General features: G+C 43.9%; 2 protein-coding genes and 1 pseudogene across 2 annotated transcripts; all 3 read right to left on the bottom strand.

The window, feature by feature from the left end:
* Positions 1 to 23,608: 23,608 nt before the first annotated feature.
* On the bottom strand, positions 23,609 to 33,144 carry LOC133916263 (acetate--CoA ligase CCL3-like). Its single transcript, XM_062359870.1, has 3 exons — positions 32,707 to 33,144; positions 29,751 to 30,341; positions 23,609 to 24,691 (listed from the first exon to the last, which is right to left on the bottom strand). Exons 1-3 carry the CDS (start codon positions 32,920 to 32,922, stop codon positions 23,795 to 23,797), a joined length of 1,704 nt encoding a protein of 567 aa, XP_062215854.1. The 5' UTR covers positions 32,923 to 33,144; the 3' UTR covers positions 23,609 to 23,794.
* Positions 33,145 to 35,112: 1,968 nt separating this feature from the next.
* Positions 35,113 to 44,444, bottom strand: LOC133914755 (acetate--CoA ligase CCL3-like; annotated as a pseudogene).
* A 9,622-nt stretch (positions 44,445 to 54,066) lies between these two features.
* LOC133916261 (uncharacterized) lies at positions 54,067 to 55,211 on the bottom strand. Its single transcript, XM_062359869.1, has 2 exons — positions 54,232 to 55,211; positions 54,067 to 54,126 (listed from the first exon to the last, which is right to left on the bottom strand). Exon 1 carries the CDS (start codon positions 54,830 to 54,832, stop codon positions 54,254 to 54,256), a length of 579 nt encoding a protein of 192 aa, XP_062215853.1. The 5' UTR covers positions 54,833 to 55,211; the 3' UTR covers positions 54,067 to 54,126; positions 54,232 to 54,253.
* Between the last annotated feature and the right edge of the window lie 16,878 nt (positions 55,212 to 72,089).

Here is a 72,089-nt window from a genome sequence, read left to right as displayed (position 1 = left end):
ATTATGAAAAATTAACAGTTCGATTTCCATATAGTTTAGGAAGCAAAATATCTAAATAAAGAGTCCAAATAAAATATAATCAATACTGTTATATTATTATTTGAGTATTAAAAAAAAGTCACCATATTCGCTCTCAAGGTCACAAAATTACCACGTTAATCTAGGAAAAGAAAATGATCTAAACCACTCATTATTATAAACATCTAGCGGTCTAGTTTAAATTAAAGAGTCGATATCAAATACGATTAATAAATAGCTAAAATCAAAATTAAAAATTATGAAAAATTAGCATTTTGATTTCCATATGGTTTGGAAAGCAAAATATCTAAATAAAGAGTCCAAATAAAATAAATTAAATAATAATTGAAATTGGGTTTAGAATAGAAATAAGAAATATCCATATCAAATATAGTCTTAGAAAAAAATTAAATTATTATAAAAATCAAATACCTAAATAAAGAGTCAATGTAAAATACAATTAATCAATAGCTAAAATTCATAATAAAAAATAAAAAAATTCAAAATTCTTACTAAGTTAATCGATTAAGAAGTATCGTGTAACTCAAGGTCATCGCATCGAGCAGATAATAGGTAAGGGACAACACGCAAGTAAGGCAAATCTATTCTGATTTTCATTAGACTGCCTACACTTGACACACACTTTTGGCAGTTGATTGAAACATATACGAAGTGAACCAATACATGTATACAATTCGAGTATAGGTTTGAAGCATAAATAATTTACTTTTTCACTAATATGATTTTTATCTTTTCTTTTAATTTTATGTATCCTGGAACTAAATGACACTAACCTCGTAAAAAACTAAACAAATTAATTTTTAATCAAAGATTATCATAATAAAATATTACAGCAAAACTAACCACGATAACGTGAGTTATCTTGCTAGTTCTATTAATCAGAGAAGTTTCAACTAGTATGCTTTTAACACAAACATTGAAAACTGAATGAATACTCCAGTCGGACATCACTGTCAGTGTAGTATCAACCCCGGAGACCGCTGAAAGCCCGGCCGATTGCTTGTCGGCACAGCATCCATGCCAATGATCAAACTGCGTTGCAATGCAACGGCAGATCCAAAGCTTCGAATCTCTCTCGTGCGATGCGTGGCGCCATGTGATTTGGGTGGACAAATCACATGATTAGAGTATGACCGGTACCCATGTGGCAATCTCCTTTATAGCCGGGGACCCTGTGAATTACTCGTATGGACTGCATGCAGATTTTGTTGCCGGGGTCAATCTAGGATCGATCGATGATAACAATGATTTGATACATTGATTATCTGCTACAGGCGTGACACGACTGTGAACAGACAATGCTACAAGTATTTTTTGTGTCCCTATTCCTTTGTTTCGGGACTGCATTTCTCTCTCTTTTCTGTGTTTTTTCATTTCTGTGTTTAATTTCTATTCCTCCAATCCAAGCTTTTTGCAAAATTTCAGCAATGTTTGCTGCCCACCAATTTACATCGTTCGATAAAAAAATCATTTTTATTGATATGTCTCTAAAGCATCACTTTAATCACCAACTTATGCTATGAAATATTTGTAAAACCCTATAAATCGTAATATTGTTGAACTGTTTCTGAGACAATTTTTTTAAACTAGAGTAAGATATTGTCTGTCAAGATAAATAGAAAAAAAATACACACATAGCAAAGCGATACTAATTTTTTATTGGAGGGAGAATAGTTGGCCTTGGCCGTCATACATACAGTGATACAACACACCGAATTATTGGGTTGTCTACTCAGACGTATGAGTAAAAATATGCGCTCATGTAAGCTTTTGAAAACAAAAACATGCGCTCATGTAGTCAGGGTATCCTTTTCCAGGCTTTTCACTTGACTGCAGGCTGTCACATACTAGTATGACTGCTGCACGTTCTAGCCGCTGCGCTGTCGGGCAGCCGAGCAGTCCACGAGGGCACCAACCAGTGGTGACAAATTTGCAGCTTGTACCTCAGAGAATCTTGCATGCATGCGGATGCACGAGGCGCTGCAAAAGAAAGCTCGCTTTTGATCTTTTCCTAGGATTGCAGATAGGCCCGATGGATTCTGTTCTTGCCTTTCTGCCAAAAATCTGCACACCTCGCTGGTGGTGACCCAACTGGCTGTTCATTTCAGGCTAGCTACTGCAGCTTTGTATCGTAGGCCGGAAAGCAAGTGAAAAGGGAAAGATACTGCTGTTCAATCAGACTTTGGACTTTGAAAAAATTATTTCTTTTGCAGATTTTTAGATAAATGATTTCTACTTTTAGCAAAATAATAAAATTATCTCAGTCTCTATATCCGCTGATGTACGTAGAGATACTTATTATAAGGGTTAAATCAAGTATGCTACCATAAAAAATCTAATAATTCATCAAAAAGTGCTAGAATATGAATGCAAAATAATATTAGAAACGTATCTTATTGTTAAACTTCTATCCATTTTTTTTTTGCGAAGATCTCCATTGTTATAATCTCCATCTAGCGACATATAGCTTTCACAATATCCCTTGTCTCCATCTTTTGAAACATTACTCATAGGCGACACCAATATGTTACGTAACATATCGACTTTTAGCATTTAGATTATAGTAAAGTTCACTTTTTTTTAAAAAAAATCTAATTATTTAAAATAATATAAAATAAAGGAAATATATATAATATATTATTTTGGCTAAGTATTCCAAAGAGCATCAAATTAATTTCTAAATTAATACAGGCAATAAATTGAATCATATGCATTTTGGTTTATTTATTTTAATAGTTCTTTGAGTGGAGATTTAAATTTGAATGTCTCTCAAGTTCAAATCTATTTCTTAGATTCAATTCAGCTTAAATCCAAACTTAATTTAAATCTTTTGAGTTCAAATCCTCTCCTAAATATCCAAGCTTCAAATCTAAACCCTAATTCAAATATTCTTATTTGAATTAATGTCATACCCAAATTAAAATCCAAACCCTAATTCCAATAATGTTATTTGAATTAATGCCAAACCCAAATCCAAATCCAAGCCCAAAATTCAAATAAATCCATTTTAATTTAACCCAATCAATTCCAAACTCTTTTCTCTTCTCAAGTCGCCCCTCTCTCTTTTTCCTTCTACTTAGCTCAAACACCAATCAGTTTGGCCCAGTACTGTTGCTAGTCATCGTCACGGGCGATGCATTGAATGCGCCAGCGACTTCTTCGCCCGCGCTCGCTCTCTCTGCTCTCTCCCTCTCTCTCACCCTCTCTGTTGTCGACGTGCGTGACCCAAGGCGAAGGATGGCTGCCCATGACTTTGGTGACCGCATGCATGGATGGCCAGCGCAGAGCTGTTGCTGCAGCGAAAAATCCGATAGGCACCGCCACCGAGACACGCATCGTGCCACCTCACCATTGCCACCTCCTACTTCCCCTCTCTCTATTAAGCAAGGAACATGGCCCTCATTTTCCCCCTTCTCCCGATCGCAGTCCGCTGCCATCGTTCATTTCATCGCCGTCATTGTAGCTCCGTCACAACCTCTTCCTAGCGAGTAGCCAAGGAGCAAGAGGAGCCCGCTGTCTTCCCCATGCCACTGGAAGCTTCTCACCGCCAGTCGCCATCCCTTCCCTCGCTGTCTCTAAGCTTGGTGAGATTCCCCATCCCCTCTTGCTCCCTTCTAGCTAGCACATCGAGGCCCGTTTGCTCCACCTTCTTGTGGCGACATTCGACCACAAGTTTCTTCCCCGCCGCCGTGTTGAGCTCGCCGCCAACACTCTCCTTGCCCCTAGTTGAGCTGGCCTTCGTGCCATGGTGCTGCTCAAGATGACGTAGCCGTAGGACTACAGGTGCCTGAAGCATGTTGTAGCGAGGAGGTGCTGCCTGTTTCTGCCCCGCTGCCTTGACCAGCTTCGGGCATCGTCTGACATCGCTCCGGCCACTGCCTGCCATCGATAAGCCCTAAAACGGATTTCCCATAGCAAGTAGATGCCCACCACCCATTCATCGTCGCGAAACCTTGGCAAAAGTGATATTTCGGCAAGCCTTCGGTGTCGCGCCACCACGATTCCTCTTCTGTTCCCCTCCACCGCTGCACTGCTCCGCCAGCACGTGTGCGCGTGTCGCTAGACCCTTGGCCTGCTAGCACGGCCCAGCCGCGGCTCAGCCGCTAGTGGGTCGGCCTGCTGGTGCAACCCAGCAAGATGAGTTTGTGCCCCCATGGGTTGGCCTAGCTGCCAAAAGCCCGCGAAGCCGAGCGGCCCAACCCTTTTGGGCCATCACTGCGCAACCTGGTCCAGGCCTAAGCCCATATCTAGGCCCAATTCTAGCCCAACCCAAATACTATACAGTGAGTCCCACATGTGAACTGTACAGTGGGCCCAATACTGTTCAGTGGGTCCCACCTATGGGCCTCCACCCATAAATAGTGCCTTTTAGTATTTTCTCATTTTAATAGTGCCCATAAGATAGCTTCTTCATTCTGACTTTGATTCCATGATTTTTTCGCTGAAATTCATCTAAATTGGAGATATATCTTTCTATCTTAGTGTGATATCCTTTATGACTCATTTGGTTTTCTATTTGGTGTTATTTGATTCTTCTGTAGCATAGGGCATCATTAATCGTAATCGCATTTGCAGAACCAGAGGAATTCACTGAGGAACTGGATAGTCTCAACTTCGACCAAGGTTTACAAGAAGACTTCGAAGAAGGCAATCTTATCTCCTTGATCATTTTGAGCCCATGTTATCAATAATCTAATTGATCAACTTAAAACTTGACATATCATCGCATGTGCTATGTATTGTGCTATTTCAATTGCTCTCAATAGTTAAATCCTATCAAACAATTGCTATGCCTAAAATGTCATTATCCAAAATACATATCACTCTCGGATTTACATGTCATTATCTATATTAATGTAGGATGTCACCTTGATATCTAGCATGCTTAGGATGAAATACATCTTTTCGAAGATGTCGTTATGGAATACATCTCTTCGGAGATGTCGCTCCACTGATTAATTAATTCAACTCATATGCTATGAATCTTTGGTAATTGTGGAATCTTTGATGTAGTGTGGGATATGGTGGGTGATATGTAAAATAAGTGAAAACTTAAAAAACAAAACTCAACTAGGGGAGAGACGTCCACCCTAGCATTATCTTAAGAGTCGGGACCCACCGAACCAGGCCAAACGGGAACCTCTAACAGCACTACTTCGTGGCAGCGTGAGACCTTCCGGCACCATTGCACAGGAGGTGGGCAAAGTGGCTTGCGGCGCCAGGGTTCGAGCCTGGGCGGGCACTATCTCGACGGATGGTCGTGCCATTGCGCTATAAGCGCATCCGCGGGTGAAAACCTTTTGGTGGGGGAAAGTAGAGTAGTCCTCCGGTGAGGATGCTCTTGGAGGCTTAAGTTACCTATATAATATTCATTGCCAGTTGAAGATACATGCCCTGGCCATATAAGTACTGAATCATTGCGCTGTCATTCTAAGTTACCCCAGTGCAACCATGTGTCTTTTTATGAATAGAACTCGACCCTTCTGTCTCTCGATCAAACTGGACATTTTACTAGGAGGGCAGGGGAGCAATGAGCACCCAAGCATCTGTCAGGTGTTTCACGGATGTTTATGGAACCAGACTCTTTTCGAATGTCCCGGTGGTATCATGTCATCCCTTGCGTATACTTGAAGCACTTGGGATGTCTTGTAGTATAGTCCAGCAATGGAAGGTGATCGAAGCATCTTGGTATGATTCGCTCCTCCGCTTGAAACGGCTGGAGGCTGAGTATATCACATGGGTACAGTTTACAACCTCTGTAGAGTGTAAATCTATTCGAATATCCGTGTCCAGGGTCGTCGACATGCAAAGCAATGACTCACTTGGTTAGACTCGGGGTGTGTGTATCTTTGATGAGTGTGTGTGCACTAGATGTCTGTATGATAAGGTTGCTGGCTCGATCTACTAAAATTTGTGTTGTACTAGAGGTGCATCAGAGACAATGATAGGGATTGTGGAGTGATGTGTAGCCCGTTCCAGGACCGAAAACTCTCCAAATATACATGTTACCTTGTTACACTATTTTAAAGTTAACAGTAGAGAATATAATCGGATACCTACATTAACTGTTTTACGCTTAAAACTAAACTGTAAAGTCTTATCCTTGAGTCATCCTTTATACATCTATCAAACTCTTGCAATAGTATAGGATTTATTGAGTACCTTCCATACTCATTCTTGCTATCATTCAGATGAGGAAGCAGATGTTAACTTCGCTGGGGATGAAGGCACGAATGAGGAGTAGATTAATAGTTATGTTCGCACCCTAGCTGCATGTGGCCTTGGATTGTTGTCCACTTGTAATATACTCTATGGTTTAAGACCTTTTATATTATTGTAACATAATACTTATATACGATGTATGACTGTGATGCCATAATTGTTATAATATGTATATCAACTTTTTGATCTAGGAACTAATACAAAAGGCATAGGAGATAGAAAAAAATAGATCTTACATGTTCTTTGAAGATCACTGCATATAGGGGCAGGGACAAGGGGTGGGGGCCAGGCCCTATGCATCATGTAAGCATGGATTGCCCCCTGCACCATGCATGTACTAGCTGCCTCGTATGCATGTACTCCCCTGCATCATGCTTGCATGTACTTGGGTACAGATGACTATGGGGTAACTAGAGTCCGCCCAAGCATACTTATATTGAAGCAACGTTCAGGGGTCTCCATCACTTGCATAATCAAGAATTATGGTGTTGTTTAATTCTTAAAAAATCCTCTAATTAATTAAGGATCGAGATATCCTTAGAAATTTATACTAAAAGATAATTATATTTTGCATCAACCGGCGAAAACAAAGGAAAAGGAGCTCATTGACATACAAACTCATTTTTATCGTATTTCAAGTATTAGATGTTGTCAAGTATAAATAATTTACTACGCATAGTAACTGTGAATGCATATAATGAAGCATTTTTCTTGCAAAGTTTACCAAGTTTAACGCGCTGTCCTTAGTGATCATGATTCATGTTACATTACTCTATACTTTTATTGATAAGCGCTTTAGTTATTTCCAGTTATAGAGATTTTTAGCAATTTCCATGATAGGCCCATATCAAACTAGCAAAGGCAATACCAGCTTCACCAAATTTCCTAATATAGAATGGTGACTATCACACCCTGATTTTTAGATTTCTCAAATTTAAAATTTTTCAAGATTAGATTATAGATTAAACAATTAGAATAGGAGAAAGGCATAATTTCTAAATTCAAATTAAATTTTTTGAATTAGGTTATAAATGTTTGTATGCATTCATGCTAGAAATAGGTATTTAGGTTTTATCTTGAGTTGTTGAGTTTCTTTGGTTTTAATTGGATTTTATTTGAGCCCATTTGGAGTTTATTTGATTTTAATTGTGCTAAATTTAATTTCTAAAAGAATCAAAATGTTTTCTTAAGCTCAAAATATTTTTATTTGGATTATAAGAAAGCTTGTTGGGATTTTTCTAGAATTTTTAGGCTTCGTTTGGTATTTTATTTTGGTTTTATTTGCTTTCCTTCTTTTCTGAAAATTCCCAAAACAAAGCTATAAACCTAATCCTATCTAAATCCAGCCCAGTCCATCTTTTTCCTCTCTCTCCTTAGCCCAGTCCAGCCTGGCCTACCTTAGGCCCAGCTTTCTTTCACACCCGAGCCCAACACCAGCTGACCTGCTCCTTCTCGGCCTGCTCCTCTCCCTCTCCTCCCCTCCCTCACCTGGGCCTAGCCATCCTGGCCTGTTTCACCCCCTCGCCCTCTCCATCCTGTGCTTGGGCTGTACCAGCCGAAGCCAGCCCACCAGCCGAGCTATCCGCCTCTCTCTTCCAGGCCGCACACGCGAGCATGTTGGCCCGACGCCGCATCAGCCGCAGCCGAACGCGCCCCGCGCCAAGCTGCCTTCGCCGTTGTCTCCCTCACGGACTCTGACTCGGGGTCGAGTCTCACTGCTGTGTCCGAGTTGGTCTCACGCCGACGATGAGAGTCCCAAGCCTCCCCGAGACCCCTTCGCCCGCCTATATAAGTCTCTGCCGACCCTAAGTTTTCCATCAAGCTAACTCGCTAAGTCCTCAGCCAAATTGTCGAAACCCCAGCACCACCATCACCATAGCCATCGCCCTGGTCGATCTCGCCGCCAAGCCGCCAAAGCGTCGTTTTACCCCCAACCTAGTCGCCCAATTGATTCGTCGACGCTCGCTGATCGCTCAAGAGTCCTCGCCTTCATTCCTCGACCACCGGAGTTTCCCCGCTGTCAAGATCCTGAGTGCCCCGCCGCCCTCGTCATCACCGAGACCCTTCCCGAGTCTCTTCACCCGAGGTAAGCCATCAATCGAGTTCCTCGTGCCCTCCCGTAGCTATTCTGTCGCTCGTCGATGAGAACCGAAGCCAGCGACGAGTTTTTAGCTTCTCTCCAGCGAGTTCGCCGTCGTTTTGAGCTCCCTCCGCCGTCCAGATTTCCACCGCCGACCAAAACCCATTGGGAGCAAACCTAATCGTCCGATCCAAAAGCCACGGTCACGATTAGATCACAACATACCTCTTCGCCAACCAATCCAAAGCCGCCACCTGTCCATCTTTATTCCAGTCACCCAGCCTCGCCACCTCACTCTGCCACATCATCGCCACGTCAGCGTATTTGCTAACGTGTTAGCCACGTGTGCGCCGCGCAAGCCAACCGAGCCCAGTCAACCATAGATTTACAAGTAGGTCCCTAGTTAGCTTAAATAATTAGATCTAGGTCCTATCTTTTTACAGAAAACTCCCTAGACTTTAATAAATTAGATTTTAGCTTTGACCTTTTGTAGAAAAATCCCTGGAACTTCAAAACCTCATATCCTTTTTATTTTAGCTCCAATTTGAGTGATTCTTGCACTCAAATTTTTCGAAACTCATGGTCTATCCAACCATGCCAGTTTTAGGTATCAATTCTCACATCAATATAGTAGTAATTCCTTATTAACATCTAGATCCCTACAACATGAAGATATTATTTTAATTAGTAAATTTATGGATGTCACATTGACATATAGGTCATGAACTACATGTCATTGTATCACAAATACCGATTTATGATATTAAAATAATGTATTAATTTGTAGGTCACACATGTTAATGCTTTAGCCAATCCTTTTTATCATTTCATGTGAAACCTTAGCCCTAGTTCTTGTCTCTTTATTTTCTTCGAAAGAAGTCCAATCAATTCTGTTATCCTTGTTCAGCCCAATCAAGATTCTAGTGTATCGATCCTTCGAACCATCTGGTGCAAGAGGGGGCTTCTGGGTTGGAAGGGGATTTCGTAAACCTTAGCGGGCATATACATACTGGAAGAAACTTTGTAACAGTCTTGCAGTGATCTTCTAGCCGCACACCTTAGGTAGTGTGATATGTGCCTGATCAGTACTAGCAGAATGGAGACTTTAGCACCTGCTTGCGGGTGATGAAATCACGTCTCGTGAAGAAAGCTGGACAATCTCTGCAGAGTGTTAAAACTGTTATAACAGTCATGCCCGTGGTTATGAGAGACTTGGATCCTCACATGTTTAGTTGGTTGTAGGTATGGAATGGTTATGGTTATGGTATGGTAGTACTGGTGATACGAGATGGTTATTGTTTGCAAGGTGGGTACAATTGAGTGATAGTTATTGAGTCATTTGGGTTATATTTACTTAACAACTACTTAATGCTTTTTAATTATATTAATATTTTCTTTAATTACATTTATGCAAATATATCATGTGTCAGCTTGTCCTTGATATAAGCATGCATATCATTATTCTCCTGTACACTTGTTGAGCGCGTCATGTGCTCACACTTACTATTTTCCCTATGTTATACGATATGTGTGGTGTTACTCAGTAAGTGAAGATGTTGAAGACTATCAAGATGAGATTATGATGTTCTAGGCACGTGTCTCCGGCCGGTTGCCTGCGTGTGTCTCCTGGCCTGTTACGCTACGTATACCTACATAAAAGATAATATATATATATATATATATATATATATATATCAATTGTTGTAAGATTTAAACGTTTATTTATTTAAAGTATTGTTTTTTTTACTTCACCTGTGACGGCCTTATGTGTGTTGAACATCATGGGTAAGCCGCATCTGGTTTTCTCTGTTAAAACTAGGTGTGACAGTGACTCCCACCATAATTTATTTTTTCAAGTCTGCATCAATCCCATTTAGCCATGATCCAAATAGTTTGTGACACTAGTTGGGGGCCTTAAGCCAAAAGTCTCACCAAATGAACTTAGCCATAGGACAATCAAAGAAAAGGTATTGAATTATTTCTTTATGGTCACAGAAACAACACTTTTCACAACCTTTTCCAATTCTTTTTGAGTAAGTTATCCTTGGTGAGAATGACACCTCTTTTCAACTACCATAAAAAATTGATCTTGAGAGAAACTTTAAGCTTCTGAAGAGAACGATTGTCATTAGAGAAGTCACAGTTATTCATGGTTTTGACGATGACCAATGGGTAACTACCATACTGGGACACCTTAGGGTTTTTTGCTATTCTCGGAGCATATTCTAGCATCTAGGTCTCTAGGTAAGTGGTAAGTGTTTCAGTGATTAATGACAACTATATCATTGTGACTAACAATTTTATTTTAAAAGGTATTAAAAATTTTAGTTCGCAATGATGATTGGATATTCTTGGTCCCTAACTTGATTATATGGACGATCAAAGAACATGTACTAGAAGATTAAGATCTTCTAGTTCTAAATGTCACAAAGGAGATGATGGACACTTAGAGTAGTATAGGTCTTCTTTTTTAGTCTTTTTGACTATACTATAAAGAGGAGCTAAGAGTAGTAGCTTGACCTAGTTGAGTCTAGACATGGTTTGGTACACACTTGTGAATCTCTAGCGCTAGGTAACTTATAGAAGCCCATGGTTGAATATACAAACTATACAAGTTCTTATTGGTGTGGTTGTACAACAATTTGGAAAAGGGATGTAACACAGCTTGGTAAGATGTCATGAAGTTAGAGCTCAAGAAAACATTTAATTGGATGAGCTTAGTGAATTTAGCTTCACAGGATGGTCTGGTCTTGTAAAGTTTGTTCTCATCGAAACATGCTTTGTTTGTCAAGAAAGAAAGGTGTTGAGTTCGCCGAATGTTCTGATGATTAAGGTGATGTTATCACCGGATGCTTTTCTTGGTGACACGTGTCTAGAAATATTAGAAGTGTTTCACCGGATGGTCCTGTGTTAGTTTGGTAAGTGCACATGACTAATTTCAGCAGAAGTGGAATTGTTCAGGAAAAATGAAGTTCAACTCACTGGATTATCTGGTGATGCAATGATGAAAGCACTGGACTATTTATTCCAGAGGCGATTCCAAGTGATGAAGTATAAATCTTAGTTCACGGATGGTCCGGTGATCATGGTGTATACACCGCACTCTTACACCAGAGCAATTCTGGCAAAGAAGATTTGTTGGTTCCAGAAGAAGCTATACTCACCGAATGGTCCAGCGAAGGCAAGAGGAATCACCAGACTAATTTTTGCAGAGAAGGTTGCAGCTATTTGAAAAATAAAGGTTAACTGATAGGATGGTTCAGTGCTAAAGGTATGCTCACCAGATGAATACACCATACTATCGTCAACAGTAACAGTTAATAACAGCTGGCATATTGGGGCTCTGAAGTTTGTACTGACCGGATTATTTGGTGATTGTGAGGAGATATTCACCGGATCATTTGGTGTTAACAGAAAAAGTGGGTTATTAGACAACAGCTAAATTTGGATCTCTAGCCTATAAATACCCCCTCACTTGGGTTCAGTTAGCTCTCTTGTGACCCCAGAAGAGGTCATACATTGTGTGTGTCATCAAGAAGCAAGAGAGTGCACTTCAGTGAATTCCAAAGTTCTTAATTGAAGGTTAAGGACATCTTTAGTGCTGGGAGAGTGGCAAGTGTGTATCTAGCTATAGTCTAGGCTTGATCTTGGTCAAGTGAAGCTATTGACTTGTTACTGTTGGTAGTTGGCAGCACCTAGCTTGGTTTGATGTCCGTCAATCCGGAAATAGAGAAGTGGCAATCATAAGTGAGCACTTAAGACTTCAAGACTCAAGGGGGAGCAATATCTTTTGTGGATGCTCCAACAAGGACTACAGGGAGTGCCAACTCCTCGGAAAAAAAAAATCAGTGTTCTCTTGTTGTCACACCCTGATTTTCAGATTTCTTAAATTTCTATTTTTTTTCCAAGATTAGCATTAGGTTAAGTGATTTAGAATAGTAAAAATCCTATTTTATAAATCCTAATTCAAATTTGAATTAGGATTATTTGAATGCATTCATGCTGATTAACATCCCTTGGAACTTACATGGTTTACGGTTAGGTGTCTTTTATGGGTAGAAGTGCTTAGCCATGCTTTTGGGATACTGAGAAGTGTCATAAACCTGACTTATGAATATATGCAATGATGATGATTGTTAATGGTTTAGCAACATAGAACCTTAAGCCTTGAGCAAAGTGGTTATGGTGGTTATTATTGTTATGTTGTTGGTTTAGTTTTGCTCAAGTAACCTAAGTAAGGACTGGTTCGTGGAGCGACAACCCAAAAAGTAACGTACCAACCACGAGGCTGATATGGGTAAAGTGTGATATACTAGTTAGAGTTTTATCCAGTGTGTGTCAGGTCAGCACAAAAAGGGGCTTCTAGGTTTGAAGGTTCTTCTATAATTCCTGGCGGTGAAACCTAGTAGGCAGGTGCATACTGGATTAGGCTCTGGTTAGTGGTATATGTCATACAGTGATTTTTTGGTGACACACCACTGGCATGTGTTAATCGTATTGCAAACACAGCAACATGGAATTCACTGACTCGTGGAAAAATTTAGACAGCCTCTGCAGAGTGTAAAATCTGATATATTAGCCATGCTCACTGTCATGAGAGACTTGGATCCTCACATGATTAGTTGCTTTGGGTTTTGGGTATGGATATGGTTATGGATACGGTCTGGTGATATGAGATGGTTATGGTTGGCAAGGTGGGTAACCTTGAGTGATAGTTCTTGGGTCATTTGGGTTACACTCACTTAACAACTGCTTAATGCTTTTCAATTACATTACTTTTTACTTTACTCGCATTTACGCAAATATACCATGTGTTAGTTTGTCCTTGATATAAGCATGCATATCATTATTCTCATGTACACTTATTGAGCGTGTAATGTGCTCATACTTGCTATTTTTCTTATGCCATACGACATGTGTGGTGCTGCTCAGTGAGTGAAGATGTTGAAGATTATCAAGATGAGGTTATGACGTTCTAGGAGTGTGTCTCCCGACCGGTTGTCTGCGGTGTTGTTGGGCACCAGTGCTTCTGTTCTGCTGTTGATATCTATATAGAAGACATTATATGTCAATTGATGTAAGAGTTAACATTTATTCTATAAAAATATTGCTTATTACTTCACCTGTGATGTCCTTATACGTGTTGAACATCCTGGGCACACATAAGCCACATCTGGTTTTGTTCGTTAAAATCTGGTGTGACACTTGTCCATCTTCTTACTTTCCCGTATTTACATTTTAGCATTTTATTTACTTGCAAACTTTACTTTCCACATTTACTTTGTGTTCTAGCTTGCTTTTTTTTAATTACCCAATTCACCCCCCCCCCTCTTGGGTCATTCGATCCATTCACATATCTCTATCTATAGGAAGTGGACCCCGGATGAATGAAAACTGCCTGTAGAAACCTAGGATATCTCACAAACAGGGAAGTTTATCTCCAAGAATGGGAAGAAAGACTCCAAAGAACGTATGACGCCCCCTTATATATACTGAGCCTGAGGACCCCACTGAGGACAAGTAGAAAAAGAGAAGTTGCAAGACATAAGCACCACAACCCGAGCAAGGTAGTCGCCGACTAGGATATATCTATCTAGATTAGCCACACAACTCCTTGTAACATTCTCATATCAATATAAGACCAACATGATGTAGAGTTATTATCCTAAGGGAGACCTGAACCTATCCAAAAACTCCCTCTGTATTCCTTTGATTCGTCTACTCAAGGCATCCCCTTTCTATTCTACAAGTTCATAAGATCGACAGTTCACCAATCATCGTCAGCTGGCGTCATCCATGGGGATCACGATAATAGGCATTGAAGATTCCGCACGAACATGCCGTCGACTTCGCCCAAGAGGATCGATTTCTTGGATGAGGGGTTTTACAACAAATTTTCCTCTCCCATCAATGAACCAATGATCAATTAGGTAAACCTCAACGAAGAACTTTCCGGTGATGATTCTAGAAATGAGGTAAATTGCTTCATGGATCAATGTGCCAAAGATTATAGCATCAAGTTCAAACCACTCGACTGCTAAGACAACCGTGAATGCCCTATTCACCACAAGTTGGGATCTTCGCCATCAATTTGTGATAACATGTACTATCGAGACATCTATCCAAAGCAATATGATGAAAAATTGATGATGAATTTGGACACCTACTCTAGTGGAGGTTACCCCCGAGAAGTCTTCATCATCGGAGATGGGGGTAATGATATGGACGATCATGATGATGACCCTACAAATGTGCAGGGACCTCCTGCTCTGGGTTTGGATGACGGTAGCAACAGTTGGGCACATCGCCCCAAATCCCTAATGGAGCACAGGGTTTAGCATCCCTCGATCATCAGCAGGGTCTCAATGCTTTAGATCTGCGATGGATCAGAAGCTCCTCCTTCTATAGGAGGCCTTCATGCGTCCTTTGACTACAGATCTGACAACCCCAGTCGGTAAAGGCTAGATGAACTCGGCGATTGACATGATGAAAGAATTCCCACCTAGCCCTAGCCGGGAACAACTCTAATCAGGGGAGATCATGTAATGCCCCATCAAGAGAAGTATCGGTCTCGGAGAGGCGTAATCCCCGGAACAAGGCATCCCAGGATGATAACCAGGCAGTTAACCGCCACAGGACCTCACCGGTCAAAGGGCATCCGATCAATGACTTACGAGAGGTCATTGGTCAGTGGAGACGCCTGAGCACCCTGAGGGGGCATCATTCACCCCTCGGTAATCTGATCGGGGGACATCCCGACATCGTTCAAGCCAGGATCGATCCTCGACCCCCGTGGATAAAATACTTGAGGCCACTAGGACCAAGTAGGATGCAATCAACAGATGTCTGGCCTTTTCTCCAGATCTACAAAATGTAAGTAGGCCTGCTAGGTTCCCCCACGGGTCGATCAAGAAGTACAATGGGAGCACGAATCCTGTTGAGTTTCTCAAGATCTATACCACAGCCATCCAGGCAGCTAGTGGGGACGAGAAGGTAATGAAAAATTACCTTCCCACGACTCTTGAAGGGGCGGTCAGAACATGGTTGACCAATCTATCACCGAGGACAATCTACTCGTGCAAGTAGTTTTGTGACGTGTTTCGAGCTAACTTTCAGGGTACATACGTTTGCCCTATCACAAAAATGATCTCTACCTTTGCGAGCAGATGAAGAACGAAACTTTACACGAGTTCGTGCGCCACTTCAGCAATACCTAAAACACCATCCCCAAGATCAACGACTGTGATGTCATCCAAGTATTCACTCAAGGGGTTAAGAGTTGGAGATGCATTTAAGACATCATCAGAAAGGAGCCTGAGACAGTCAAACATCTCATGAAGATCATCGATAAGTCTGCTAAGGTTGAAGACACACTCTTCTTTGTCAAGGAGAAGGCCCAAGGCATTAAATGCCCTTAACCCGGGCTCTATGGTGACATGGTTAAGAGCAAGCGCAAGAAGAATACCTAAAAGTGCATCTAGGTCCCTTATGTGAGTTTTGGATAATTGATGACAAATGATTAATGGACTAATGAGTTTAATGAGATTATAAGAAGGTTTTAGTCCCGTTAAAGATGTTAAACAACATTGGCATCCCTCGAAAGGAAAAGAGAAGCGACACATGGGTACTCAATAGTTTTAATTAATTTTTTTTTTGAATTTAAGTATAGGTATGTTGTTCTATCAAGAGGGATGTGTTTAGATTGTCTTGAGGATGTCTCATGCTCAAAGATCCTTTTATCCAAAAGGAGAGAGACACAAATCACCCCACGAACATCAGGTTTTTCAAAATTGCTTTGTGTACCCAAAAGTTATGGATAGCTGCAACCTCCGGGTGGAGATTCGAGTAAGGGTGCTCGGTTTGCTTTTTTAAACTAACCCAGAAATTCCAGGCTGGCCTAGAAGTTCAGGTAATCAGAACCTCTAGATTCTTTCTGAGTAGGGGTCCTCGGTTACCAAGTCTCAAGCTAACCCGAAAGTTCCGGTTGAACCCGAAAGTTCTGGGTTAGTGCAAAAAAGCTACATAACGGCTAGTTTTTTAGGGTTGTGTATAAATACCCCCTCATCCTCTCCCTTCATTTGCTGTTGAGCAACCACGAAGATAAAAGCATTCATAGCCATTAAATAGCTCTCCCACTCCCTTAGGCATTAAATCTTGCAAGATATTGAGAGTTGGGTTCAGTGATTGATTACTAGTGAGCTTCATTCAAACCTTTGAGCACTCGAGTTTGTCATCAAGCCGGTCGATTTTGCGTTCGTTACTCTTGGAGCTTTGAGCTCCTAGAAGGCTAGGCATCGCCCGCCAAGCACCAAAGCTTGTGGAGTGCCGTGGGACGTTTGTGAAGATTCATCCTTGCCTTCGCAATGGAAGAGGACTTTGAGTAAGTCCAGGTTTGATCTGCGTGGTCGCTTGGTGAGGAATAGAGTTGAAAGAGACCCGGCTCTTTGTGAGCACCTCAATGGAGACGTAGAAGTGGTCAATCATCGAGATCTCCCTCGGCCAAGATGACTGCCCAAAGAACTTCGTACGGCCAGGCCACTTTCCGATAGTGGTCAAGCCCACGATCAACAATTGCAGGGTAACCCAAGTGATTATTGATGCAGGGAGTTCCCTAAACTTCCTCTTTGCAGGTGCACTCGAAGCGATGCAGAACTCTTGATCTGCACTCAAGCTGGTAATGCAAACCTTCTTTGGCACAGTACTCAAATCTTCGTCCACTCCCATTGGCCATATATTACTCCACGTTACCTTCGAGAAGCATGACAACTAACGAACTGAAAATATTTTGTTCGATGTGGTTGACTTTGAGATGACATACAATGCCATCTTAGGAAGACCTACTCTTGCCAAGTTCATGGTAGCCATGCATTACTTTTATCAGTGCCTGAAAAGATTGGAACCCTAAGGGATCATCACTATCCGGGGTTGCCCCAAGGTAGGTCTCCGCTGCGAAAAGTGGAGTCTCGACATGGCAGCTCAACACTAACCAAGCAAAGAACCCAAGAGATCAAGGATCAAGGTGAACAAGAAGCCTTAATTGTGATCAAGACCACAACGCCTTGAGATGCAAACCCAGAAACCAAAGGGCTTGGTTCCACGACTAGATCAGAACCCATGTAACAATACCTATGCTACCCTCGAAATAACAGGGTCCCTGGTCATTGGCTTAATCTAGTATGCATCATTTCAGTTTAAGATATTAGGTCTAAAATAACTCGTGGATCATCAATAAGCTCTATAAGTTCCAATTGTAAGTACTAAGAGTACCTTCATAATAATAAAGATCATATTACCGACGAAGTTGCTTGAGTTCTTTTTCTGCCTCACTTATCTTTCTGTGCATCCTCATGCCGCTTCTCGGATCCATCACAAACACGCACGCAGGGTGGCAAAAAGCTTTTCTCGATCCAAAGGCAATATGATCTCTATTCTCTTTATTATGTTTTTTCTATTTAGACTACCTACCCGGGAAACTTCTCTGGACATACAGTCAGGGGCTTAACAAGTTCTTAGTACAGGAAACCAAAAATGATATATTGTGTACCCTCTAAAAGCCAATTCCGATGAGAAGGGAAGGATCGTTATGTTGAGAACTTGAGGTTGTGAAAATGCTCTTTATCGCGTCCCACTAGTGACTAGAGGCTATGACGCCTTCCACTGAAGCAGACTTAAGGTTGATCATAATAAGCGCTCTAACTAGTGATTAACATGTCCCAATCTAATCAAAGTAATAATTCAATAGGGAGATCACGATATACTGTCAAATGCATCCAGCACGAAGTACTCCCATCGAATGCAAAAATCGTTTAAATTCCTACAAGTTTAACAAAAGCTACCAAGTGTTTATTACAGACCGCATGGTAAAGAAAAAAATCTACAGCAAGGACCCAAGTCTAAAGTCCATTGTGTCCATGAAAGCCTTGGTTGGCCCGGTCAACTCCTCGATCTTCTGTGCCGAAGACTCATTTGAATCCTCCCGAAGCCATCCTAGAGAACATCGGGGTCAATGTTCGGGTAGTGGGCCGTCAAGATGGCCAATACAAAGGCGATTGCTTGTTTCACACTCTGCCTAACCTGGCCCGAGAGGTGCTCAACCACCTTCCCTTGGAGTCCCCCATACGCATTAGCGAGCTGGGTCGCTTAGGTGGCCAGTTCGGCTGCATCGTCATCACCGACAAGCTCCACCTGGTCCTGACTCCAGCAAGCGCCTTTTGGAAGGCGTTGAGGGCTGAGGCAAGTTGTTATCAGGCGACTGGCATTTGGGCCCCTTATCGGGCCATGGCTTCTTAGATTTCGGATAGTCGTCAAAGCATCGTGTTTAGAAAAACAAAGCAAAATGATGGCATATCAGAGTTATCGAAGGCTTACCCTTCACCTAATCCTCTAGTTCTATGCACGCCTTCTCCTTCTCGGCGATAGCCTGGGAAAGCTAATGGCACAGCGTGGTAGCCTCCTTCTTGAGTTCTGCTACTCAGGCAGTAGCCTTGTCAGTGTCGTTACGGGACTTGCTCAAGTGATGCACGAATAACTACAAAAATATCATGTCAATACCTATATTTCATTGATTAAACGACTAACCTGTGGGTAGATGCTTACCCCAAAAAAGGCATTAAAGACTAATTCTGAGTGGTAGCCCATCGTCGCTTCAACCATATCCCTCCATGCGGCATTCAGAGGAATCCCATACATCCCTTTCGTAAGTACGGCGATAGCCTTTGGGGCGACGATCTCCAATTCCTAGCTATCGACGATCTCTAATTCCTGGCTGTCGATGATCTCCAATTCCTCATTCGGAGGAGGTGACGACCAGAGCTTGAGGAGGTCAGTGTTGCAGGTGGAACTCCAAATATCCCGCAAAGAGAGATATTTGAATGATGTGCACCTGCTAACATAGGAAAGACATTCACAACAACAACGCATACCTAGATCATTTCCTAACCAGGGAAGGCTTCACTGGGATCACAATGGGCACCATCCTCTTGAACATCTTCTCGAGGTCGCCTCCTTCAATCCCCGATCCTAGCGGGACCAGGGGGAGCACCACCAGATGAACCCACAGCAACGATCTCCTTCCCGTGGTCCTAAACTGGGGCCTAAACACACTTGAAGTCAAACACTGTGGCTACAAATGCTCTTGTTAAATGCTCAACTTACCAGAGTCAGGACCGCAGCTTTGAGTTCCTGAGTCACGACTGAACCCCTGGTGTCCATCGCTAGAGTCGGATCCCTAGCTAACTGAGTTGGTGCCAGGTCTACAGGACCTGGGGGAGTTGAGGCGACCGACGTTGGTGCCCTAGAGTCAACCCCTAGTGAGTCAACCTTTGCAAAGAAGTCATCCCCCTCTAGCGCCTCACCACCAGCAAAGGATGAGGCCTACAACGTGGCGCCACCACCGCCGCTCCCGCTCGGACCTCTGCTCCCTGTGATTTGGACCTCATCCAAGTCCGCATCCTAGGCTTTTGTATTCTTGGCTTTCAAGTTGGGTTGCCCACACCTGGGGAGCTTTGTAGGTTTGCGATGGCCGTCACTATGGTTATAGCTACTCGGAAAGAAAAGAAAATAAAAAAAATAAGAAGGTTCGTGAGATTACCGATATGATCCTCTCTTGAGCATCAGCCTCCATCTCCACGATGGGGACCGAAACATCCGAGCGGCTAGAGGCGGGGATTACGTCAAATGGTCCTCTTGTCAGACACCTCTGGCGAAAGCACTACAGGAAGTGATAAGTAATGACAAATTTTGAGGACTAAGCCTGCAGCTTCTTTAAAATGGCTACTCAGGATCAATAAGTACCTGTCTCACCTTCTCTGGTTGGGTCCATCTCAGATGGGAATTGCCAAGCACCGATAATCCTCGATTTTAGAGGACTTAGATTGCACTTGATGAATTCCCTGGAGATGTCATACGCCATTAACTTCTTCTCCTTCAAATGTCGGATGTCTCTAATAGGACTTCGATGAAGGGTGGTCATCGTCGGCTCTTTCGTCCAAGCGAACCTCGGCAGTAGGGGAAGACCCTGGTAAAGAAGCCTCGGTGGGTCGGGTTGGCAGTACAATAATTTCTTGTGCCATCCTGACCAGGAGATCTTGGCGGCAAAATCGATGTACTCCACCATTTTTCCTTCCCAAAGATGGAATCTAGCACCTCTGGTGACCTTGCCCTAGAACCTCTTCAACAGGTAAAAATATATGAAGAGGTCAAGGGATGGGTGCAAACCTAGGAAGCCCTCGCAGAAATGTGTGAAGACAGTCCTCATGATAGAAACTAAGCACCTTAAGAAAAAAGCTGGAAGGAGGAAAGCGAATACCGCAACAAAATAAATCAAGAAAGATCAAAATCTCCGCTACAATGGTCCAACATTCAAACCTAGCCAGCAAATTTGATCCTCCCCGTCCTTTCATGAGGATGGGATGATATTTTTGGGCTAATCAGAAATACTACTTGGATGGAATACCTTCTCGAGGACTTGCTTGAGAACTTGAACGTATTCGGAACCCCGAATAGATGAACTAAGAGACACTGAGAACATGGTTAGATGTAACATCCTAATCGGAAACCCATGTCTTACTCGATGACATGGTCTATCAAAATGCATATCTTTGCTGACTAAGTGTTTGACCCGTCAAAGCAGCATTTCACGTACTGGAGAGAGGCTTGACGATGACCAATGGGTAGCTACCATACTCGGACACCACATGGTTTTCCATAATTCTCGGAGCATATCTCTACACCAAGAAGGGGATCCTTGAATGAATGAAAATTTCCTGTAGGAACCTAGGATATCTCGTAAACAAAGAAGTTTATCTCTGAGAACGGGAAGGAAGACTCCAGAGGACGTACAACGTCCCCCTATATATATAGAGCCTAAGGACCCTACAGAGAACAAATACAAAAAGTGAAGTTACAAACCAGAAGCACCACAAGCCGAGCAAGGAAGTTACCGACTAGAATAGATCTATCTAGGCTAGCCACACACCCCCTTTAACAAGCTCATATCAATACAAGACCAACATGATGTATGGTTATTATCCTAAGGGAGTCCTGAACCTATCTAAAAACTCCTCTGTGTGTTCCTTTGATTTCTCTACTCGAGACATCCCTCTTCTATTCTACAAATTCATAAGATCGGCAGTTCACCGATCGTCGACATCTTTATACATTGTTTGTATCAAAAACTGTCTAGATTTATGTAGAGACCACCTAAATGAATTCGGTTGATCCGTGAGTTGTACCATCACCACTTTATTAACCAAATACATCCAGTCCTCCAATTTATCTCCCACTAAAGCTCAGCGAAAAGAAATGTTTAAAGGGACTGATGAAAATACATTTGCTATTGTGGCATGTTTATGATGAACAATGTTATATATCCTAGGGTACTACTCTCTAAGTGTATATTACCCATCCATCTATCCTCCTAGAATCTGATTTAAGTGCCGTTCTGTATCCTAAAGTTTCCCATATTGAGAAAAATTAAATTTGACACTCATTAGCCCCGACCATAACTATGAGTCACATGTTTTTTCCTACTTGAGAAATAGTATTATTCCTAAGGTATTTGTTTTGTAATAATTGTTGCAACATCCCATTCTCATTGATTAATTGGAAAAGCCACTTGCTAAGCAAAAATTTATTTTACAGATTAAGATCAAGGATTCCCAAAACCCCTTGATCTTTAGGTCTACAAATTATGCTCCATTTGGCAAGCCTATATTTTTTCGTATTATCATCCCCTTGTCAGAAGAATATGGATTTGTAGTAATCTAACTTCTTCAGAATTATTTTAGGAGCTTCAAATAAAGATAATATAAACATCGACATACTACTACGGACATAATTAATGAGCACCAGTCTGCCCCCATACGATAGATGTGTCCTTTCCATGAACTTAATTTGTTTGTGAATCTATCTTCTACGAATTTCCAGTCTTTATTGCTTTTTTTATGGTGCATTGGGATTCTAAGATATCAGAAAGGATAATCTCCCATTTTACAACCAAATAATTGTGAGTATTGGTGTTCAAAGTCCTTTGCTGCTCCATAACAGAATAACTCACTCTTATGAAAATTGATTTTAAGGTCTGATAATTGTGCAAAAACATTAAGGAGAAGCTTCATATTCTTAGTCTTTTCAAAATCGTGATCCATAAAAAGTATAGTATCATATGTATATTGAAATATTGAAAGACCATCATGAATAAGATGAAGGACTACTCTGGTGACTTGACCATTTTCCTTCTCCCTGGCTATTAATATGGCAAGTATATCAACTACCAAATTAAATAGCAATGGTGAAAGTGGGTCACCTTGTCTCAAATCTTTTTTAGTTTAAAAGTATCTTCCCAAGTCATCATTTATCTTTATACCTACACTACCCTAGAGACAAACTGTTCTATCCATTTGCACGATTTTGGTTGAAAAATCATTTATTATAGAGGAATTTTGCTACAGGACACTGCTCGTATGTGGCCTTAGATGTTAGACACTCAATGTCCTACAATAAAGATATTTTTGTAATATGCAGTTCATACGTAGTGTCCTGTAACAAAGTTTTTTTCTTAATGTCACAACCAATATCACATAAGTGTAGTGTCTCGTAGCAAAATAGTCCTTCATTTATAAGAGTTTGTTTTAGGAACGACCATTTAACATTGTCGTATGCCTTTTCAAAATCAAATTTAAGAATGACTCTATTGAGCTTTTTTCTGATGCATTCACGTATAGTTTCATGAAGGATTACACCCCCTTCCATAATATATCGAGTTTGTATAAACGCAATTTGAGTTGGTCTAATAACGTTTTGTGCAACACCAGCAAGTCTATTAACGCCTACCTTGGTGAAGATTTTGAAACTAACGTTAAGTAAACAAATAGGTCTCTATATTGCTGGATTTGTGTTGCATCCAATTTCTTTGGCAACAAGGTTATAATTCCAAAGTTCAGACTGTACAGTGGTAGATTTTCTTTATGGAATTCATGGAAGAGAACTAAAGTTGTCTTTTTATGACTTCCTAGAAAATTTGATAGAATTTCTCAGGAAAATCATCAAGACCAAATCTTATTATGTTCTGTTTGAAAGATTACTATTTTTAGCTTGTTTTTTTAACATTTCTATAAGCAACTCATTCGATGTTTCACTTTTCATGAGTTAGTTTTACAGCTTTATTTTTCTGCAAGGAATTAGGACTGGGCTATTTGTCATGCATTGTACGGAGTAACTGCCTTGCCATACCCATGATTGAAATACCAGAAAGTGACACGAACTCGCTGAAATCCACATCCTATCTGCTTTCCAGACAAAAGACAAACTCCAATACAATTTATCAGGTTCATTATACAACAGAGATATAGACTACAGAGTACAGCGGTGATTTGCACTGACACCAAATTACTTCTCAATGTTCAGACAAGATCACAAGAAAGTTTCAGACGGACAACCGAGAGCACGAGGAGCTCACATCCTGCTCTTCCGGAGCGGACCCAGTTCCTTGGCCTTGGCCCTGAGCTCATGCTTCTTGATCTTGCCGGTGGCCGTCTTCGGCAGCGGCCCGAACACCACGGACTTGGGCACCCAGTAGCCGGGAAGCCTCTCGCGGCAGAACCTCATGATGTCGCGCGCCAGCGCCGCCACGTCGGAAAGGTCCACAGCGTCCTTGAGCGTCACGAACGCGCACGGCGACTCCCCCCACTGCTCGTCGGCCCGCGCAACCACCGATGCCTCCAGCACCGCCGGGTGCAGGTACACCACCTTCTCCACCTCCAGGCTGCTGATGTTCTCCCCGCCGGAGATGATGATGTCCTTGGCGCGGTCCTTCACCTCGATGTACCCGTCGGCGTGCCGGACGCCTAGGTCGCCAGAGTGGAACCACCCGTTCTCGAACGCCTCGGCGTTCGCCTTCGGGTTCTTCAGGTAGCCCTTCATGACGCCGTTCCCTCGCATGACAATCTCCCCCATCGTGGTGCCGTCGGCCGGGACGGGCACCATCGTCTTCGGGTCGACAATGTCCAGGCCCTCGAGGCCGACGTAGCGAATGCCCTGCCGTGCGTGGAGGCGGGCGCGCTCGTCGGCTGGCAGGCTGTCCCACTCTGGCTTCCAGGCGCACACCGTGGACGGCCCGTACGTCTCCGACAGGCCGTAGGTGTGGGTGATGCGGAAGCCGAGCTTTGACATAGCCGCGAGGACGGAGGGTGGCGGGGCAGCGCCGGCAGTCATGACATTGACGACGTGAGGCAGGGGGAGAATGGTGTCTGCCGGAGGGGCGTTGATGATGGTGTTGAGGACAACGGGAGCCCCACAGAAGTGAGTCACACCCTCGCTGCCTATCGCTGAGAAGATGGCCTTCGCTGAAACCTGTCACACAAAATGTACAGAAGATAAGAATTGGGCAATACGTTGCTGATTAGAGAAAGAAAGATCGATTAATCCAGCAGTGTTTCCTCTCTTCCACCCCGTCACACGTGACTAGTGGGTGTCTGGATGGATGGTGAATAATTTCATCTTTTTTATCTTGTGATTTTGTAAATTGTTTCCTTACACCAAACAGGCTTAAATCTTAAGGACTTTTCCTCGGTGATTCAAAAGACTTTATCCCTCTATCAATCTATATAAGACGTATTTTAGAATAAAAAATCTTCAGAAGTAGATTTTGGCCTACAATTTCTCTTATGATATATTGCCAAATGCTATAAAATTAACACCATATTAAAAGCACATTGAAATCTGAATCTATTGCTACAACTTTTATAAACTAATTATACATATAATTTGACTAATTGTCGGTGTCAACTTTTTTTTTTTGCAGGCAATGGCAGGAGTTCTGCCTAAATTAATTAAAAGAAGGGGAAAAGGTGTCTAATTACAGCTAGCGGACAACCTCGATGACTTTAAGGCCTACAATACAGAGGACACAAACAAAGCAGTAAAATGTTGGTCAAAATTTACAAAGTTTGACTTTCTCAAATAAAAATACGCCTTATATAAATGGACAAAGGGAGTACTAGAAAAACTTGCCATTAAAAGTCAGAACCAAAACAAGTGATTCAGGAAGGCTAAGCTTTGCTCAAATTGTACTGATCTGGATAATTCTACAGGTCAATAGCCAACATGGGAAGGAGCATATTCAAGTATGCTGTTTGCCAAACTTGCTTCCAGCAATGCATGGCAAAGTGAGTTCTTGTTACTACTTACTGGCATCTGGAAAAAAGTTCACTTTCCAATTGAGGGTACAAAGAAACTAATTGGTATGGTCCAACATCAAGCTGGTAATGCATTAGGCTCGTAGTCAGAAGTCAGGACATGAACATGGATCCAACTATATGTCAACTTAATGAACTTATTCATCTGTTTATGCCAAATTGTGTCACATGCAAGTCCATCAAGAACCTAATGTTTTTTTAAACACAAGAAGCTAATGTTTTCACAACATTTCTCCGATGAGCAAGTAATAAGTTTGCAATATGAAGAAAATCTGTCGCAAGATATCTATCAGTGAGAATTGAGAAAAAAAGATGAGCCATCAGCGTGCCTCCACAACAACAACAGCCTTTGTCCCAAGCAAATTAGGGTAGGCGTGCCTCCATAATAAAAATTCAAGATATCATGCTTATACCGGTAAAAATAACCATCATAATTCTAGCATGACATTGTACAAATGCAGGCATGCAGCACCTAGTAAGTATTAGCTTCATGCTAGGGTGTTCCCTTTTATATCATTATATATAACATTCACGTAACATCTTTTATCTTTAGATCGCATTGCTCTTCAAAACTGTAAAGAAACATCGATCAATAGCATCAAGTAATCGTTTCTTTGCTCGGGCGCTCAACCAGGTAACCTAACCATCAAGAACAAGTATCCACTTTGATTGCAGACTTGTTCGACTGAGTTGTGAAGTTTTTCGTATGTTCACACTGAGCTTCCTGGGAATCCATCTTCTCTACAAATGAACTGAGGATTCATAAAACATCATCTAAACTACAAATACAAACTACAAGTAGGCATTCGTTACTCAGGAATTCGGAGAGGTCAGATGAGATAGATGGGTGTGTTCAAAATCAAGGTCGGAGTAGTAGGCAAATACAATTTCTTTTGTTGCATTCGAGTGGCAGCCTCGACCCGAGCGGAAGTGCGATGTTCGGGATCGTAAATGCACATATTCGTACTTGATGGATGACTCTTTCACTTTTCACTGTTTGTATTAGTTTTATTTAAGTAAATCCATTGTTCGTATTCATCATGGTAATTTTATATTGTAATGGTGGTTGTTTATTGGAGGGAGGAGAGGAGGGGATGGCGACCATGGAGGTCGCCAGCGGCTAAGGTTTGGGCGCAAGGAGGTGGCAGTGTGAGAGAGATAAGGCGAGGGTCAGCTAGGCGTCAGGCGCCTGGACGGCAAGAAGAAGGGTTTTTCTTCTAAGTCTTACTTATCTCTTTATTGATGATTTGCCTCTCTTTAGACTAACTTGGCCCCTAAGTATTACAATTTGGAAAGTTCTGAAAAATCATAATCTACTTAACGGCCAAGAAACAACATGGACCCAGCTAATGCTACAGTACCCACGGTGTTGTTATACCCACGAATGGGCTTTTGGGCTACCCAGTCTTATTGGGCCATGGGCTATATCTTGACCCTTGACATCTCTCCCACATTCACTTGCAACTCGTCCTTGAGCTACTAATTGGGGAAAGCTCCGCATGTTGCAAGGTGGGGGCCATGGTTGAAACCTGAGGAAGCCCTATATTAAAAAACAAGAGCGTGATGAGGCAGAGCCGGAGATGGTTGATGAAGAACTCCATGCGCCTTGTGTTGATGATAATGTCGGTGGCCTAGTGTCAAAGGAGCACATAGATGATTGCATCGTCATTGATGTAGGTGAAGGAGGTAGACTCGACGATGAGTGTGATGAAAACGTGGGTCATGACGACGTCGTGTGTTGTGCTGGAGATGTTGAAATCCACGTACATCGTTGTTGTGCCCGTTGTTGAATTCCTATAGGACAGAGTTAAGATGTACCTTCTGGATATTGATATCTGTCATTCACTGAAAGTCCATCAAATGCTGGGAAGGGGAATTAGAGATCATGCACGCAACACACGATCCTCTTGGTTCCCATGGGAACGAGGCAAGCAAGTAGGCAATGAGGACCATCCCAAGAGCGGTGAATGACGGACAGGTGAAGGTTGGTGCGTTGTGTAACATCCGGATGACGGAGATTGGTGACACAATGGTTGTAGGCAGGGCCGCCAATGGAACAACGATCTCCAAATCATGTTGCGTGACGATGTCGATGTCCTTGTTGGAGATGGTGTGGACGGGAAGGGTGGACGTGTGTTTCTCCTGAACGCTGATGGCTGTTGGATGCAATGGAGGTCGAGTAACCGTGGTCGCCAGATTCATCGTGGTGGAGATGGAGGAGCTGGTGACAACCACATCATTCAGTCCACCAGGATCAATCGATCGTGCAATGGTATGGCCACCGATGTACGCAGGAATGTGGCAGATGACAACGAAGTAATCCTCGCAACTTGAAGTGGACGTTGGAGTAGCGATGACTGGCTTAGTGTTGACAAAGTCGTGGTTGCTGGAGGAACTGGTAGCTCCCATCGTAACATTGTAGACTGTTGCGACTGGACCTTGGAACACCATGCCATGGAGCGGGGCGTCATTGGCCTTGCTTGCAACAGCGTCTTGGCCTGGCCTGCAACAGTGTCTTGGCCTGCTGCAGCTGCTGCTGTCATGCAGTGTGGATCATCATTGATAAATTCGCGACCAACCACGATGAAGAATAGGTTGCAATCATGATTGTCGTTAAACTTCTTGTCGCACTGAGGGCAAAGGTTGAGACACCACCTCTCCATAATCTCCTTTCTAATGAGGATTGATCGGCCGCAATCTTGTGGGGTCAGCATTTGGAGATTCCTTAGGGCCTCCTGCCCTATGCGTGATCTCCAAGTCGGCCGCAAGTGGCAAACAAGAGTCTGTGGCTGCTGAAGTGCCATAAGCCTCGATGAGGGATGCCGTGACCGTGAACACCACAAAATCATGTGCAGCGACCATGTGTTCCTCCTGAACACTAGAGGCTACCATAATAATAGGTTCTTCGTTTTGCGTGATCTGACCATCTAGGGAGACATGGGTAGCACCGCCTGGCATCAAGATAGGGTGGAAGACTGGCGTAGAGGGAACGCTGATGTTTGACGTGTAGGCGATGTTGTAGGTGTGTTCATCTACCGGTGGTCGTCGAGAAGTGTTGGTCATGACCTCCGATGAAGCTGCTGATGATGGGACAATGGCATTTGGTAGGATGACGATTGTCGACGGTGAAGCAGTCTGCTGTAGATCATCCTTGTTGGTATAGGCATTTAAGGCTGGCGGTAGGCGCGGTAAGGGGAAAAAAGCTTAGTCGCCTCCTTCGGATCCCGAGGAATGTTGAGGACAGTGAACAACTCATCAACACATTGTCGGCATTCGTGACGAAATTCCTCAAATTGCCTACAAAGATCCCGTAATGAAGGCATAGGATCGGTGACGAGTGGAGCATGAAGATAGAAGGAAATCAAAGCGCCCTAGGTACTATTCACGAATAGAACAGAGACGTGGGTACTGTTCACATGAGTAACAGGCCCACGTTTGTCGTTGTCGAGGTTGATGCAATCCTTCGCGATCGCATCTACGTGCGTAGATCTTGAGTTGACTACAGGATCGATCCCTCCGACGAAATACATGACGTCAGAGTGGTCTTTGATACTAGATGTAATAGTGGTTGTTTATTGGAGGGAGGAGAGTAGGGGGATGGTGACCATGGAGGTCGCCGGCGGCTATGGTGGGTGGCGGCTAGGGTTTGGGCGCAAGGAGGCGGTGGCGTGAGAGAGAGAGAGAGAGAGAGAGAGGGCGAAGGTCGACCAGGCGCTTGGACGGCGAGAAGAAGGGTTTTCCTTCTAATTCTTACTTATTATCTTTATTGATGATTTGTTTCTCTTTATACAGAGAGGCTAAGTTGAGCACTAAGTAATCTATTACAATTTAGAAAGTTTAAAAACCATAATCTACTTAACGGCCCAGAAACGGCATGGACCTGGCCACCACTACAGTACCCGCGGGCCCATGAACAGTACCCACGAGTGGGCTTTTGGACTGGTGGTCTTATTAGACCATGGGCTAGATCTTGACCCATGACATGTATGTACGCCGATTTCATCGGGGTATTTGCATCAACCTAAGTAATATATTCTTGAAGTTCTGTAAATATACCTTCTATTCATGTAGATATCAAATTCAATGAAACATGAGATTCCATGAGTGCATCTGAATAAAGTTCACTATTTTAGTCTTCTGTAGAGTTTATGCTCCACATGCATTTGACAGTAAGAAGGTTAGCATACTCTTTTTAATAAAAGAAGAAGATATACCTGACGAAGACATACGCTTGTTCCACAGAGAGCAGCAAGCGTCCATGTATAGCACCAGCCGTTACAGTGGAACATAGGCAAAGTCCACAAGTAAACAGCGCCCTCATTCATTCCCCATATCAGAGCACCACTCAGTGACATTAGGTAAGCTCCCCTGTGATGCAATACCACGCCCTTTGGGCTAGAAGTTGTCCCCGAAGTATAACCTAAGGCAATACTCTTCCATTCATCCTGCGGTGGTTTCCAGGCAAACTCAGGATCACCACCTTCCAAGAAAGTCTCATACTCAATGGCTCCTTTCCTCAAAGCACTTTGGAGGGCTGCAGGATCACAGGTTTGGTCACCAATAACTATAAGAAGTGGATGTTTGAAAGCACCTTTCTTTTGATCTGCAATAATTCTCAAAGAATCCTCTGCCAGGGAGAAAAATTCCTGGTCAACCATCACAACTTCAGCCGATGAGTGATCCAAGAGAAATGCGACAGTGGCAGCATTTAGTCGAATGTTGATGCAGTTGACCACCGCTCCGGCCATGGGAACTCCAAAATGAGCTTCATAAATTGCTGGGACATTTGGAGCTATTACAGCTACCTAAACGATTCAGGAGAAAATACGAATCAATTAAAACATGATAAAATATACTCTGCCCGCAACCATCGGTAGTTTTATCTGGGAAAAAGTAGTAATTGACCAGAAAAGTAGCACACGAACGAACAATTTTGTATGCAAGATTATCCATGTGATCAATCTTTTGTATAACATAAGTTTACTTAAGTATCAGTGATCAAAAGATTTGGTGCAGACAAGGCAAACGGAGTAATGAGTACCAATAGTAATGCAACTGCTCAGTATCACATTCTGTGTTGCCAGATGATGATCTATTATTGAGCAGGATCTTCAATACATCTCTAGACAAAACTTTGCCACAACATTCACAAACAAGCACGGGTAATTCTTAAATGTAATAAGCAACAATTGCAAGCAAGGAACTTATTTCAATTGGGGGAATAAAGCTTCCTTTATCTAAAAAACAATTTCAAGCAAGGAGGATTGTTGAAAGAACAGATTCTTATGAAAAATTAGAAATTCTGACCATAGTCCAAATTTGTGAATGTATGCAGGTGATTATGATACAGCATTCCATATTTGCTTTGATAGCATAATGCTACAGCTATGGTAAATGGGTTAATGGGCTGCGGAGCAAGTCTGGGAGTCCTTTCCACTCATTGCCAAAAAGCTCTCGAGTATCGCATCATCATAGTTATACGGATAATAGCTTTCTTCATTAAATGTCAGGAAAGTTATTAATGGGAAAAGGACGGTTAAAAGAAGAGAAATCATTAGTTATTCATTAAGGTTAATTTGATTCAATGACCAGAGTTAGCGAAACTGATTGCAAAAGAGGGTAAATTGGCCACTTTAAGATTACCGTCTGGGAGGTCTGTTTGGTATCCCTGATCCAATTTGACTACCTCTACGGGATAGACCTCAACAGAAAACTGTTGAGTAACGGCAGGCTCAGAAACTCATGCGAGTGATGCGGGAACAACATGAGCTGCTGAATTTCTGAAGGCGTGGGTCAAAGTCGGGTCTTCAAAGTCTTGAAAAAAGAAAGAAAGAAATAATATCCATAATAAAGACGCTTACTATCTACTCTTGATTCAACACACTTCCATTGTAGTGTTCCTCCAAGACAAGGAAGAGCATTAGGCGAGCGAAGTGACTCCCCCAGTGCCAGAGAGTAAGAATAAGTAAGGAAAGTGACCGGGCGACTCCACCCACGGGTTGGACCACACCACAGGCAAAAATCCTTCCACGGCAAGAGAAGGGTGACGATCGGTTTCGGGTCAAATAGGAAGAACGTAAATCTTCCACCTCTGGAAAGCGCCTCTTGCTTCCTAGCCTCAAAGAGCACCCATTGTACGAAGCCTCTATCCGTTGTTTAGTCCCCGCCTGCCCTTCTTGCATCAGGCACTTGCCATCTATCTTCATTGTTCAACTCTTGGATGAAAAGATGAAAAACCCAGGGTAAGAAAATATCATGTTCGAAGATTTCACTCCCACCTAGACTTTGTTTTTGATGGTTCTTCTTTTATTAGTGTTCATTGGATTCCTCCGGAATGACTTCGTTAGGAAGTTCTAGATCTGGGCCAAGACAAACTGCGGTAGGTGATTTATTGAAACCCTAAAATTCGGAATATGGTAAAGTAGCTATACAATTTGGACTATTTGGGGTCTTAACAAAGCATATTCCTAATTATTTTTCTGCATTTTTCTGCCCAAGAAAATGAGTAGTGGCCTAATGGGCGCACTCTGGAATTCCTATTTCAGTTGGGTGGTTCCCATCAGCATCGAGAGAGGGCATCAGTTAATTTGCATAGAATGTATGGCGGTATTTCCGTCAGCATGTGCTCCATCAAATACTTTCATGCGCTTCCGTAACAAGAATGCGCAAGAAACATGAGAAGAAAGGACAAGCTAAGCTGTCAGGATGTACTCCTGCGGGGACTGAAGAAGCACACCATTCACCCACCCATCTACTGCCAACATGATAGGACCAGCCATCTGTTTACTGTTTTACTAGTAATGCAGGAATTGATAGCCTAGTTTAGCAACAAAACTACTGTTTTGCTAAGATTTTTTAGCATGGAAGAGGAAGAAACAGAAGAGAAAAAATAGAAGGAGAAAGAGAAAAAATAGGAGATGAAAGAGGAAAAAGAAGAAGTTGAGCCCTCCTAAAATTCGGCTTTGGATCCGTCACTGCTCATAGAATGCTGCTACAGCATAACCATTAATTTTCGATCTTCTTAAAATTACTAGTACAGTTTTACAGTTCAAGTTGTAAGTTTCCAATTTGTTTTTACCTTTTTCCTTTCTCTATCGCCACCTCAGAAGCCTGAACACCAATGAGACAACACCGTAGGGACACAGGGAGGAAGGGGAAGAGAGCCCGCACCGTGCTGCCGTGGCCGACGGATCGGCGCGCGAGAGAGGAGGCGAGGCGGCGGCACCGGCGGTAGGTGTCCGCCCAAGTGTAGCGCACGGGGCCGTGCACGACGGACGCCCTGCCCGGGTGGGTCAGCGCGGCGCGCTCGAGGAACCAGAGCGGCGTGAGCGCCGTGTAGTTGGCGTCGTTCCGCGGCAGCTCGTCGATGTCCCGCTCCACCGCCATCCCTCTCTTCTCCGCGAGCTGTGCTGCGGCTTTGACTTGGTACGGAGCTGGAGCCGTCAACCGTGGGGTGCGAGGGGAGCAGAGAGTCCGAACAAGTGGGGGCGCTTTGCTTGCATTTTATATGTCGTCTGGGCTGGTGGGTCGGGACGGGCCAGCGTGGCCCGCGAGGGGCTGATCGCGCGGTGCCGCGGTGGGGAGAGATGAGGAGCGGGTGGTGGGGATCTGCCGCGCAAGCCTCGTGGCGCGGGCTTTTGCGGGTTTTTTTAGCGGCGGCGCACGGCGCAGGAGGCGCGGGTGGGTGGGTGGCGTGCGTGGCCACCGCGTCCGTCGCGACCAGGCGATTGGGCGCCGTGGAAGGCAGGATTCTGCTGTATGTTTATCGGCTACCTGACTGGGTCCGGCCTCGGCTTGGCATCCCGTTTTGGGTGGCACGTCGATAGATTGTGTGATGTGATTGCCGCGGCGATCGCGATCGCGACTGCATGACTTGCATGACAGGATTAACTAAACAGTTGCTGAATTACATGGAGAAAGTGAGCTTTGTTATAATATAGCTCCACCTAATTCACTATTAGACCCTACACAGGCCTATAAGACACATTCGCGACTGCACGCTCCGCCTTAGCGGGACGAGCACGCCAATGCCATCGTTGCCACCGCCCTAGCCTTTGGTGAGACAGCCGGCCGTCTCTGCCTAGAGATGGGACTTGGTCAGGTCGAGCTGGCACGATACGGTTCCTTCATGCTTCGTGCTACCTTGTATCGAGTAGACTCAGCTCGTTTAGCCCGTCGGGCCGTACACAATTAGGTATCATCGAGGGTTTGATCCGACTATTATGATAAGCAAATAAGATTGTTACGCTCGATGAATGGAGACACGTATAAAATAATTGGTAACAATCAGCAAACAAGCTTCAATCTACAAATGAATATAATTAGTAACAATCAGCAAACAAGCTTCAATCTATTTGTAGATATACGTAAGACTCTCTCACCTCAATTAATCAATGCCATAATGAGAGGTTTAGATAAAATATTACGAGTCCAGTGACATGCTAACTGTCGCGCACTTGTATTAGTTTGATACATCGTCAATGATAATATGTTCTAATCACTAACCAATAACTATATGAGAATCAGGCTCATTTGTATCGGGCCAGGCATGACCTATTATTTAGATCAGGTCGTACCGTCTACCATATCAAGATACTAAACACAGCACGGCCCACATGTCCATACCATACTGATCTGACCTAATTCTTCCCCTGCCGTATCGTACCATGCATTGTGCCAAATCATCGTGTCTTGAACCGTCCTAATTCGGTCCAGCCCAAATCTCCCCTCTAATACGCCAAAGGTAGACCAACACCGATTCTTCTAAATGGGAAGTCTGGAACGGACCACTCAAAAATTTTGTGGATGGAGCCGATTCTTCGAACCCTGAAGGCTCAAGTAGTCAAACTTTTGATGCCGACCGAACTAGCCCATGCGTCCTAGTCAGATTAGCATTGACTTGCCGGTCACTTTTGCCCGACCTCTCGATGGAGCAAGAACTTCAGGGCGTCACGCTTGAGTGACTCGGGAGAAAAATCGTTGATACCAGCCAGTAACAACGCCTGAACAATTACCCCGGCGTTGAATAAATCGCGATTTGGAGAACCATCATCATCTCGCAACTGGCACAGCTATCAGCTGCTGCTGTCTTTCTGTAACTTTCACGAAATTGAACATAAAAAGACTTTCGCACGTGACCTATATCTCCAATTCCTGTATAAGCGTAGATTGGAGTCCCTCTGCTCATGCAAGCGACGGCTGATTAACAAAAGGTCATCACTTCGAAAAATATTTTTTTTCATTTTAAAAAAATAACAACAGATCGAGATGCATACTAAACATTATCAATCAAGCATCAAGCAGTTAAGCAATACAGCGATAACAAGGCAAGCTACCCCTTTTCTCGTATTATTAACTTGGACTTCACATACTATTTTTTCTCTGAGTTATCAGAAATGATTATACGAAGAAAGGTTGGACAGGGACATTGTAAATTTGGCATATACACTATGCATTCTTTTCTAAAGGATACAACTGCATGCAGCATCCAAACATAGTCCTTGGTTTACGATGCGGCCATGCCATCATCAGTCACTTTCCCCATGTAAATGTATCTCATCATGATAACACGAGAGCTCACATCCTGCTCTTCTTTATGGGGTCGATCTCCTTGCCTTGGCCCTAAGCTCATGCTTTTTTATCTTCTCCATGGCCGTCTTTGGCAATGGCCCAAAAATCACCAACTTGGGCACCCAGTATCATGGCACCCTCTCGCGGTAGAACCTCATGATGTTGTCCGCCAACGACACCTCATCGAAGCCATCGGTGGCTCCATCCCTTAGCATCACGAACGCGCACGGTGACTCCCCTTACTGCTTGTCAGCCCTGGCGATGATCGAGACCTCGAGTACCGCCGGGTGCATGCACAACACCTTCTCCACCTCCAGGCTGTTGATGTTCTCCCCTCCAGAGATGATGATGTCCTTTATTCGGTCCTTCACCTCAATGTACTCATCGGGGTGCTTCACGCCGAGGTTGCCAGAGTGGTACCAGCCGCCCATGAACACCTTGGCATTGACCTTTGGGTTCTTGAGGTACCCCTTCATGACGGTGTTGCCGTGCAGGACAATCTCCCCGTATGACTTGCCGTCTGCCGGCATGGGGGACATGTTCTTCAGGTCCACGATGTCGGGGCCTTCCAGCGCAATCTACCAGATGCTTTGTCAGAAATGCAGGCAGGATCGCTCCTCCAAAGGTACGTCTTCCACTTGGGACTCCACGCACATGATTGACATGTCATAGGTCTCTGACAGGCCGTAGGTATGCGTGACGCGAGCTGGGACGGCATCGGGGTGGCTTTGGCGGCCATGACATTGACGATGTTGGGGCGACAGGAACATCTCGCTTGCGGGAGCATTGATGAGATTGTTGACGATGACCAGTGCAGCACAAAAGTGTGTCACTTTTTGCTTCACAATGCCGGAGTATATAGCCCTCGTTTTCACCTGGAACGTGCAACATGGTGTTGGGAACTAGCGTCGTCGATAGAGTGGTGGGCCTTCGGACCTTGGAGGAATCTGAAAGCTAGAGGGAAACGTACACAAAGTGGAGAAGTCTTTGTTGGAATCAGTGTCACCGGTTATGTTAGTTATATTTACACCCTATTTATAGGCTGTACTCAACCATTTCTATTAAAATTTATGAAATTACCCCTCCAAATGCCACATGCTCGGCATATTTGAGGGTATTACGGTACTATCCTAAGTACATTTAAATTATTTATGATCTTACTCTTCATGGTCTTTGGTCGCTACTAATGGTCCTCCCTTTGACCATGCCTTCACCCTTTGCTCTGTCTTCGTGCTGGACTTGGGTCACCCTTCTTTTGGACCCTCGAAGGTCTCTGCTCGGCCGCACCTTTGGAGTCCCTTCAATCGACTCCCACACAGCGTCGAGCAAAGCCCTTCAGCTGAGCTTTGAAGGCCTAACAAAGGCTTCGCTCATCCTAGCTGTTGGAACCATTCCTTTGACTTGTTGAAGGGTTCCTGCAACACGATAGATCCACGGTAATTGTAAGTCTTGTTAGTTTGCGACATCCACGGAGGTCTTCGACCTAATGTCCAAAAAGGTCTGTGAGACCATTCCCCAACAACAACAACCCACAGGAAAGGTTCCTCCTCGATGGATCAAGCCCATGAATTAGATGGTATCACCGAACGTCGTCCCCTTTGGCCCGTCAAATGCCTCTTGCTATATGAGTTATATTTTGCTAATCAGCCCCCTTACTTACCCTAAGGGTCTAACTTTTCTATAAGTGACGGTTTTATTCTCACAAGACGGTTTGAATTTCGAAACGTTGGTTACTATTTGTTTGTCTTAACTGTCATTAATACGATGGCTCGATTTCCAACGTGTGCCTTCTCAACTGCTCTTGAGTTGGTGTTTTGACTAGTATATATAGACTACCCCCGCGGTTCATTTGTTTTTACCAAGCCACTGCGTTCAAGCCTACATGCTCATCTCTCTATTCTCTGCACAAAGCTATTTGCCATCCTTCGCACTTCAGACTAAAGCCAAGGTAGGTTGATTCGATGGCTCCAAAAAGCAAATCCAGTAAGTCGATGATCTATTGGATCGGGCGATCGAAGGTCGACAAAGGAGTCCTAGCCAGTATGAAGAAAGAATGTCTGATAAGTGATATTTCGAAGGTCAGACTTCCCAAGGACCAAGAGACTCCAATGCTGGAAGATGACGAAGCCCTTGTCTTCGTGGATTACTTTTGCGCTGGACTTTGCCTACCCTGTGATGAGATGGTGGTGAAGGTCCTCAAGGTGATTGAGATCTTTCTCCATTAGCTAACGTCGAACACCATTGTTTGGCTTAGCCTTTTCACCTGAGCGACAAGGTCAGAAGAAGCGAAGGCCTCAAACAGAGCTTTCATTGCCGCCCACTAGTTCCATCACTAGCCGAAGCCAGTTTTTATGGATGACATTCAGAGCGAAGCCCACTCGGCTACGTGAACTTCTCTTATCGAGTAGGGTTTGTTACACCTACCGTGTCCTACAAAAACAAATGACCGGAGGACTGGACACAGTGGTGATTCTACCATAAGGTAGATAAGAGGGACTATCTTATGTCTAAATGCCAAGATTACAAAGGTAATCGCGCCCTAGACGTGTAGCTGAAGACCTCCCAACGGGCAGCGTTTGAAGCCTTTACGAGGTGTGTGAAGCACTTGAGCACTCGCGAGCTCATCAAAGAGTTCCTTATTGTAGGGGTCTGGCCGCTGAGCGAAGGGTGGACCATTCCATCCTTCGGACCGAAGGGGTCAGAGGGACTTTGCTGGCCCCAGTTTGATTTCTGGGGAAAACCTAGTATCTTTCTTGGCCCAACTCCCATTAACCTTTGGTCTTCTACTATTTTCTTAAGTTTTTTGTACTTTGCAACAGCTGTGATGGTCGTCGAGGTGGAGGCCGAAGTCCGGCTTCTTCTAGGGAAACTCACCTTAGCTGAGGGCCAAGCTTGTACCGAACAGGCCCTCAGCCACCGACTCAACTGAATATTTGAGCTAAGGGGGCTCGCCTATGGAGATAGACCAAAGTTATATGGGTCCTTGGCGGGTCATGCTGAAAAGGGTCACCCTTCGAAAATCGGCACTGACGAGACCTTCACCACCTAAGCCCAGAGGAAGAGGAAGGGTGGAGACCTCCACTGCTAAGAAAAAGAAGGCAATTGCCTTGAAGAAAAGACCTCTCCAACTGGCCTTTAGCGATTCTGGGGGTGATGATGACCTCGGGGGCCCTGAAGCCATTCAAGTGGTGCCACTTCGACAATTGCCTTCGAAGGACACATCAGATGTGCCCGTCCCATCGCAAAAATGCTCTACAACTTCTACATGAATTAACTTGGCCCTCTCATGATTGATAGCGACGACGACGATAACGAGCTGCTGGACTAGCGAGTTGTTGCTAAAAAAGTGAAGGAGGAGAGGGAGACCGAGTTTGGGCTCGATGAGATGGTCAAAGGGGTAGAAAATACCGAAGAAGCTGGTGAGGAGTCGAACAGCTCATCCTCCAACTCGGAACCCAGCTCCTCCAAAAGTCATAGAGCTTTGGAGACCAGGGAGGAGGGGAACGCTTCGCCACCGCCAACCCATTACGGTGGCAAAGACCTTATGTCAACGGATGCCTCACGCAATGCTAGAGTTATTAAGGCCCAAGAACTGGGGCTGAGTTCGTTTGAACCGACGATTGGAGAGGTGAAGGACGCGAAGAACATCTTCGATAGCTTCATCCTCCCCAAACTTGAGATACAACAAGTGCATAAACCTGCTTCTGAACTCGTGAAAATCAACACCTAGTCAAAGCGTTACATGAGGCAAGGCAACTTGCTCAGGATGCGGTTCAAAGACGCGTTGAAGTTTTGGAGCCAAAGGTGCTGAGGGCTACTAAGATTATTGGCAAAACTCTTCAAGAACTAGGTGCTTCTGCCTCAACTCCAGCTTTCGACCACGGCGATCTCGATGGCCTTCTTGGTTGGACCACGAAATCGTCCGAAGCCCTTCGGCAAGCAGCTCACTTATATGGAAATTTTTGCACCATGATTTATGGCTAAAGTCTTATACAATCTTTGGAGATGACATGCTCTAACCACCACAAGGCACTCTAGAGCCCTTCATTCCGCTACCCACTGGACATGTCGACCGGGGCAGTGTCAAAGGCATCGAAGGCCACTGCCAAAGCTTTCACTAGCAACTAGTTGTGCCAACGCGGATGTGACCTCACCCTTCGAGAGGTGGAGAACAACCGATGAAGGGTAAGTACCTTTTTATTCTTGATGCATTAGCATGTTTTTTATTTTCTCACTTATTTCAGTCTGGCTTTTGTTGTAGGCTACCGTGAAGACCATGGATGCTTCAGCCACTACAAGAACCTCTGTCCCACCTACTTTGCCGCCCACCCCTTTGCAAAGATCTACTGAAGCATCTAATCAACCATCAAACAGTTAAGCAATACAATGACAACAAGGAAAGCTAGCCCCTTTTCTCGCATTATTAGCTTGGACTCCACATACTGTTTTTTTCTGTGAGTTATCGGAAATGATTATACGAAGAAAGATTGGACAGGGACAGTGCAAATTTGGCATATACAGTATGCATTCTTTTATAAAGGATACAACTGCATGCAACGTCGAAACATAGTCCTTGACTTCTTGTTTACGATGCGGCCATGGCATCATTAGTCATTTCCCCCATACAAATGTATCTCATCACGATAACACAAGAGCTCACATCCTGCTCTTCTTCATCGGGCTGAGCTCCTTGCCTTGGTCCTGAGCTCATGCTTCTTGATCTTCCCCGTGACCGTCTTCGGCAATGGCCTAAAGATCACCAACTTGGGCACCCAGTATCCTGACATCCTCTTGCGGTAGAACATCATGATGTCATCCGCCAGCGACGCCTCATCGGAGCCATCAGCAACTATGTTCCTTAGTGTCATGAATGCGCACGGTGACTCCCCCCACTGCTCGTCGGCCCTGGTCACGATCGAGACCTTGAGCACTGCCGGGTGCGTGCACAACACCTTCTCCACCTTCAAACTATTGATGTTCTCCCCTCCAAAGATGATGATGTCCTTCATCTGGTCCTTCACCTCAATGTACCCATCGCGGTGCTTCACGCTGAGGTCGCCTGTGTGGTACCAGCCGCCCATGAACGCCTCAACATTGGCCTTGGGGTTCTTGAGGTGCCCCTTAATGACGGTGTTGCCGCACAGGATGATCTCCCCATAGGACTTGTCGTCCGTCGGCATGAGGGACATAGTCTTCGGGTCCACAACATCGAGGCCTTCCAGCGCGATGTATTGGATGCCCTATTATTGAAGGATGAACTCCTCAAGCGGGGATCCAGAGGGACCCCCTTTGAGATTCAGCCGGGGGGATGATTCTGAATCTACCTCGTACGTGAATTAATGAGAGTAAATGAGATGCAGGCGGGATGGATGATCGGATGCTAGAGGAAATAAATGCTCAGGGGATTTTAGACAGGTTCGGGCCGCACGAAGCGTAATACCCTACTCCTGTGTGTATGCTATAAACGCTCTGGGAATGCCTCTCTGAGGATCTCTTGTGTTACAAGGATTTCTGTCTAAGTCTAGAGCTTCGCGTATCCTGTCTTCGTTAGCTTGTCCACGTCTGTTGAACTTCTTGAACTTGTCTTCTATCACTTCACTTGAACCCTCTTCTTCTCCGGGGTGCCCACCCCTTCTTATATCCCGTCGGGGTGGCCTGGCATGCCCAGAAAGGAGGGCGCGAGTCTCAAGGCACCATAAATGGAAAGCAACCATCATGGGCTGCAGCTTGATGTTACGAGGGGTTGAAAATACGTCCCCGTCCGGTCCTGTCGTCATCATGCCACTTTTCAACGAGTGCAGCAGGGGGCCCACCAGGTAGCCACCGAGCAGCCCCGCGTGCCTGCCCGGTCAAAGCAGGCCTAACACAGCAGGACGACAGGCGATATGACTCAAGCCCAGCGACGATATCCCAAGGCATGTCGGATGACGCGCGATGGGACCCGCCGCATTAAATGTCCCCACGCCTCTCTGCTAGGCAGTGGCAAGGACTGACAGCAGGCGTGGGAGGAGTGGTTGGAAGTGACAGGCCACGCTCCCTCTTAAATGCAGTATTGGGCCTCTCACCAGTTGACACCTCACCGCTGAGCCCTTGTGGGGTCCACCGGCAAGGGGCTTCTCAGGTCCTCGGGGAACTCTGGGTGCTCGGGGACTACTGTTCATAGCCCCGAGCACCCTCTCCTGGATATGCCTTTTCTCGGTCCTCAGGGAACTCGGGTACTCGGGGACCACTGTTCATTGCCCTGAGCGCCCTCTCCCGGAACTGGGTCTTCTCGGGTCCTCGGGGAACTCGAGTACTCGAGGACCACTGTTCATGGCCCCGAGCGCCCTCTCCTAGAACTTGTACTTCTCGGGTCCTTGGGGAACTCAGGTACTCAGGGACCACTGTTCATGACCCCGAGCGCCCTCTCCCGAAACTTGGTCTTCTCGGACCTCGGGGAGATAGTCCCCGAGGGAAGGCGCCACGTGGCATTCTGTTGTACTGGCCTCGGGACTCGGGGACTCCTGGTTCCCATGTCATCGACACCTGTCAACAGTGCAGGTGGGACCACTCGTCCAGCAGCAAGTCATCCCACTTGAGCCTTCACACGCATGGTCGCTAGGTCATAGGTCTCTAATAGGCTGTAGGTGTGCATGACGCGAAGGCCGCGGATGGACAACTTGGCGAGCAGGGACGACATCGGGGTGGCTCTAGCGATTGTGACATTGATGACATGGGGGCAGCAGGAACGCTCGCTTGCTAGAGCATTGCCGAGGTTGTTGAGGACGATCAGTGCAGCACAGAAGTGTGTCACTTTTTTGCTTCATAATGCTGGAGTATATAGCCCTTGTTTTCACCTACAACGTGCAACATGGTGTTGGGAACTAGCTTTGCTGATAGAGTGGTGGGCCTTCGGACCCTAGAGAAATTCGAAGGCTAGAGGCAAACGTACACAAAGTGGAGAAGTCTTTGTTAGAATTAATATCACCCGTCATGTCAGTTATAGTTACACCCTATTTATAGATCGTACTCAATCATTCATGTTACAGTTTACGAGATTACCCCTCCAAATGCCACATGCTCGGCATATTTGAGGGTATTATGGCACTTTCCTAAGTACATCTAGGTTATTTACGATCTTGTTCTTCATGGTCTTCTGCAGCTACCAATGATCCTCCCTTCGACCATGCCTTCGCCCTTTGCTCCGTCTTCGTGCAGAACCCAGGTCATCATTCGCTTGGACCTCTAAAGGTCTCCACTCAGCCGCACCTTCGGCGTCCCTTCGGGCGACTCCCTCATGGCGTCGAGCAAAGCCCTTTGGCTAAGCTCTGAAGGCCCAACGAAGGCTTCGCTCGTCCTGGCTATCGGAACCGTTCCTTCGGCACGGGGAGTACGAAGGGTTCCTACAACATAACAGATCCACGGTAACTTTAAATATGGTTAGTTTGAGGCATCCGCGGAGGTCTTCGACCTGATGTCCGAAGGAGCCTATGAGACCATTCCCCAACACATGTTTTAGAAATCAGAATTGGCAGAACTCATAGACATTGCATTGCTATTTTTCTTGTTCTTTCACCGAAAAAGTTGAGTATATGTTATTTGATTCCTAGATGGGTAGAGTGCACTCTGCATAATTTGAGAAGACATTTGGGACCAAAAATGTATTCCAGGACATATGGTTAACAAACCTGGCGAAGACATGCTTGTTCCACAAAACTCAGCCAGCGCCCAAGGTATAACACCAACCATTACAGTGGAACGTGGGCAAAGTCCACAAGTAAACAGCCCCTTCAGGCATCCCCCACACCATAGCGACACTGAGAGCCATTAGATAAGCGCCGCGGTGATGCTACACGACGCCTTTCGGGCTGGAAGTAGTTCCGGAAGTGTAGCCTAGGGCGATGCTCTGCCATTCATCCTTCAGTGGCTTCGACTTGAACCCCAGATCACCAGTTTTCAAGAATTCCTCATACTCAATAACTCCCTTTCCTAGAGCATATCGTAGAGACTTTGGATCACAAGTTGGATCACCAATAACTATCAGGATCGGAGGCCTGAAAGTCGATTTCTTCTCTGCAATGCACTTCAGGGATTCTTCAGCTAGGGTGAAGAATTCTTGGTCCACCATCACAACTTCTGCAACGGAATGGTCAAAGGAGGAACGCAATTGTTTCAGAATTTAACCGAATATTGACGCAGTTCACAACAGCTCCGGACATCGGAACACCAAAATGAGCTTCATATACTGCTGGGACATTCGGAGCTATTACAGCAACCTAAGGACACCAAAACAAATCAATTGATTACAATTCAAGCAAAAAATGTTTTAAGATAATCCAAAAATGTTTCCTTTTTAAAAAAGTCACTGAAATACTATAAGCACCCTAGGAACCACAATATTTATTTAGTAGCTAAATGGGTCAGCCAGTTAAAATGTGAAAATTGTATCTCAATGATTTTGCTGCAAGTATGCAATGACCACATTCGATGAACAAATATTCATTGGAAACGAAATACATAAATCATCATTCGACAAGTTTTTTTATTGCTGCACGGCTAGATGAGTCTTACCTCGTGCTTTCAACAGACTGATACAGAGAGTACAGAGTCATGGTCTCACGGACAAAGACAAGGATGATACGATCTTATCTTTTTTAGGGCAATAAACGTATCTTATTTTGACCAGAATCAGTAACCTGCCGTGTTTCGTTTTGATGAGCACAGCTACTAAACTAGTATCGGTTACAAGCATCTTCTAAAAGCAACGGGAGTAGTTTCCTAAATATGCGACCTTCTGAGGCCACATGCCCCACTGATTTGGACAGAACAATTCCACAGCATCTTAAGTAGGCAAACAATCTAGCTGGAGTGGTTAATCCTACTTAATGAGACATAGTATCATACTATCACTGGACTGCAGAGTTCTCCAAACCATGTTTCCATTTCATTCGAAAACAAAGGGTAACCACTTATCGCCTGTCAGTCTGTGCAAGACCAAGGAGATTAAACACAACCTGATCATAGCACAAGGGTGACATGCAACATGCCTGAATTGACTGCAGAATACAGCAAACAGAGAACCACAACAGGAACCAATGATTTTTTTCCTTGAAAAAAAAAAGGCAATGGTTTTTTTAACAAACTCGGAGTAAATAAACATGGGGTAACTACATAATTTTGTTAGAGTTTTCGATAAGACCACACGGGCTCTGAAGCTTACTCTTGTCGATCCACTGCAAACGTCGTCGGTGCTCCTGCTAGGTCGAGTGGGGTCCACGCAAAGTCATCCAGAAGGTCTGATGTGCAACACCGTCCACCGGGACCGATATCCACACGGCCACCTGGACCACACCCTCCATGCCCGGACACAATAGGTACACATTTTTCATACACATGACGGTTAGGGATATTCCTTTGTTATTGATGTATTAATTTCAAGCAAATACTAGGTGCACCTACATACGTCTCAACGCTGCCACCTAGACCATACCTAGTACCAACACCCTCACCACGTGCATGCCTCTCAGGTAATGGGTGACAATAAATTATCGTATTCAATATATTCAATAGTATATCTAATATATTACGCAGGTTACTACGGTGATGAAGTCGGGCCGTCTTCATCTGCACCTCGGCCGTTCGCACATCCACCGTTCGAAACTCCACCGTTCGCACCCTACTACAGCACTCACGTCTGACCATCTACTGCTGCACCTGCATACCATACATATACAACATTGCATTTTATACAAATACTTTCATTTGCACATTTAATGTATCTAATAAATTCATCTGTTCATAGGCCCCTCAAGTGGGTACACCTGGACGACAGCGGAACCTTCACAATAGTCATACCAGAGTCAGGAGGATGAGCCTGGGCCAGACCCCTCGTTCGACCTCGTGAGGGACTTCTTCGGGGCCACACTGGACTACGACATCACGCGCAGTCCCAACTACACAGTGCTCCACTTCAGACGCATTACACCCAGGAGGAGGCCTCGACACCTTTGATCCCTACTAGACCTACCAGGCAAGTTGGTCCATCGGACGCCTTGACCTACTCTAGGGGTCACGTGAGGGTGAACCAGCGGCAGCGGTTCCGGGACCATGATGGTAGGAACGGCTGACGGCAGCGGGGGAGACAGCAGTAGGATTGTACATTTGCTTTTGTAATTTATATGTTTGTTTCATGATGCATCTTCGATTCGCGAACTAGTCTTACATATTCGAACGTGTCTTTCTATGGTATACTTACCATGTCATAACTGCATTTCTTAATCAATGTGACCGCACGCTAGTTGTATTTCTTAATCCAACGTGACCACACGCTACTTTCTATCGTCCTCGACTTTGTATGAACCGTTCACGACAGAGCTAGAAAAGCATTTGTTACAAAGCTACTTATACACAAAGTGACCACACGACATCCCAGTCGGGAGTCTGGCTTTAGACACGAAGTGGCCACACAACTCAGAGTTAACCATGAAATGACAACACCTATGTCCCGACGAAAGTTGTAGACACAAAGTGACCACACGACTTAGCTTTAACCATAAAATGAGAACACCTCTATCCTGATATAATCTGTAGACACTAAGTGACCACACGACTCAACTTTAACCATGAAATGACAACACCTCTGTTCTGACGCAGGCTGTAGACAAGAAGTGACCACACGGGAGAGCTTTAACCATAAATTAAATGACAACGTATCTATCTTGACACAGGGAATCTCTGTCCAGCATCAATGCCATAACTTTTTCATTCTTTAACAAAGAATTCAATGCTCCAGCCCCCCACCAAGCCCATGCATTCAGTCCATGCACCAGCCCCCAGGCACCATAAATAACCCCACTATCATCCATGAATAGACCACTCATTCCTCAGCTCTCTCAACTACAATATATTCATTAGCTCCACCAAGCCCATCCAAGAAATATTGGAGGATTTTCATCCCCTAGGGGGTCGAACCACCGATGTGCTTCTGTGGCAACCTTTGTAGGCTTTGCGGGTCCCAAGACATCTCCTACACCTATGGCCTACGCTTCTTCATGTGTGCCAACTACCAATACGACAAGCCTCAACATGGACCATATGAGTACCCACCAGTATAGCGGTATAGATCAGTCATGTGGCACTTTTCACATCTTGTTCCCGATTTCACGCAGTGGATACTAATCTCATATCTTGTTTTATTTGTCTTGTCTCCTCCACCTATCTGTGATTTCATTGAATGGCTCGACATGGAGCAAAATAAAAACCAAAAGCGGTGGGTCGACATGAGCATGCGGTGGAGGAGAGAAGCGTACGCACGCCGGGAGTATGAGCAACAGCAGGAGGAACATGATTGAAGCGGCAGAAAGAGGAGCGCATGAGGAAGACAGCACAGGACCATACTGCGGCTCAAGCCCGCGAAGCTAAGAGGGCAAGGAAGCGGGAGAGGGCACGTCGCGCTAAGGCAGCTGGCCCCGATGCCCTGAAAAGGAAAAATATCTTAGATGCATTTAGTAGAGAGCATCCAATGTAACTCGCCATATTTTCACTCCCGACATATTAGGATTAGCAGTGGCACGCTATTAGGTTGGTCTTTAGGCATACCGTATATGCCACCATTTGTTGTCATCGTATCTTTATGGTTAGGGTCCCATGTAATGTTTGTCACCGTATGTCTCATGTAATGTTTGTCACCGTATGTAACCTTCATACCGGGTAATATACTAAGAGTGCTTCTCATCTATAATTGTTCAAAAAATTAGATTTTGTATCCTCCCAACAATACATCACTAAAAATTTACTCATACAATTTTGCATCAAATACATAAACAAATATCGACAAATTTACATCAATCCAAAATTTCCAAAAAATAACTACTCCGTGATACCGTTTTGGCCACTTTTTGAACGTTTCGATCCAAAATTTCCAAAATATAAACAACTAATAATTTTCATCGAATGCATGTACACTATTTTTTAATTAACATATACAAAAGTTAAATTAAAAAATAAATTTCCCCACCGCCCGTTGGGAGGACGGCTAGAGGCTACCATTGGGAGGGCAGGGGCTACCAACCCTCTCATAGGACGGTAAGGGGCTACCCGCCCTCTCATTAGGCGGTAAGGGGGCGACCAAGGGGGCAGGCCCTACCCGTCCTCTCAGAGAACGATAAGGCCCCACCCGCCCTTTGAGAGGGTGATAAAGGGTGGCAGTGACACCGTGACATCCTTACCGCTCTCTGAAAGGGCTGCGGTAGATGCATATTTATGCAAATCTTGCCATCAAAATATATTTATTTAAATATTTAATATAAAAAATAAAAAAACTCCATAAATAGACCCATATGGCCCAACGATACCAGGCCTAATCAACCGAATATTGTGTTCCTTTGCTCTCAACTTTTGAAACACCATCCAAATAGTAAAAAAAATCACAAAAAATGTTTTTTAATTTTGTGTTTATGTGAAACTTGCAAACAAGGGCCAAATTTTGTAATATTAATAAAAGATAAATATATTTCCAAAAAAAATCCGCTGTCAGCTGTCAGAAATGGATTTCTAGCCCGTGGAGGCCTGCTAGGCGCTAGCCCGGGACGTGTTCGTCCAGCCTCGCCAGTCACACCGCATGGCACTGGCACCAACCGCTTAGCCTTAGATTTTAACTCCTGGAAGGAGCACGGCGGAAATAGTATTCTAACCGTAACAAAATCCAACGCGAAATTTTGACTCCGTTTCTTCGAAGTCCTTGGCACCTTGTTCAGTCGTCGTAAAACCGTTTCTAGAAGATTTCAAGAGGGTATTTGAATATTCTTTTACTAATCTACTTAAATTTCACATAAAAAGTACTTTATTTTTTCGAGAACGCAAAAGCACTCAAATTCTGCGTCTGTCTCTTTCTGAATGCACACATGTTGCTCCGTTCGTAATCGCTGCACAGTCGGGGTAGATGCATGAGACTTAGATCATCCCAACCATACTCTCTTCCTGATTTTCTTTCCCGTTATTATTCTTTTTATTTTCTCTCATCTCCAACAGTTTCGATTCGAGGAGAATCGCGAAGGGAAAGAAAAGAGAATCCTGTCTTGGAGGGAATGACTATAGGAATCCTTTCGTGATGAGAATCGTGAAGGGAAACCGTTGGAGCGCTGAAGGGAGCGAAAATCCCTTCACGACGGGAATCTAAGTCGTGAAGGGAATTGGTTAGCCTTAGTCTTACATTCAGGCGCAAGCAAACCTTCTCCTGAAGCAACTGACGTGCGTGGCTGAATTAAGGCGCAAGTAAACTTAACATCTCCCTATTCATCAAAAAAAGTCTGAATCAATTTAGTTCCATTTAGGATTAGACAACCGAATGCAGAAGTTTCAAGAATAGGCAAAATGAAAACGAACAATGTCAGTGTCAGCAGTACTGTACCGGAGACGGCAACAAGCGAGGAGCAAGAAAGGCATTCTCCAGTGGGCCTTCACAGGAGCACAAGGCTTAGCCGTCCTACCATGATGACGAGCGGGCCCGAGTGGCTCTGTAATAGCGTGGTGGGTTCAGCCCGTGAGTGAGGCAGGAGAGATTGAGCGCTGGCCCGTTATAACCAGCGGCGATGAGCGGTAACAGGCAGGAAATGACTTATCCCTGAACCTGAACTTCTTCTTCCTCCTCACGGCAACGGCGATCTCCGCTGGCCGGAGAACAATCTATCCGGCTACCCACCTATATCTCTGCTTCCTCTGTCCTACCTATCCCATGTGCTAACAATCTGGTATCAAATACACCGATCCTGACGTACTGGAGACCCATGATCATTTCACCCGGTTCCAGCGAAAGCTTGGCGCCATGGACCTGAGCTTGCAGATCTTGCTGGATGAGATGAAGAACCTCAAGAAAACCGTCGAGACGCAAGTCGCGGAGGCCGATCTGAAGCATGAGGAGCGGTTCAAGCAATTGGACGAACATCTGAGCACCATAAGTCTTTGGAAGCCACAGTTCGACGCATGGAAGCCGCAGATCGACGCCACAGTGGGTGATTTGAAGCTGGAGGTCGCGGTGTTACACAAACACATCGATCAGGTGCTGCTCGAGCATGACTCTCCTTCACCGAGTCTGCTCGTCACCTCAGAGATGGCCGCGACTGCTTCACCTGCCGAGCAAACAGTCGTCGGCCTCGCTGGGCACCACAGTGACACACATCACCGGGAGCATGGGTTTGGGTGTGTCACCACTCTCTCTCATCTCTCGGTCAAGGGTACGCATGATTCCCTTCTTCATAAGCATGGTGGCGATGAATTGCATTCGGGCCTTCGCATGGGTAGTCATTCTTCGCATGTTCCGCCGATCACCTCACCATATCATCATAGCAAGATTCCCAAGATCCATTTCCCCCAATTTGACGGTAGCCATCCTAAGTTGTGGACATCTCGCTGTGAGGACTATTTTGAGCTTTACTCTGCCGATCCTTCAATTTGGATCAAAGTTGCTTCAATGTACTTTTCGGGTGCGGCTGCGAGGTGGCTCCAAGCACTGGAGCGCCGCATCCGGCATGTCTCTTGGAATGAATTTTGTGAGATGTTGCTTGAGAGATTTGGTAGAGATCAGCATGATATTCTTATTAGGCAACTCTTTCACATCAAGCAAGTAGGGTCAGTTTCCGAGTACATAGAGCAGTTTTTCGAATTGGTGGATTAATTAAATGCTTATGAATCGGTCACTGATCCACGCTATTATACCATGCGTTTCATTGATGGCCTTAAGGATGAAATCAAGTTAGTTGTATTAGTTTAGCGCCCCCAAGATCTAGATACTGCTTGTGTGCTTGCTTCGTTGCAGGAGATGTTGGAATCATCTCGTCAGAAGGGGTACAAGAAGTCTGAATATTATTCAGCAAGACCAAGCTCCAAGGGTGCTTATCCCTTACCACTACCTCCCTCTTCAAGTCAAGTGATAACCAAATTAGTGGGCCACACTGAGGATAGAAGAGGCATTGAGGTAGCAACATTTTCTTCAGTGGAAGAAAAGATGTCCACTCTGCGTGCATACCGCAAGGCTAAAGGTCTTTGTCACAGATGTGGAGAAAAATGGAACAGGGAGCATTGTTGTTCTCCAACTGTGCAGTTGCATGTATTGCAGGAACTTTGGGAATTATTATCAGATGAAGAGGACAATATCTCTGAGAAACAACCATCCTCACCACTAGAAGCTCAACTTTCCATGGATTTATCTAAAGCTGCGGTATCAGGTCAGGAAGCTCCTTGTACAATGAGACTTATGGGGTCTATACAACAATTTTCTTTATTGATTCTTGTTGATTCTGGTAGCTCACATTCATTTTTGAGTGCCAAGATAGCTTCAAATCTACAAGGTGTTTCAGTTGTCCCACAACCATTGAAAGTTAAGGTGGCTAATGGAGAAATTTTGACCTGTTCTGCTGAATTAGTTAAGACTAAGTGGTTTGTGCAGGAATACCAATTTCAGTCCACACTCAAAATTCTACCATTGCACAGTTATGATTTAACCTTGGGAATGGATTGGCTTGAAAATCATTCTCCTATGAAGGTGCATTGGTCTGACAAATGGATGTCCATTCCATACAAAGGCTCAACTATTCTATTACAAGAAATTTTATTTGTACTGCCTGAAGTAACTATGATTGAGTTTCTTCACATCACTGAGGAAGTACGCAACCAAGACAACTCATCAATACCCCCTTTAGTCCACCAATTACTTCAAGAGTTTGCTTCTGTATTTGCAGCACCTTCTGAACTTCCACCTCCTACATCATGTGATCATCGCATCCCTTTAATTCCAGGGGCAAGACCAATCAATATCCGACCATATCGATATTCTCCAGCTTTGAAGGATGAAATTGAACGCCAAGTTGCTAAAATGCTGCAAACTGGTATCATTCAACCGAGTTCAAGTGCCTTTTCTTCTCCTGTCTTGCTTGTCAAAAAGAAAGATGGTTCTTGGCGCTTTTTTGTTGATTATAGACACTTAAATGCATTGACAGTCAAAGGAAAATTTCCTTTACCTGTGATAGATGAATTCATGGATGAATTGGCATCAGCTAGTTGGTTTTCTAAACTAGACCTTAGAGCTGGTTATCATCAGATTAGGCTAGCACTTGGAGAAGAGCATAAAACTGCATTTCAGACCCATTCCGGGCATTTTGAGTTTAGGGTCGTGTCATTTGGGTTTACTGGTGCTCCTAAGACATTCCAAGGTGCAATGAACAAAACCTTACAGCCTCTGTTAAAGAAGTGTGTTTTAGTGTTTTTTGATGACATCCTCATCTACAGCAAAACCTTAGAGGAACATTTACAACACTTGAGGCAAGTCTTGCAACTTCTGTTAAATGATCAGTGGCAAGTCAAATATTCTAAGTGTTCATTTGCTCAGAGAGAGATTTTTTATTTGGGGCATGTTATATCTCAGCCAGGAGTCACCATCAATCCTGCCAAAATTAAGGCCATAAAGGATTGGGCTCGTCCTACTAATATCAAACAATTGAGAAGCTTCTTAGGGCTAGCTGGCTATTATAGAAAATTTGTGAAGCATTTTGCCATAATTAGCAAGCCTATGACTGAGCTTTTGAAAAAGCATTATATTTTTTATTGGACTTCTTGCCATGATACAGCATTTGTGACACTTAAGCAGGCTTTGATAGCTGCACCAATGCTGGCTCTTCGTGATTTTACTCAGCAGTTCCAGGTGGAGACAGATGCAAGTGATCAAGACGTGGGTGCAGTACTTCTTCAAGCTGGTCATCCGCTTGCTTTTATTAGTAAGGCCCTTGGCCCTAAAATTGTTGGTCTGTCAACTTATGAGAAGGAATACTTAGCCATATTGGTAGCCATTGAACAGTGGAGATCTTATTTGCAACTAGCTGAATTTGTGATATACACTAACCACAAGAGCCTTACCTATTTGGATGACCAGAGGTTGCATAGTCATTGGTAGCATAAAGTCTTTACTAAATTGATTGGATTGCAGTATAAAATAGTGTACAAGAAAGGTACTAAAAATAGAGTGGATGATGCCCTTTCAAGGCATCATAATCCTCCTGCTCAGCTATTGGCTTTATCCTCCAGCACTCCCCTTCGGTTAGAATCAGTCAGAGCAGGGTATCAAGCTGACCCCAAAGCACAACAGAGGATCTCTGCCTTAGCTCTGGACTCGCAAGCAGTATCCAATTTTGTTTACAAAGATGGTATTCTCAGATACAAGAATAAGATTTGGATTAGCAATAATCCGTCCTTGCAATTACAAGTGATTTCTGCTGTTCACTCTTCTGCAGTTGGGAGGCACTCAGGATTTCCTGTAACCTATAGAAGATTGAAACAGCTGTTTGCTTGGCAAGGAATGAAATCTACTACTCAAGCATTTGTGCAATCTTGTCTGACCTGTCAGGAAGCTAAACCAGATAGGACTAAATCACATGGACTGTTAGCTCCAAAACCTATTCCACACGGTGCATGTCATTTAATATCAATGGACTTTATTGAAAGGTTGCCACTTTCAGGTACTGCTAATTGTATTATGGTGGTCATTGACAAGTTCTCTAAATATGGTCATTTCATTCCTTTATCACATCCATTCATGACTGTTAAAGTAGCCCAATTGTTTGTGGACCATGTTTACAAATTGCAAGGGTTGCCTCTTTCCATCATTTCTGATAGAGATCCCATTTTTACAAGTAAGTTTTGGCAACAATTGTTCAGCTTAACTGATGTGCAACTCAGGATGAGCTCAGCCTACCATCCTCAGTCTGATGGTCAGACAGAGAGGGTTAACCAGTGTGTTGAAACCTTCTTGAGGTGTTTTGTCCATACTTGTCCCAAACAATGGATTAAATGGCTTCCTCTCTCGGAGTTTTGGTACAACACCAATTATCATTCTGCTCTGAAGCTTTCTCCCTTTGAGATTTTATATGGCCATCAGCCGAGGCAAATGGGTCTTAAATCCAATTCTGCAGCACCTGTTTCAGATGTACATCTATGGCTCAATGAATGAAAACTGACGCAATTTATAATTCTTCAGCACCTTTCTCGGGCCCAAACTAGAATGAAATCCCAAGCTGACAAACACAGATTAGAGAGGTCATTTGCTGTGGGTGATGAAGTTTTCCTTAAAATTCAGCCTTATGTGCAGTCTTCTTTAGCTCCTCGCTCTTGTCAGAAGCTAGCCTTCAAATATTTTGGACCTTCTCGTATTGTCGATCGGATTGGGGAGGTGGCATACAAGCTTGAGTTACCAGTTAGTTCATCTATCCATCCGGTATTTCATATTTCCCAACTGAAGAAATCCATCAGCAACCATCAGGTAATATCCTCTCTTCCTGATAGTGGTGTCCAGTTTCAAGTACCTGAAGCAGTGCTGCAGAGGCGTGTGGTGCATCGGAGCGATGAGTCAATCTCTCAAGTGCTGGTAAAATGGACTCAGATGCCGCAAGAGCTGTCGACTCGGGAAGACACTGAAGCTCTCCAGTAAGCCTTCCCTGTTGCACCTGCTTGGGGGCAAGCAGGATCTCAGGACCAGGGGAATGTCAGCAGTACTGTATCGGAGACAGCAACAAGCAAGGAGCAAGAAAGGCATTCTCCAGTGGGCCTTCATAGGAGCATAAGGCTCATGCATCCTAACATGATGACGAGCGGGCCCGAGTGGCTCTGTAATAGCGTGGTGGGTTCAGCTGATGAGTGAGACGGGAGAGATTGAGCGCTGGCACGTTATAACCAGCGGCGATGAGCAGTATCAGGCAGAAAATGACTTATCCCTGAACCTGAACTTCTTCTTCCTCCTTACGGCAACAGTGATCTTCGCCGGTCGGAGAACAATCTATCCGGCTACCCACCTATATCTCTGCTTCCTCTGTCCTACCTATCCCATGTGCTAACAGACAGTGGGAACATGGAGACTCATTTGGAGGCCTTTCCTCATTATATGACGCAGCCCTCGATGAAACATCTAATCTAACCCTATAATTACATGGCAAATTTCGGTTTGTGCTGTCTCAGGCTCTCAGCTCATCACATCATGCCATCGTACATGCATTTGACGGGCTACATGATCACAGCAAAAGCATTCGTTGAGACAAAGAAAGGAAAAGAAAAGAAAATGAGAGGTTGAAAATGAAGACGATAAGATTGCGAGTCAAAGAAGCCTACTGGGCTCATGGATCAGAGATGATCAGAACAGCCAATGGGGCACCTTCTTGGGCGCCACGCGCTCCTCGATGGTCCGCAGGCTCGGCTTCCACCCCCTGATCGACAGCTCCCGGCTCAGGAACTCCGGCCGGTGCTCCTCGAGCCCGTCTGGCCTCGCCGCCTCCTCCTCCTCGGTCTTCGTGGCCTCCTCGCACTGCGCTGGCCCATCGGCGTCAGCCTTGCGGTTCTTCCTGGACGACAGCTTCCTCCTCAGCCCGCCCGGCATCGACCTGGACCGTGCCAGCGACCGGGCCGCCATCAGCGCGCGCCGCGCCTCCTCGGCCGACACCTTCCCCCGGGTGGCCGGCAGCAGGACGTACACCCCGCCGGCGCCCAGCACGTGGTCGGCCGGCAGCGGCGCGACCTTGACGCCCTCGCCCTGATGCTGCTGCCCCTGCTCCTTGACGACGCGCGCGTCGACGACGAAGTGTCGCGGGTGGTCCATCATGAGCTCAGCCACAGACACGGGCTCCCTGAGCGCCCGCACGCTCCCGTCCGCCGTCACCACCTTCCCGCCGCCGCTCGCGCCCACGGCCGCGTCCCCCGACACCAGGTTGCCCATTAGGCGGCAATGGGTTAAGCACGCACGCACGCACGCAGGCAGCTGGGCTAGCTAGGTGCCAATGGCGCGCCAGGGGCAAGGGTGGCCGGGTCGGGTATTAAAGCGGTGGGCGGGAGCAAAGATTTTCTCGCGATTTCCCCGGTCGCAGGGCGGAAAATTACAGGTAGCAAGTGATTAGGAAAAGTCTCGAGGGGTTTAGTTGGTGTGGAACGGATGGATTCGGCAAGAGATGGCGGGTTCGGTTTGAACGGAGCTGCTCCCGCCGTGAGGTCGTTGCCGCGTTGACTCCCCTCCACACGCTGCACACCACCGTCACGGCCCTGTGGGCTGTGGCTCCAGCTCTCTCCGTGCCCTCTGCTGCCGTTCCGTTCTGAACGCATTCAACTCGCAGAGAAATCCATCGCTGACTAAGACCACATCAATTCAACAAGGCCTAAGTTTCTGATGGAATTTTCCAAACTTCCCCGGAAGATTCATGGACGTAGGCAGCCGGGAGTACACGTGAGGCTGGTTTCCAAGCGTAACAGGCGGGGTGATAGAGGCATAGCACAGAGCAGAGCAAAAAGAATTGGAAAAGATGAAACAAAATTACGGGAGAAATAGCTGCCGGATTGGGCAGTTGGTTAAAGAATGTGAGCTTGATTTGGTTGGCAACTGGTAGTGAGTTCGGTCGAGCTGGATGCAAGCGTACTTTTTGTCTCAGCGACGGTGACGTGCGACCACTTTGCCGTTGGGGCTCCACCCTTCTCTTGTTTTCTTTCATTCAGCTATGAGCTGGGTACTACTACTTCAGTTCCTTATGAAATTGCTTGCAGGAGAATCGAAGTTTCCGCTGTTGTTTTTCATAAGGGTGTATTAGTTGACGATTACAATAATTTTGTGTCCGCGTTTTGCAGATATTTGTGCGCGTGCTCTCATGATTGGTGTTTGACAATTAAAATGAGCAGGACATAGCTGGGGCAGCTAAGCTGGTTTGATAGGCTGTCTCACTGTTGTGTGGTTTTGTAAATGAATTTGTGGCATGTCTCTTATACACACACACACATACATACATACATACATACATGTACATGTATGTATGTATGTATGTATGCATGTGGCATGCCCTGTGTTCATGAGATTTTGCAATTTTCAATGTATTTCCGACCATTCCGAGGAAAGAAGAATAAGAAATGATATTAAGGCGAAACGCATTGTGAAAAGAAAAATGTCGGCCAATATTGGACAAATTTTGCAGTCGTGTGGGCAAAATTTGGTAAATGATGGTCCCATCGTGATGGTGGGCTTAATCGTGACATCCATGCCGAATTGCCATGCTTGTACTTTTTATTCGAGAAATACGTTAAGACGCCTATAAAGATATGATGGATCATATGCTCAAACTATTGAAAGCCCAGAGCCGACTGGTCGGGGTTGCCCCGTCCTCATCATCGTCGTTGCATCTGGATTTGTGTTCCCCAAGCTCCTTACCAATGATGCATTGCACGACGTTACATTCGGTTAGGTTGTGGGCATCAGTACAGTAGATCGGGCAGTAGCCTCTGCCTTTCTTCCGGTCCTTCTTCTCGAAGCGTCGGCGTGGTTGGCTGGTTTGCTCGACACCCATGACATCGAGCAGTCCAGCCTTGCGTTTTTTCTTGTTTTCCTTCTGGTCGACCCCTTTGGAAGAAGCGGACTGGTCGGAAGTTGACTGCAGCTTCACACAGATCTGGACTTCCTTGGTGGCCAGCTTTTTGACCATCTTCTGGTCTTTGAACCCCCTCTGAAACGCTATGATCATGAATTCGCCCGTGATCATTGGAATGGTATTCCGGCATTCGGTGAAACACCGGATGTAATCTTGCAACAACTCACCATGCTGCTGCCTGACCTGATACAAGTCATCCTTGACCCCTGGTCGGGCGTATGTCCCCTGAAAGTTGATGACGAACTGGTCACATAAGTCTTCTCAGGACCAAACCGACCCGCGGGGGAGGTTCATCAGCCAGGACCGTGGTGAACCGACCAGGGCGATCGGGAAATAGTTTGCCATGACCTTTCTGTCGCCTCCCACGATCTGCACCATGGTGGTGTAGATCTACAGAAACTCCTCCAGGTCGGTCGAGCCATCGTATTTTTCAGCTAGGACCGACTGGAACTTGTCCGGCTAGCGCACCTCTCACAGCCGGGTAGAGAAATCATTGCACCCCGTCTCGTAACAGGAGCTACTCATCGTTGGGCCGCTACACGTGCTCTGGGAGAGAGCCGATGGTCTCTCAGCCCTGGTGAAGGGAAGGAGGAATCCAACACCTCCCGTGAGAAGAAGGTGAGTGACAAGGCTGCTTGCCCTTTTCTTGCTCTCACCGGACGTGGTCCTCCTGTTTCCGGATGGTCCTATGGTCACAGATTAAGTTGTGGAGGTCGCGGTGGAGAAGTGAGTCACGCAGGTCAACGAGTGGACTATCCCGGCGCGGTGGAGGTCTCTTCCACTACGTGAAAAACAAACAAAAGAGAGATAACAATAGTAATGGATCATCGTGACCCATCACTAAAGACACATTAGTGACGGGTCCTACTATGACCCGCAACTAATGTACCATCTTACCGGGACTCAACGTAGACCTATCATTAATGAGTGGTCATTAGTGACGGGTTATAACATGATCTGTCACTGATAATAATAGTAACATGTCATCCTAGGTCAGTCATTAGTGATGGGTCAAGTTGTGACCAATCACTAATGATCAACTTATAAGTAATGGGATATCTTAGGCTAGTCATTAGTGATGGGTTAAGTTGTGACACATTATTAATGATCAACTTATCAGTGACGGGTCGTCCTAGATCAGTCATTAGTGATGAGTTAAGTTATGATCTGTCACTAATGACCAACTAATCAGTGATGGGTTATCCTATGCTAGTCATTAGTGACAGATCAGGTTGTGACCCGTGACTAATGACCAACTCCAGTCACTAAGTATTCACAAATATTTTTTATTTTCTCTTATTTTTTATTACTTCAGCAACACTAGAATAAGAATCATTGTATATTTCTGCTCAAGTTTTATGTAAGGGGTGCGGCTATGGATACAAATGTGCGTTTTAAAATGGTTTAGAAACTTCAGGGGGCGAGAATTTAATCTTCCAGGCCGAATTTGGCCTCAAATTTTTTTTTGAACCTGACATAGTCATATTCGAGGAGAAATAGATATAACTTTTTTTTAGATGTCCGTGGAGTATAAAAACATCAAAATCAAAGTCCATATACAAAAGTTATGCCTATTTTACCAAATGTTAGAAAAAATAAGAGAAAAAAATAAGAGTTCGTATGCAAAATTCATTAGTGACGGATAAATATTACGACCCATCACTAATATTCAGTCATTAGTAATGGGTTATGGTACCCGTTACTAATGATGTTAGACAAAGAAGATTAAAAGAACAAAATATATAGTTTCCATCATAACTACATGATAGGTGAGATGGTAAGGGGTCTACGCACGCGATGTGAAGGTTGCGGGTTCAATTCCCATGGAACACAGACTAAAAACACAATATGAAAAATAACATGGCTTGTGGGGCACATGCGATGGGCCTTGCTAGGGATGGTTCGGGTGATTTTTTTTTTTGACTTTTGTGTCAAAAAATACGAAAAAGTTCATCAGTCATTAGTGACGGCTCAAAATTATGACCCGTCACTAATGTTCAGTCATTAGTGATGGGTTATGGTTATGACCCGTCACTAATAAAGGTCATTAGTGATGTGTCACGGTTACGACCCGTCACTAATTACCTCTCATTAGTAATGCGTTCGGAGTAATGGATGCGGAACCCGTCACTAATTATGGTTATCGCCCGTCACTAAAGGTATTTTTTCATGTAGTGCTCGTACTCCCTGCCACTGAGGGAGCATGGGGTTCCTCCTGCCGCGGAGCCCACTTCGAACTCTACTGGCCACCATCTCGATCATCCCTTTCAGCAGATGGGGTGGTGGCTGCCATGGTCTGGCGCCTGGCCATCTCTACCAAGAGGGCAAGATTGTGCAACCATGGTGTTACCGTGGCCCCTCCGATACCACCACCGGCGGGTGGCTAAGAAGTACTTGCGTAGTATGCAAGTTCTACATTGGGGTCATGGCCTCGTAGTTGAGCTGCTAACCATAGAGTGGTGAGACATCATGAGCCCAGTGCTTGCATTTCGTGTGCAGTGTGACAACCTTGAATACACTGCTGCCAAGGTCTCTACCTCATCTGGGTGTTCCTCCAAGTGGTTTTGTTGTTGTTGGGGAAATATAAGACCATCTCCATGTCTGGCGTCGGACTGGTTTCTCTCTTGTCCTATGCCCTGGGGCTCACCTTTGGTTCCCACGGCATGAGCGTCATTGTTGCCCCCCGCTGCATGGGCCACCATGCAAACTTCATGTTCGGTCTCAGAGTCTTGGGATTCCAGCTCAGTGTCTGATGCTTGGAGCACACCGGACTCGTCTAGGCCGTACCCCATGAAGAAAACTTCGTGACAACCAGGGTCCTTGGAATGGGACTCTGTAGCTGTCATGGATCCGGATGTGGGTAGCCCAACCATAGCCTCCAAATTTGAAAAAAAAAACACAAAAAATGTGCCCCTACCTGGCACACCAACTGTCGAGGGATGATCCCTTATAATGAATCTAGGGTACACTGGATGATGGGTACGTTGAGTTACGTTTCTGGTGGGTGTATATCGAACTGGACCTAAGACCACAAGGATTTATATAGGTTCAAGACTTTCGTAGGATAATAGCCTTATGTCATGTGTATTATCTTATAAGTGGGTGAACTTGTTACAAAGTGTGTTCTCTTATCCTACAAGCAGGGTCTTCACCCCTTTATATACTAGGGAAAATATGTTCATACAAATGGGTCGTGCCAAAATAGGTGGCAGATCTACGCGTGATGAAGCCTAGCTGTCCTAACTCATCATGATGGTGGGAAAGCATGCCCACCCTACTCTGGTCATCATGCATGCCCTATACCATCACTGAATGTCGTCACGCTCACCTGTCAGACATCCCGTGGCTTTAAATATTATGGGATGGGTCACTACAATGCCATGCCACCCCACAACCATGCCTCACCAAATTCGAGCACCTAGTGAAGAAAAATATTTGAATAGGTAGGATTAAATGAGACTTGACTAGTTATGTGAGTACCTGCCCTGTGACCAACAAGGGTTGGTAGCAGGATTTTTCTTTGTGACTAGGGGCTGGTCACACGAGTCTCGCCCTAGTCATACGATGAGGCCATGGTCTTGACAATACCTACTGCCGGTTGACATTTGGCAGTGCAGGACCCGTCTCGTGGGGCACCCCCTTATCTATTACACTGTCAGTTGTGTAGTCCATGTGAAGGCGGTGCAACCGAACCTGAAGAAGCTAGAGGACTAGAGCTCGACAATGGTATTTCTCAGCTATGAGGCTGGATCTAAGGCCTAAAGGGTGTATGACCTGGTTGGTGATCATGTCCATGTGACACGTGATGTCATCTTCGATGAATCGTCATGTTGGGATTATATCAAGGATGGTGAGGGGATTAGCGATACTGGTGAACCCTTTTGCGTTGAGCTCACCTTTGTCCTGTTGGGTGGAAATTTGAGAATAGCGCCCACTACAGTGAGCACTCCATGTGGCACGAGCACAGTGGAGCCACATACATCAGTGCCAGCAAGCTCGGTGACCAGCACCATGGATTTTGCCTCGTCACCTTCGCTGGACATGGAGCATGATGATGCTCCTTTGCGCTTCCGCCGTGTTGACAACCTCATCGGCCCAGCAACACCACCCGGACTAGTGTCCCGAGATCTCGGGTTCGATGGACTCTTGTTGTCAGCTATGCTTGAGGAATTGGCATCAATCGAGGGCAATTGAACATGAGATCTTGTTGATCTATCGACTGATCGTCGTACCATTGGCCTCAAGTGTTATACAAGATCAAGAGAGACGAGCTGGGCAATGTCGTTCGACACAAAGCACGCTGGTCGTGAAGGGTTATGCTCAGCGGCAAGGCATCAATTTCGAAGAAACATTCGTGCCAGTGGCAAGGCTTGATTTTGTTTGAGTGTTGATCGCTGTTGCAGTGCAACGCAAGTGGTGAGTGCACCACATAGATGTGAAGACGACGTTCCTCAACAGAGATTTGCAGAAGGAAATATATGTCGAGCAACCACTGGGGTTCATCGATGAAGAGCATCCATGCCATGTTATGATGCTATAGAATGCTTAGTATGGACTTCGGCAAGCCCCTCGAGCATGGAATTCCGAGCTCAATGCAAGTCTGCACACCCTTAGTTTTCAGAAGAGCAGTACTAAACATGCTCTCTACACGCGTGACAATGATGGATCCCGATTAATCGTTGGTGTGTGCGCGAACGATTTGATCATCATAGGATCAGATGAAGGCATCATCAGTTGGTTTAAGGTAGAGATGATGAAGATCTTCAGGATGAGTGACTTGGGTATGCTCTCACACTACCTGGGTATTGAAATACGACAAGGGTATGAAGGAACAACACTCTGTCAAGCAAGCTATGCGAAGAAATTGATCAAGAGAGATGGATTGGCAGGATACAATCTGTGCCAAACTCCAATGGAGGCTCGAATGAAGTTGTCCAATACATGTTCTAGTGAAAAGGTGGACAGAACTCACTATCGAAGTCTGATCGGTGGTCTGAGGTACTTGGTACATACTCGGTCGAACATCAAGTTTGTGGTGGGTATGTGAGTCGGTTCATGGAAGATCCAGGAAAGGAGCACCTTCTGCTACGCTATATTGTTGGTACAATCAACTATGGCATCGGGTATTCAGAAGGAGACCCTGACATTTCTTGTCTGACGGGGTACAGTGATTTGAATTTAGCTGGGGATGATGATGGTCGAAAAAGTACTTCAAGCATCATCTTCTTCCTTGGAGATAATCCTGTCTCATGGCAGTCACAGAAGCAGCATGTGGTGGCATTGTCATCTTGTGACGCGGAGTACATAGTTGTTGTAGCTGTTGCTTGTCATGGAGTTTGGCTCACCGACTGCTAGAGGAAGTACTTAGTGAAACACAAAGTACACCAAAGATCAGGGTTGATAACAAGTCGGCAATCGCACTGAGCAAGAATCTTGTCATTAATGATCGAAGTAAGCACATTGATACAAAGTATCATTTCATCAAAAGTTGTGTTGATTAAGGAAAGGTCAACCTGGATTTCACCAGTTTAGATGAGTAGCTCACCGACATGCTCACCAAGCCACTGGGTCATGTCAGATTTCAGAATCAGCGTAGAAGAATCAATGTTGTTGAGCTCAAATAAAAGATGCAAGTATTTGGGGGGGGGGGGGGGTTGACAATGTGAGGAATGGTGACGTCCTAAGAAGGGGGGTGAATTAGGACACTTAAAAACTAATAGCTCATAAAACTTTATAAGATAAACCTATCTCAATTTCAATCTAAATATACTTTAGGTTTATCTAGTGTGTCTACTCTACCACTCAAAAGGATTGCAACCTACTCTAGCAAGGGTAAGTTGCAAGTACATAAATGTGGAAATGTAAATAAGGTAAAGAGACAAACTTGTCATAAGGAATTTTTATCCCGTGGTATTGGTGGCACACAAGTCACCTCTAGTCCACGTTGGAGATCCACAAGGTATATGCTCTCGGTCTCCAAGTCTCTTCCAGTCACGAATCTTGAGCTACCAAGTCACCAAGATAAGGCCTCAAGCACGATAAGCCACCAAGGCTAGGTCTCACCATTAACCCCTCTTCCAATCACTTGTACGCCGTTTTCACTTTGAAGCTTTAGTCACAAAGACAAGGACCTCCACATCCCCACACAGTCTTCTTGTCGTTGCTTCACACTAAATCAAAGGGTCAATAAGTTACTGGTGAGTCACAAAGACTCCAAGGTGCCGGCATAGCTCTCAGTACATGGTTAGATCACTCCTTGATCCATTCTCTAGATTACAGCACTTAGCAACACTTCTCTCTAGACCTATAAGCACTAATCACTCTCTAATATTATGCTTAATCACCTTGGATAATCACTTTTAGCACTTTGATGGTTTGAATATCTTCTCAAGTGTATATGAACTTCTCTGGACTTCAGCACCTACAAAGGACTGAGTGGAGGGATATTTGTAGCCTTAACCCTATGGACTAGCCGTTGCCCCAACGGCTTAAATTCGCTGTATATGCCGGATGATCTAGTGTAGACACCATAGTACTCACCAGACCATTCGGCGTATACATCTTTCAAAACTAGCCGTTGGAACTCCACTCAAAGCTTCTATTAACACCGGATGTTCTGGCGTGTTCACTAGCTTCATCGTCAGACCTTTCATTGTGTTCAACTGAGCCATCCCACGCCTTCCTCAGTTCAAAATATTCTAGCGTTGCTTTGCTTCATCGTCGGACCTTCCGGCATGTTAAACTACACTAAACTGGATTTTGACATCTTCTCTTCAACAAATGCTCTGATGTATACTCCATCATGCACACTTCAATCGTCGAACCTTCTAGTGTGTAGTCCTTCGGTCTTCCCACTGTTGCAATCATCTTTGCAACAATTGTTCCAGTGTATACTCCGTCGTGCCCACTACCGATCGTCAGACCTTTCAGTGTGTACCATCCTTGAGCTTCAACTAAAAAATGTTCTAGCGTTCATATCTCCACAACGCCGGATCATCTGGTGTGTAAAAACACCTGGCAAGAAAATACTCTGGTGTGCACAACTCCTCTGTGCCTGACCTTCCAGTGTAGTCATTTTCCTAGGACTTCTCCAATTTAACCAAACTTTGTCTCGGATGTGGTGACTTCTTAATATATTGCATCCATGAGACCTACTAATATATATTATTGAAAAACATGTTAGTCTCATTTCCTATATTATCATTAATCACCGAAATCACAATCATGGCCTAATAAGGCTATTTTCGCTACAATCTTCCCATTTCTGGTGATTGATGACAACACAACCGAAGCAAGTGACAAGTAATACATGATACCAATTGTAAATAGCACAAAGTCTTACCACATTGCTTGTATACATGTTCTTACCACTTTGTCCCCTTTTGTTGTGGCTCCCCCTTTCTTCAACGCCACCATCTCCCTCAATCGATCTATGTAAGAGCTTCTCCCGCTTTGTCAACCTTCATGTATTTTACAGTTGCTTTGGTCATCATAATTCTCCTTTTTTTGTCAACATCTCTCAAAAAAGCTATAAACACATGTTGAACTCAAGAAAAAAAAAATTAGAACACATGGGAGAGCTTCATTAACTATGATCCAATAAAGTGATACCACTTGTAGGGATTTAATTTAACAGATACGTGAATATCAATTTAGATGAAAGCACATGGATCACAATTCATGAAACTCACATAATATAGTCTAAACTCTTTCTATATGTATGCATACATATGATGAGAAAGAAACATATGCACAACTAGACAATAAGTAGAGGTACGAAGTTTAAGCCATATCATACATTGAGGTAGCTTAAATGTAGAAATGAATTGATAATTATATCGATTGAAGCCTTTAAGTATTGCATACCTCCGTTGATTTGTCGATTGCTCCATGAGACTACAAAAGATATCACTTGAAATACATGTTAGTCTCAAAATTACAGTATATAGGATATACTCCCCTAAATATGTGTAGATAAGTGTTGAATACTTATAAGATATATGTACTTGTTATTGATAATAATAGGGAGAGTACCCTATAGATTGAACTTATGTCACATAAGTAATACCAATTGTAAAACTAGTATCATGTAAATAACCTACAACTAATAAACCATGTAGGTTGCTCATAAGAAAGAGAGAAACACAAGCAACCTACCACATGAAACATCTATACTAGGCATTGCAATAATTTGAAATAAGCATGTGTAATCATAGACAAGGCAAAAGTACTCATTAATTGAAAGGATTTTGCATCTAGTATCATTACCTCTTTTACCTTTGGATGAGAATTTGGGTATAAGATGATTATGATCTTCATCAATACACCCAATCTTGCACATATGATATCTTTGCTTGAATCTTCACTTCATCTTATGAGCTAAGTCTCCAAATTCTTATAGTCGTCTTGGGCTTCAAGTCTTCTTTGAAACCTAAACCGATTGGAGCTCCTGCATGTTGGTGATGACTTTCTTGGACACCCAAATATGTTGGTTCCATCTCCGGTCCTTTATCCTAACTATGTGTGCAACCACCTTACCATTGTACTTCTTCTTGAGGTTGTTAGGCTTTATCCTAACTATGTGTGATTACTCTTGGTCTTGATCTAGTAGTTAGGCTTGGTGTAGAGGTTGGATATCTTGTTGGAGCAATTCTTCATCTTCTTCTTCTTCTCCTTGATATCCTTCTTGATTTACTTGCATTGAAAGGACTTTTGGCATTCTTGATGGTATTTGAAGCCTGTCACGGTTGACCCCTCAACAAGCTTATTAACCATGATAGCACGATTATCTTGAGAAGGTTGGACATATTCTTTGCCCTTTAATCTCGTCAAGTCCTTCTTGAGCTTCTCCACTTCTTGCTTGAGCTCATCATTCTTTTGTGCAATGAGTTCATTAGATAGTTCTACAATAATATTCTCAATGCATGTCTCATTGCAAAGGGATGAGCTAGAGAAATCAATCAAATCAATACAAAAAAATGGAAGCATCTATCTTAGGTTTGAAAATAAAGAAAGATGTAGATTGCTTCAAAGGGGTCTTAGTTTAAGATTCAATATACTCAAATTTAGCCTTAAGCTCTTCATGCTCCTTATTTAGCAAATTAAATTTTCTCAATAAATGTTCATAATTAGAAACAAATGTAGCATGAATATCATTAAGTGCATTAAATTTCTAGAGCTCTTTTGATTATTTCTTTAAGGCCCCATGTTGCTCATAGATCAATTTAAGAAGTTCTTCATGAGAGGGGGATTCCTCATCAGATTCATCATCACTTACATTGATATCCATACCTTTGGCTATAAGGCACTTGTGAGATGACTTGCGTGATGACTTGTGTGATGATGACCTTCGGAAAATGCTTTTCTTGGAGGAGTGGATGGTGAGACTTTCATCAATTGAGCTTGACTCTTTATTTTCGTTCACCCATCTTCCTATGCTTGCGAATTTTTTGGCTCTTCCTCTTGTCTCCCTCTTGTTCTTAGTTTTCTTTTCCTTCTTGATATGATCAATTGTGTTGACCAAGTCTTCAATGGAGATTGGATGATTAATCTTGGCATTGATCCTCTTCATATTCTTCTCTAATTTTGAGAAGAGCTTGGCGATCTTGGGATCAATTTCTTCATAACTTGATGTGCTTTGATGATCCTCTTCATTGCTCTCTTCATCTTGATCACCATCATCTTCGCTTCAGTTTGTCTCTTGCTCTTGTCTCCTCATCCTTGTCTTCATGTGTTAGCATTGAGCTTGCTTGCTTGTGAGAGTAAGATTCTTGGTATCAAATGAGAAAGAAGCTTCCACACCTATGTTTATGGTTATCTCATGGGCGGTGGTACTGCCGATTACTTAGTTTGGAGTCATCTTTTTGATGTTGCCCTTGTTATAGATGATGGAGACGATCAACTTGTACTGTGGAAGAAGAGCTTGAAATATTCTTCTCACCACTTGATCATCTTTAATTTGCATCAAACATAGCCCATTAATCTCATTGATAATAATATTCAAATAAGAATACATATCATTAGTATTTTCATGAGATAGTTGTTTGATATCAATGAGCTTAGTAACTAACACATGATTTTTTTTCATTGTGCACATCATTTATGTCTTCATGTATTTCAATGAGACTATTCAAAATATCATGTGTATTGGTGAAAGAATAAACTCTATTGAATGCATCGGGGTATAGAGATGATAAAAGGATACTCTTCAACATTGCATTGGATTGTCTCTCTTTGTTGGTGATACATAGCCTCATCCCCACCTCAGTGACTCTCCAAACATCTAAATCTTTGGCCATCAAAAAATAGGTCATTAGAATTTTTCAACAGGGAAAAATTATGTCATCGAAAAGTGGAGCATTATGGGTATCCATCTCAACCCCGGACATCATAACTCTAGGCGGTTAAACCTATCAAGAGAATGAGGCTCTAATACCAATTGTGATGAACAATGACGTCCTAAAAGGGGGGGTGAATTATGATACTTAAAATCTAATGGTTCCAGAAACTTCACAAGATAAACTTATATCAATTTCTATCTAAATATGCTCTAGATTTATCTAGTGTGTCTACTCTACCGCTCAAGAGGATTGCAACCTACTATAGCAAGGGTAAATTGCAAGAATGTAAATAATAAAATGAAATAAGATAGAAAGATAAACTCGGCACAATGGATCTTTATCCTATGGTATCAGTGGCACACAAGTCATCCCTAGTTCACGTTGGAGCTCTACAAATGATATGCTCCGGTCGGCAAGTCTCTTCCGGTCACGATTTTTGAGCTAACAAGCCACAAAGACAAGGCCTCAAGCACACCAAGGAGAGGTCTCACCACTAACCTCTCTTCCGGTCAACTTGTACGCCGTCTTTACCTCAGAGCTTCCGGTCAACTTGTACGTCTTTACTTCGGAGCTTCAGCCATAAAGACAAGGGCATCTGTGCCCCTGCACAATCTTCTTATCGCCGCTCCACACCAAGTCAGAGGGTCAACAAATTACCGGCGAGTCACAAAGACTACAAGGCATTGGCGTACCTCTCGGTACACGGCTGGATCACTCCTTAATCTACTCTTTAGGTTGCAGCACTTAGCAACACTTCTCTCTAGACCTATAAGCACTAATTATTCTCTAATCTTATGCTTAATCACCTTAGATGATCACTTTTAGCACTTTGATGGTTTGGATGTCTTCTTAAATGTATATGAGTTTCTTTTGACTTCAGCACCTTCAAATAACTGAGTGGATGGATATTTATAGTCTCAGCCCCGTGGACTAGCCATTGCCCTAACGGCTCAAATTCTCTATATATGTCAGATGATCTAGTGTAGACAACATAGTACTTACCGGACCATCCGACGTGCACATCTTCCAAAATTAGCCGTTGGAACTCCACTTAGAGCTTTTGTGAACACCGGATGTTCCGACGTGTTCACCAGCTCTATCGTTAGACCTTCCAGCGTGTTCAACTGAGTCATCCCGCGCCTTCCTCAGTGCAAAATACTGTGGCGTTGCTTTGCTTTATCGCCGAACTTTTCGGAGTGTTAAACTATACCAAACCGGACTTTGACATCTTCTCTACAACAACTGCTCCGACGTATACTCCAGTGTGCACACTTCAATCGTCGGACCTTCCGACGTGTAGTCCTTCGGTCTTCCTACTGTTGCAATCCTCCCTGCAATAATTGCTCCAGCGTATACTCTGGTGTGCTCACTACCAATTGCCAGACCTTCCAGCATGTATCATTCTTGAGCTTCAACTCAGAAATATTCCGACGTTCATATCTCCACAACGCTGGATCATCTGGTGTGTAAAAACACCTGGCAAAAAAAATACTCTGGTGTTCACAACTTCTCTGTGCCAGACCTTTCAGTGTAGTCATTTTTCCTGAGGCTTGTGCAATTTAACTAAACTTTATCCCGACTTCGGTAATTTCTTAATATATTGTATCCATAAGACCTACTAATATATATTCTTAATAAATATTTTAGTCTCATTAATTATATTATTATTAATTTTCTAAATCACAATCATAAATTAATAAAGCTATTTTCGGTAGGGTCCAATGCTTGCCATACTCTCCATTTCTACCGAGTCTATAGCATGTTAGTTTCAGTTAGTTCAGTAGCGTCAGCTAGTGTCAGTAGTTCGAGTCCTTTTGTTTCAGCAGTCATAAGTGGCACGATCGGATTGGGGGAGGTCATGGCGTGCATATCGGCCAATTTAGCCACTACTTTGTTTCTCTATTTAAGTGAATGAACAATCAAGAAAACGCTGCGCTGTTTGCAGCACCAAACTCTGAAGATTTCCACTTCTGTTCGTTACTGTCGCCTTTGTTGACAACAGCCTGACGTTCGTCAGGTTTCCAGACTCCGAGCTATTGCGAGCGCCGAGTGTTCTTCGGTGAGATTTGAGCTATCCAGCTAATCAATTCCCAACACTCCACAATACGCCAATTTATAATTCTTCTAACTGGCCTTCTACAATGGTGTGTAATTTTTCTTTTAGCAAAATTCTACATTGCTGTATAATGGTTTACTGCTACAACAAGTCACTGAATGATTAGTAATGCTCTTCAGGTCTCCATAACAAAAACATTATCGACATATATCTTGAAGGAGTTGATATCATTAGCACATGCCCTTGACCCAAATGGGAAGGAATAACTGTTACTACTGTCCACAATGGGAAGGAAACAATTGGCCTCACAGATTTGACATGCTGCCTCCCAGAATCTCATGTCTCCGCATGACCCCCATCGAAGCCAAAGAAAGACAGGATTGCGTGCGAGTTGAGCGGACCCTGGCCAAATCGCTGCCGTAGTGACGGTCGATGGCTTCGGTTGATCGGAGAGGGATGTGTACCGGCCAACCCCAAGTACGAAGCTTCGGTTCGCCGTGAGGCACACCAAAATGGCAAAATCCATTCCAAGGCTTGTCTTCTCCTGGGACCAGCTGCAGCAGCTTCTAATCTAACTAGGCGGATTAACGCACTTATGTCACGCCCTTTTTTTTCACAGAACATGAAAAAAAAAACAAATTTATGATATCTCAATATTTACTAATAAATTTATCAATATTTAACACATTCACTTAATTATAGAGAAAACAGTAGTACTTTCATGTATGCATATAATTTTAGCATGTAGACAACAGTAATACGAAACTAATAAAATTTGTTTCATATTTTTTGAGTTTTATATATTTTTCTTTGTATTTTAGATATTTTAGTCGATTTATCAATATAACTAATATTCCTGTTGACATGTTTTTGGAATTTTCCAAAAATAAAATTATATTACATGTGTAAATATATATATATATATATATATATACGTATATACATATATATGTATACGTATATATATATATGTACGTATGCGTATATATATGTATATCTATACATACACATATTTAGAGTACACTGCTACAGTAGCTACAGTGCCCGAACCCATGGGAACGCTCCAAATCTTGGAGCGATAATATATGTTATAGATTATACCCCATAGACCTGTCGTTGCCAATTTTCAAATCGGACCAACCCAAGTACCCAACCCAACCCCTGGTTGGTCTGAAACCAATATAAGTCCCTCTCTCTGCCCTCTTGATCAGTTCGAAAAGGACTGTTCGCTTGCTGCTCAAACGATTCTGTTGTGTCGCATGCATTAGTTGGGGCGTCAAGTGAAGATGCTATACAAATCTGATGGAAATTTGCGTACCTTGTTCTAAGAGCGACAAGGCTGCATCCTTATTCTAGCGTTGGTTCCAACCATACCAAGTACCACGGCGTAGTTGGTTACATCGTTATTGTTTTATGCATGTTTGTTATTCATTTTGTGAAGCTGTGGGTCAAAACGGCTCTGTTTGATTAAGCAGAGTACGCAGAACATTGATCTCAGAGTGGTTGTGGTTGAGTGGTTCGATGTGCTCTGAACTAGATAAGAGTCACTGTTTGGAATGTTTCAAGCTCTGCTTGGAGAATGGAGAGCTTCAGCTTAAAGCTATCATGCAGGTGTTAGTGAAATGTTACGTCTACGCCTAATAAATTTGTACGTGTACCTGCTGCAAAATAAATATGCAAAATTGAGCATTCAAAAAAAATAAAGACCCATTCAAGCATTACCATCATGAGATTGAGAATTGACCCAAGAGTTCGCATCCATGGAGCAGTCGCCGACACTTCGATCGCAACATTCACCGACGCTGCAGATATTCAGAGTTCAGAAACGCTCATTTGCCCAAAAGTAAGTGGCATTCCAAACATCAAAGCATTGAAAACGATTTGAGCGTTGTTACGTCTGTCTGTCATGGTTCCTAGCTGCCTCACCCATCGGTAGTACTTTGAAGGCTTTCAGGAAAAATGTTTCTTTTTTGCGGGGAAACAGGAAGTAAGGCAAGTCATCCCGACGGTTCACCAGCGGCTAAAATAAAAAATAGACAACATACGCTGTTGTATTTACGAAAATAGATAATATATCGACGTATTTGTAAATCTAGCACCCGTATTCGGCACCTTAAAATCCGAAAACTCAATTTCGGTATCTCAAACTCCGAAAATACGTCGGGCCCACTGATTTCGACATCTAAAATACCGAATATGATACTATTCACCATATTCGATACCTCAAATACCAAAAACGCTCTGTATTCGAGACACCTCACTCGCCGAATACGGCTCTGCCGTGCGCGCTACATAGAAGCTAGCAAGCTACAGTAGAAGGAAGAAAGTGTCCTAAAATTCATATTTTTTATTTAACTCATGATTTTATTTGGGAGTATAAAAATAATCTAAAAATTCTAACCGTTTGCTCAATCCGTTTTAATTGATTTGATCCAAAAAAACATGAGCCAATATTTAATTAAAATTCTCTAAATAAGTCAACTTTTATAAATTCTAGCAATTTTTAATGCCTCAAATAAATTCTCAAAAATCTAGAAAAAATCACTAATATTCTTCTAATGTGATGTACTAATTTATAAAAATGTTTCCAATCCTATATTATTTGGTGAAAAAATGAGTTCCTTTGTAATGATCCATTTATATGCATTTTTATCATTTCATGTCATCTTCTCTTTTTAATTCAATTTAAATAAAAATAAACGTATACATTCTCTTTTAATTCATTTCATGTGACATTCTTTTTTTAATTCATTTCATTTCATGTACTAATATTTTATCATTTCAAGCTCATCCAGCACATTTGACGATGAGATGTGCTAATATACTCTCTGTTTGACATCCTCATTTATATGCATTCTTATCATTTCATGTGATATTCTCTTTTTAATTCAATTTGAATAAAAATAAATGTATATATTCTCTTTTAATTCATTTCATGTGATATTCTCTTTTATCATTTCAAGCTCACCCAGCACATTTGACGATGAGATGTGTTAATATTCTTCTCATGTGATGCAATCAACATGAACATATTGAGATTGTTTTTTCATGCACCTTTGTTGTCTGCACTAAGGAAGCAAAATATGCCCAACCAAACCTTGTCACTCCTCGGTAGATCGAAACACCTTCGCAAGTGCGCAACATACTCTTACCTTGTCATGCTTTTCATCTCCT

The sequence above is a fragment of the Phragmites australis genome, chromosome 4 (genome assembly GCF_958298935.1).
Source record: "Phragmites australis chromosome 4, lpPhrAust1.1, whole genome shotgun sequence".
In the NCBI taxonomy this organism is placed as follows: Eukaryota; Viridiplantae; Streptophyta; class Magnoliopsida; order Poales; family Poaceae; genus Phragmites; species Phragmites australis.
Note: the sequence above shows the minus strand (reverse complement) of the source record. Positions and strands in the feature narration are given on the sequence as shown.

Bases quoted from the DNA above. Each gene is read 5' to 3' on its own strand.
- LOC133916263 (XM_062359870.1), bottom strand. From the start codon at position 32,922: ATGGCGGTGGAGCGGGACATCGACGAGCTGCCGCGGAACGACGCCAAC. The intron at 30,342-32,706 runs GTGCGGGCTCTC...TGAATCGTTTAG, and splicing joins CCGTCGGCCACGGCAGCACG to GTAGCTGTAATAGCTCCAAA. The intron at 24,692-29,750 runs GTATATCTTCTT...TTTGTGTGACAG, and splicing joins CAAGCGTATGTCTTCGTCAG to GTTTCAGCGAAGGCCATCTT.
- LOC133916261 (XM_062359869.1), bottom strand. From the start codon at position 54,832: ATGGGCAACCTGGTGTCGGGGGACGCGGCCGTGGGCGCGAGCGGCGGC.